The sequence below is a fragment of the Molossus molossus genome, unplaced genomic scaffold (assembly GCF_014108415.1).
Source record: "Molossus molossus isolate mMolMol1 unplaced genomic scaffold, mMolMol1.p scaffold_m16_p_1, whole genome shotgun sequence".
NCBI lineage: Eukaryota > Metazoa > Chordata > Mammalia > Chiroptera > Molossidae > Molossus > Molossus molossus.
The window spans coordinates 108,308,362-108,380,450 of NW_023425344.1; positions in this window are offsets into that span (position 1 = coordinate 108,308,362).

Genomic DNA, 72,089 nt, shown 5'->3' on the forward strand with positions numbered 1-72,089 from the left:
AATGACTGAGGGAAAAAACGATAGCTGACCCCTGGCCGGTTTGGCTCGGTGGTTAGAATGTTGGCCTGTGGTCCCAAGAGACTCGGGTTAGGTTCCCGCTAAGGGTACGTACCTTGGTTGCAGTTTGTCCCCGGCTCTGGTTGGGTTGTGCAGATGGCAGCCACTCGATGTGTCCCTTTCATGTCAATGTTTCTCTCTCTCTCTCTCTCTCTCTCTCTTCTTCTCTCTCCCTTCCACTCTATCTGAATAAAAAAATGGAAAAATGTCCTTGGATGAGGATAAAAACAACAACAACAAAAAACGATAGCTGAATCCCAGTAATAATGGGGGGAAAAGTTAAAACACAAGTATTCCAAATTTCCAAACAGTAGAACCTTAGATTGGGTTGTCCTGAAACAAAGTTTTTACCAAAGGCCCTGTTTTAATTTTTGAGGGTGCAGTCATATAGAGAATTAGGGGTCGAGTAGGGTGGGGAGTGCGGCAGGGACAGAGGACAAATGTGAAAAGTGAAGGAAAATAGAGGCAAGAGCATACCAACAGAACATTTGCCACATTTAAGGATCAAATTTAGCATCAAAATCACAAAGGTTTGAGAATTGAGGCAGGTTGGCTGCTGTAACAAGATACCATAGACTTGGTGGCCGAAACACACTTCTATTTATCACATTTATTTCTCTCTTCTGGGGGCTGGAAGTCTGAGATGAGAATGCAAACAGGGTCAGATTCTGGGTGAGAACCCTCTTTCTGTTTTATACATAACAGACTTCCCTCTGTGTCATCAGGTAGCAGAAACACAGTCTCTTAATGGACATTTACATTTTTTATTAGAAGTAATTTGAAAATAGCCGTAGAAAGCCCTTCATGTAAAATGAATGAAGTGTCTTATTAGAAAAGACACACTCATTTTCTACCTTTATTCACACAGCTGATGGATAGTTTCTCAGCAGTAGTGTGTGACATGTGTACATGCACACATATAGGTTGAGATCATGATTCATGTTATGAATATCTTTCTTGATGCTCAGGGTTACCGATCTGTCACTTTGCTCCAGCCCGCCGAGCAGGGGGATTAAAAATGGCGGCGGAGTGAACGGAGCTACACAGACCGTCTCCCAGAACCAAACTGGAATTACAACTATAACACAGACAAATCGACGGGAAAAAGCAACAGAAAAGCAGCTTGCGAGGACCATACAACGAGGGACACTGACTCCATCCCGGTAGGCTTTCGAAGGCGCGAGACGGGGCTGGGAGCCCACGGTCGGCAGCTCGGCAGCGGCCTCAGCTGGGAGCAGCGCCCGCGGGTCACACTCCCAGGCGGCTCCACAGCGCAGCCGGGACAGAGGCTGAAACAGCCACAGCCACTCACCTTGGGCTCCGGCAGAGGGAGGGCGGACTGGACTGGAACTGTGTCGGACACTCGGGATTTGGAGGGCGCTCAGAGTTTTTGCTGAGTTGCAGCCACTGAGGACAGGGGCCACATTGCTCCTTCCCAGGGCTCTAGGGAGAGGCAGCAGCCCCTCCCTCGGAGATCCAACCCCACCCTGTGGGCCATTGAAGTGCTAATTGAAGCTCACTAACAACCAGCATCTGCCCCACCCTCGGGAAATCCCCTTATGCTGAGCACCTGAGGGAGTTTTTCAATCAACTGACAACCCAAAACTCTTCAAATAACAGGACTGCTAGCCTCCTGGCAAAAATCTAGAGGATAACAGTACCATCCCTGGGCTAGCAACTCTAACCAGGAAAGTAAGACTTGACAGTGGTGTTTAACGTGGGTCCTCCCTCGCTCATCTAAACCCAGGAGAGGGAGCCACAAACAGCAGAACACCAACACCCACAGGGAAAACTTGACAGGCTCAAAAGCCCACTGTGATAGCCAAAATGGTGAAACACAGAAACAGAAGCCAAATGAAAGAACAAGAGACCTCCACCGACAATGATATCAATGTGGAGCAGTTAGGCATGTTAACAGAGCTAGAATTCAGAGCCATGATCTTGAGGAAGCTCAACAGCATGAGTAAGGACATAGAGTTGCTGAAAATAAACCAATTGGAAATTAAAAACCACCAGGAAGAGATCGAGAGTGACATATCACAAATAAAGAACACATTGGAAGGTCTAAATTGCATAGTACAGGAATCTGAGGACCGGATCAGTGAATTAGAAGATAGAGTAGAAAAAATCAACCAACCAGAAAACCAAAAGGAAAAGCGATAAAAACACAGGAAGACAGCTTAAGAGAACTGTGGGACAACTGGAAACGTAATAATGTTTGCATCATAGGACTCCCCGAAGAAGAAAATGATCAATGGTTAGAGAATGTATTCAAAGAAATAGTGACAAAAAACTTCCCTAATTTGGTGAAGGAAGAAGTCATTCAACTTCAAGAAGCACAGAGAGCCCCAAGTAAGAAGAACCCAAACAGGCCTACACCAAGACACATAGTATTTAAAATGGCAAAAAATTAAAGACAAAGAGAGAATCCTAAAAGCAGCACGAGAGAAGCAACAGGTTACCTACAAAGGAAACCCCATAAGGCTCTCAGCTGACTTCTCACAAGAAACACTACAGGCCAGAAAGGAATGGCATGAAGTAATCAAGGTCATGAAAAACAAGGATCTGAATCCAAGACTACTCTATGCAGCAAGGCTGTCATTCAAAATAGAAGGTCAAATAAAAAACTTCCCAGACAAAAAAAAAAGTCTAAGGGAATACATTAGTACCAAACCAGCACTGCAATAAATATTAAAAGGACTACTGTAATTAGAAGAAGAAATAGGAAGAAAAATATAACCAAACTAAACAAAAATGGCAATAAATAAGAACATATCAATAATCACCTTAAATGTAAATGGACTGAATGCTCTGATAAAAGACAGAGAATAGCTGATTGGGTAAGAAAGCATGACTCATCTATATGTTGTTTACAAGGGACCCACCTCAAAACAAAAGACTCACATAGATTGAAAGTGAAGGGATAGAAAAAAATTTTCCAAGCAAAAAAAAAGCTGGGGTAGCAATACTCATATCTGATAATATAGATTTCAAAAAGAAGACCATAACTAGAGACAATGAAGGCCACTACATAATATTGTAAGGATCTATCCAACAGTAAGATATAACTTGATAAACATATATGCACCCAATATAGGAGCACCAACATATATTAAAAATCTTCAGAAGGACTTCAAAGGAGAAATCGACAGCAATACAATCATAGCAGGAAACTTTAACATCTCTTTGACACCACTGGATAGATCCTCTAGACAAAAAATTAGCAAGGAAACAGAGACTCTGAATGAAACACTAGACCAAATGGATTTAATAGATATCTACAGAGAATTACACCCCAAAACTACAGAATTCACATTCATCTCAAGTGCACATGGGACATTCTCAAAGATTGACCACACGATAGGACACAAACTAAATCTCTACAAGTTCAAGAAGACTGAAATCATATCAAGTATCTTCTCAGATCACAATGGTATGAAACTAGAAATCAATTGCAAGAAGAGCATACAAAGACATTTGAACACATGGAGACTAAATAGCATGTTATTAAACAATGAATGGGTTACCAAGGAGATCAAGAAAGAAATTAAAATCTGCCTGGAAAACAATGAAAATGAACACACAACAACACAAAATCTATGGGATGCAGTGAAAGCAGTTCTGAGAGAGAAGTTTATAGCACTACAGGCCTACCTCAAGAAACAAGAAATATTTCTAATTGACTGTCTAACCTTACAACGTAAAGAATTAGAAAGCAAACAAACAAAAAACCCAAGAGCAAGTAGAAGGAAGGAATAGTAAAGATCAGAGCAGAAATAAATGACATAGAGACCAAAAAAACAATTCAAAAGATCAATGAAACAAAGAGCTGGTTTTATGAAAAGATAAACAAGATTGATGGACCCTTAGCTAGACTCACCAAGAAACAAAGAGAGAGAACCCAAATGCACAAAAATCGGAAATGAAAGAGGAGAAGTAACAACTGACACCACAGAAATACAAAAGATCGTTAATAGCTACTATGAACAATTATATGGCAACAAATTTGACAATCTAAGCGAAATGAACAAATTTCTAGAAACACACAGTCTCCCAAAACTGGATCAGGAAGAGATAGAAAACTTGAACAAACCAAGAATAACTAAGGAAATTGAAGAGGTAATCAAAGCTCTCCCAGGAAACAAAAGCCCAGGCCCAGATGGTTTCACAGGGGAGTTTTACCGAACATTCAAAGAAGAACTAACACCCATACTTCTCAAACTATTTCAAATAATTCAGTGAGAAAGAAGACTTCCAAACTTGTTTTATGAGGCCAGCATAATTCTAATTCCAAAAGCAGAAAAAAACACTACAAAGAAAGAAAACTACAGACCAATATCCCTGATGAACATAGATGCCAAAATCCTGAACAAAATACTAGCAAACCGAATTCAGCAATACATCAAAAAAATTATTCACCATGACCAAGTGGGATTCATCCCAGGGATGCAAGGCTGGTACAATATTCACAAATCAATAAATGTGATACACCACATAAACAAAATGAAAAATAAAAATCATATGATCATATCAATAAACACTGAAAAAGCATTCGACAAAATCCAGCATCAATTTCTGATAAAAAAAAGCTCAGCACTGTGGGAATAGAGGGATCATATCTCTACATAATAAAGGCCATATATGAAAGACTTACACCCAACATTATACTCAATGTGCAGAAACTAAAATCATTTCCCTAAAGAACAGGAACAGGACCGGAATGTCCACTTTCGCCACTCTTAGCCACAGCAATCAGACGTGACGAAAAAATAAAAGGGATCCAAATTGGAAAGGAGGAAGTGAAACTGTCATTATTTGCAGATGACATGATATTATACATAGAAAACCCTAAAGACTCCATCAAAAATCTACCAGACTAAATAAATGCATTTGGCAAAGTAGCAGGATACAAAATTAATGCCAAGAAATTGACAGCATTCTTATACACCAATGATGAACTCACAGAAAGAGAAACTGAAAAAACAATCCCATTTACCATCATGGCAAAAAAATTAAGATACCTAGGAATAAACTTAACCAAAGAAATAAAGGACCTATTTGCAGAAAACTACAGGACATTGAAAAAAGAAATAGAGCTAGATATAAAAAAGTGGAAGCACATACCCTGTCCATGGATTGGAAGAATTAACATCATTAAAATGTCCGTATTACCCAAAGCAATCTATAGATTCAATGCAATCCCCATCAAAATACCAATTACATATATCACAGAACTAGAACAAATACTTCAAAAGTTGATATGGAACCAAAAAAAGACCCCAAATAGCCACAGCCATTTTGAAAAAGAAGGAAAAGTAGGTGAGATCACAATACCAGATATCAGGTTATACTACAAAGCGACTGTAATCAAAACAGCCTGTTACTGGCACAAGAACAGGCATATGGACCAGTGAAACAGACTACAACACCCAGAAATGGACCCAAGGCAATATGCTCAATTAATATTTGACAAAGTTGGCAACAGCATACAGTGGAGAAAAGACGGCTTCTTTAATAAATGTGTTGGGAAAATTGGACAGCTACATGCAAATAAATGAAACTAGACCATCAACTTACACCATACACAAGAATAAACTCAAAATGGATAAAAGACTTAAATGTGACTCGTGAATCCATAAAAATTCTAGCAGAAAATGTAGGCAACAAAATTTCGGACATCAGATGCAGTAGAATTTTCACTGATACATCACCTAAGGCAACAGAAACAAAGGGAAAAATGAACACATGGGACTACATCAAACTCAAAAGCTTCTGCACAGCAAAAGAAACAATCATCAAAATGGAAAGGAAACCCACTGTATGGGAGAACATCATTGCCAATGATACATCAGATAAGGGGTTAATTTCCAAAATATATAGAGTACTCATACAACTCAACAAAAGGAAGACAAAGAACCCAATTAAAAAATGGGCAGAGGAGCTGAATAGACACCTCTCCAAACCGGACATACAAATAGCCAAGAGACATATGAACATTACTAATCATCAGAGAGATGCCAATTAAAACAACAATGAGGTTTCACCTCACACCTGCCAGAAAGGCCGCCATCAACAAATCATCAAACAAGTGTTGGCGAAGGTGTGGAGAAAAGGGGACTCTAGTGCACTGCTGGTGGGAATGCAGACTGGTGCAGCCACTATGGAAAACAATATGGTGTTACCTCAAAAAATTAAAAAGCGAACTTCCATTTGACCCAGTGATCCTGCTTCTAGAAATATACCCTAAGAAGCCTGAAACACCAATCAGAAAGAATATATGTACCCCCATGTTCATAGCAGCACTATTTACAATAGCTAAGATCTGGAAACAGCCCAAGTGTCCATCAGTAGACGAATGGATAAAAAAGCAGTGGTACATGTACACAATGGAGTACTACGCAGCTGTAAGAAAGAAAGATCTCTTATCCTTTGAGACCACGTGGAGGGACCTGGAAAGTATTATCCTAAGTGAAACAAGCCAAGGAGAAAAAGACAAATACCACATGATCTTACTTATATATGGAATGTAATGAATATAATAGTCTGAGGAACAGGGTAGACCTAGAAACACAAAAGTAGGGTACAGACTGACAACTCTCAGAAGAGGGGGTGATGGGGGGTGGGAAGAGATCAACCACAGAACTTATATGCATGCATGCATGACCAATGGACATGGACAACAAAGCCGGGGATGGGACAGCGGGGATGGGGAGGAGGGTGCCAATGGGGTAAAAAAGGGGAAACATCTGTAACAAAAATAAAATTAAAAAAGAAAAAGAATATCTTTCTTTATTGTTTCCTTACATTGTAATCAGATAAAACTTACAGAATTTGCACTTTACATATATAACATCTTTATAAAAATTTAATTTCTGATTTTATTACAGTCATATGGAAGAGTTTTATGCTCTTAAACGTTTTAAAGTTACTTTACTTCCTGAAATGTTCTCTGGCCATTATGCTAGCTTATAGTAGTAAATAATAGCTACATTTGAATTTAAAATTGTACCAATTAAACTATTATGCTGCAAATAGATTTTTCTGAGTAGAACAATATATAATGCATGGTGTCTAATTTTCATATCAGCTGTTAGAAGTTTATAAATTTGTTAATATTAATAAATTGCTATTTCCTTTTAAAAAATAAAACATGGGAACTGTAATATTTACAAAAAGAGAAAAATAGTTTTTCCAAAAATCAAACATCTTTAATTTAAAATCATTGTTTTAATGAATCCTTTCTATTCTATTGACATAAAATAGTATATCATTTCTCTCAATAGTCATGAAAGGAATGTCATTAAAATTATTCTAGAAAATTTCAAAGAACAGCTCAGTTTCCTCAGTTTGGAAAGTCAGTGATTTTCAACCTTTTTCATTTCATGGCACACATAAACTAATTACTAAATTTCTATGGCACACCAAAAGTATATGTATTATATTTTTTGCAGATCTGACCAAAAAGTAGGTATGATTCAATTCACTCACACTGAATGACTATTGTTGTGTTGCTGCTGTAATTTTTATTTGACAATCTAAGGGAAAAGAGGTCATTGCCCCTGACGAAATAGTCAAGTATGGCATGTTTTAAAATTTCTTGTGGCACACTGGTTGAAAATCACTGCTTTCAATTAACAAATTGCATTCATTTTGCCTTCATGATTTATGACTTCATGGTTTTTGAGACAATAAGGATTTTAAAAAAAATTTTTTCTCTTTTCATAGAGAAAAGTTTAGTCATTTAAAAATTGTCATACTTTCATCAAGCATGTGTGTAAAACTCTTACCAGTTGGTAATAAATGTGTATGTTTAAGCCGTAGTCTAATCTCAGTTGGTTGTGTCTGGCTTTCCATAGAATTCTGACTGAAAGAAATTCAGCACCCCATCCCAAAACAAAAACTGTAGGTGCTTTATTTAACTGGGAGATACCAACCTCTGCAATTTCTCTTCAGGTCAATATCCATGTCATATTAAATCCCCATTTTCTTTGGAATGCACCCGGAATGGTTCTGTCTGAGGACCCTGTCCCTTCAGGAAATATAAAGCACATTCATGATAAAAGGGGGGAAAAAATTCTAGTGAAATGCTGAAGTCTTTGAATTTGTTACAAAATGCAAATTTAACATTTGTTTGATGCCCTTTGTTGCCCTCAGGTTCATTTTAAAACTATACTTTTATCTTGTTAATGGGCTCCAGGCAGTTTTTAAAGAGGCATTAGGGTAATCTGCAACAACGCAATAGAGAGAATTCTTCTCTCAACCCACCATATGCTCTCATCCATTTCAAGTTTCTCAATTAAATGTCACAGTAGAAAATTCTGGAATTCAGATTAGCCTTGCTGAAACTGCAATCTTATTGGTTACACATTGCCTTAAAACCCTGAAGAATAATACAATGTAAAGATTTAATGTATCTATTTGCTGCCATAATTCTACATAGCATTTTGGTATCCAGAGGATCTTGGGCATTGGTTTCTGTAATCATTAACCTGAATCTTTATGTCATTGCTCTAGCTGTGTTTGCGTCGGTGTTATTCTTGATTTAGAGGTGCTTTTAAGTGGAAGTTAAAATATATTATTTAAAATTTTTAATTATAATATTCCTCTCATGTAGTGATGTGAAATTGTTACCAGTGCATGTGCCTGATGCCTCAAAAGGCCAAAACTCAAAACATCAGTGATTGGAGTAAGGAAAGATTATTAATGGAGAAGGTGCTAACCCAGAAGATGGAGCCCTATTAAATCCATCTTAAGAAAGTATAGCGTTCAGGCTTCTAATATGGAAGGGAAAATGGCAGGAGCTATTTTTGTTAAAACTCAAACCACAATCCGAATTCTTCTAATGATCAGCATGTCTGAAGCAGGAGCTAAGGAGCCTGATGGTCATGGGAACAATTCAGGCTTGAAGAAGAGGGATGTGAGAGACTGGGCATTTCACTCTCACAAAGTCAGGGAATAGGCAGATGAATGATACGCAAAGAGAAGACTAAAAGGAAATGTAGCAAAATAGTTACAGTGTTTTACTAGAGGAAGGTCATAAATTTTCCTTATCTTTGACTATTCTGTGTTTTCTAAATTTTCTATGAAAGGAGGCATGCAATTTTATAATTATAAATAAAAAATTGCTGATTTTAAAAATTGTACTGTGTTTATGCAAAGGAATGTCTTTACTCTTTAGAGCTACATGCTGAGGTATTTATGCATAATCTCTGCAAATTTCTCTCAGAATTGTTTAGAAAAAAAGAATAAAAATTTAAAACAGATGAACGATTCTAGATTAAAGTAGATGAGTATATGACAGCTACATTCAATATATGATCCTCTAGCAGATTCTTAATTTAAAAATGTTATAGAGGTAAGCACCTGGAAAATTTAGCAAATTTGAATACAGACTGAATATTAAAAGACAAAATTGTATAATGTTAAGTTTCTTGAGTGGGGTTATTAAATTATGCTTATATAGGAAAATGTCTTTGCTCTTATGTGATAAAGTCTGAAATATTTAGAGGTGAAATGTTAAGATATCAACTAACTCTTAAATAGGTCATGAAAATAAAGGGAGGAGACAGAAGTAAATTCACTGTGGCAAAATGTTAATACTTGATGAATCTGGGTAAATGACATATGAATGGTCATTGTCTTAGACTTAAAACTTGCCTATACATTCAGAAACTCTTGCAACTGTGCAGAAACTTCATTTTTTTTTTTAAATATGTTATTCATTTATTTATTTATTTATGGAAGAGATAGAAACATCAAAGTGAGAGACACATCTATCAGCTGCCTCCAGCATGCCCCCTACTGGGGATCAAGCCCACAATCTGGGTATGTGCCCTGAATGGGAATTGAATAAGGGACCTCTCAGTCTGTGGGATGACGCTCAATCCACTGAACCACGTTGGGCCGGCAAAACTCCAATTCTTTAACATGACCTTTTCTCCTTCCTTTCTGTCCACTCCCTTCCTTAATCATTAAGCCCTTAGGACAACAGATTCTTGTCAGCATCAAACTGTCTTAAGAACAAAGTCTCAGGTCTATTGACCTCAGATAAAGAATCTTCATCAAATAAAGATAACATCTTGACTGCAGCTGTTTCAGCCCCATGACCATGACAATAAAAAACCATACCTACCACACCCTCATAAAACCAGAAAAAACAATGCCAAGGCTGACGTCAGGACATGATACAATGATTAATTACCCCTGCCCGGGCTCCAAACCAATCAGGAGAGCCCAAGAGTCCAACTCCTTTAGCCACCATGATTAATGATTTCCCCCTATATAACTCATCCCTTGGAAGCCATGGGGAGCCAAGGCTTGTGGCATGAGTTTACTTGTTATTCTGGGCGTGGCACCATTTTTCTTTGTTAATAAACTTTTATTTTCTTGGCTGCAAATTTCTGTTCTCTTTTTATTGAGCTTTGATGCATGCAGGCAAATGGACCCCTTTAGTCTAGTAACATTTTCAAAATAGAAAATTGTGGGGGAGGAGCACCAATATGTGTTTTGAATTATAAATATCTTTGTTCCCAAGAAGAAAAGAAAGAGTGTGTTTTGCTTAAATTTTCATATTAATGAAGGTGGATTAATCCATTAATCTATATTAATCCAGGTAGAGGTGTTAACCTTGAACAGCACCAGATGTTACCAGCAAAGTTAGACCTTGGTCCTTGAATTCAGTTAAGAAAGAATTCAAAACCAAGAACTCAAATACATGCAGTTTATTTAGAAAGTCACAGAGGTAGAAGAAGTGAGCCAGCTGGGCTGCATGGATACAGGAAACAAGTTACAGAGGCATAAGAAGGGCTCTTGGAGCTTAAGAGAAAGAAAGCAAAGTTACAAACCTCAAGAGAAGAACGAGGGGAGACGCAGGCCTGCTTAAGAGAGAGAGAACCTGAAAAAAGAAGGAGGCGGGGGAAGGTGCTGGCTGCTCCAGAGAGAGCCAGCACACCCAGCATCCTTTGTCTTAATGGCTTTTATCTGTTTTCCAAAGACAGATTTTAGGGGAAGTTTCAGGGGAAGATCTCAATAGAATATTCATCAGCTCTCCAGGAGTGATCTTTTAGATTCATGGCCACTGGAGATTTGTGGACAATAGGGCAAGGGGTCATTAGTTATTGCAGCTGACATGACATCAGATGTCAGCCATGGCATTGCTTTGTCTGATTTTGTTGCTTCTCTGGGCCTGGAGCTGAAACACAACTGAGGCCTAAATGTTACCTCTAGTTTGACCAAAACTCTGTCTTTGTGATCAACAGACTCAAGGTTTTGTTCCTAAGATTACTTGATGTGAATCAGAACCTCATTGTCCTGAGAGCTTAATGCTTAAGGGAGTGGTCATAAAAGGGCTTAATTGGGAGTCATATGAAGCTGTTCTCTGCCCCTCTTTTTCCTTCTCTAGAGGGTCTACCACATGACTCAGAACGTTCCAGGGAAGGAAAGATCAGGGGAGGGTATGAAACAATGATCAACAATATGCTAGGGAAGGAAAGGTCACCCTGGGGGTGAGGTCCCACCCTACAATACTTGTTTTTTCAGTTTTGCCCATAACTAGGTACCCAGGGCTTTCTGCCCTGATGACCTTCCATATCTGGCCTGTGGCTCCTACTCTGCTCATGTCTAACTGCCTACTCTAACAGAGGTGGTTCATTATCTTTACTAATTAGGTTCCATTTCATCCCATGACAGAAGAGTCAAATAGAGCTATAGTATTTTAAATCACTGAATATGAATATTAATGAAGTGTTGCTCTTTGAGTACTTTCAATTAAACAAAATAGTTTTGGGAGTGAAAGATCTAATTTTTGCCAATGGACAGATAGTTTAGAGTGCTTTATATATGCCCCTACAGTGTAGTTTAAATGCGTATCTTCTGAAGTAGTATTTTACTTTTTAACTGCCTAGAGGAAGATTAAGAAATAAGATATGAAAATGGAGATGTATTGTTTTAAGACTCCATTTAAAGTAATATGCTTGTTTTTTCTTTCTGTTCAACTTTTGAATTCTGATACAGTATTCCAGAAATACCTAAAATATATATCATAGCTCATAGCTCAAAGGATACACACAGCAATTCCAAAGCTCAGTAGGACCATCTTCCTGGTCATAAACTAGACTGGTTGGGATTTTTCACATTATAAATCACATACCAAATGAAATAAGTAGTCCATAAAATTGGTCAGTAGGTTTTAAAATGTGCTAATGGAAAGGTAACCTTTTGAAACTTTTGCTACATTCAGAACAAATAAGAGCAGAATGACTTATAAGTCTCCAGGCTACTACAGAACCAGATGGGGACTCCAGGAAAGGAAAACAAATTTTGTCTCCCTCTCTTCCTATAGAGTGCATGCTCCAGGCTTCCAAATCACACAACTTCCCTTATTTTGGCAAGAAAATCTGGGTGGCTCACCCAAAGTTCTGTTTCTGGTGTCAAACTTCCTTATACCCTTGGAGTGGCTGATGTAACCCCTCTTGGTTTTCATTGTGACATCTATTCTAATGCTCATATTAGGGAGGGTGGGTGGCTTGGACCCATTGGTTTACTGTCTTTTATCATCATCACTCAGTGACTTGTTGTGTGGTCATCATTATTTGTTTCTGGTATCATCTCTCTTTCCTCAGCTGTTTATGTTGATGAAGTTGGGCCTCTACCCCTAGTGTTATAAACTGTTTATTGAATTTCCCAACATGATGGCCTTACTCTGCTATTTCTTAAATACATTGATATAGTTTTTATTGTTGACCACATCTTCAAGTATGACATTTGAGAGGCAGGACTCAGCATGATCTCTCAAAGAACTTCCTCTCTGTTAGTGATAATTAATCTGCAGCTTAGGATGGGCTTCAATGTTTTACTTCCTCTTTCCTTGGAATGAGTAACTTTCTCACCTCAGCCTTTCAAAACCATTATTCTTGGGGCTCAACAATATTCCCCTATTACATATCTCTTTAAAAGAGATTTGTTAGGAACTCTATGAGCCGAGAGCTCCAGGCAGTCCAATAGTTGCATTTATAAAATGGATAACCTTTTCAGACCTTTCATGGGCAGCCTAGTAGAATTGCTTCATTAGTTGTTTTTTTTTTTGAAAGGACAGAACTCTCAGGATTTATATAAAATAATGAACTTAAGAAAGTGAATGTTTTTAAGAGATTAGAAAATTTCTTTTGTTAGAGATGCTGTCTGCAATGAATTAAAAGTTAAACTTGGTTGCTTAGTTTTTCTTTAGTGACTTTAGAAAAATATGTATGTTTGTGTATCCCCATAACTTTTCTTGCCTTTCACCCATCAATATTTGGGTTAGTATCATGCTGATAGTGAAGATTCTGTCAGTTGATGAGGCATAAATTGGATCTCAGAATAAAAATTACTTTGGATAATGACAACTTTAAGAACGTTACTAACTACTAAAATATAACAATATAAAAATGAAACTTTAATGGTAATGTGGTCAGTCTAATCTCTAAATAACAAATAAAATCATTACGATGGAGAATTAAGGTTTGCAGCCTTTCTTTTTTTTAAGAGAACCACTGCCTCCCTCACAGTGTCCCAGTCTGGTCTCAAAACAAATACTTGTAATGTGTTATGTTCATGCACACAGAGCAAAAGAAGGTTAAATGTACTCATGTACTCACTTTTTTTAGAGAGAGAGGAACAGGTGGGGGGGAGAGAAACATTGATATGAGAGAAACATCAATCAGATGCCTTCCGTATGTGTCGCAACAGAGGGTATTGAACCCACAACCTGGGTATGGGCTCTGATTAGGAATCAAACCTGCCACCATTCAGTGTACGGGATGAAGTTCTAACCAACTGTGCCACACTGTCCAGGACTGAATGTACTCACTTTTATACTCGTGTTTTTTTCTCATTTTTCCTTTGTCTGTCTTTTTCTTTTTTCTTTTTCTTTATTTGCGGGGGTATGTTCCCCTAGCGGGAACTGAACCTGGGACTCTCTGGTCCACAGACTAATGCTCCAACTGCTGAGCCAAACTGGCCAGGGCTGTTTGTCTTATTCTTAATGATTTATAAGTGTTCACATATTCTAGATCTGTGCTGTCCACTCTAGTAATGTGGCTATTGAGCATTTGAAATGTGCCTTGTCTGAACTGAGATATTGTGTAAGTGTAATATAAAAACTGGATTTTGCAGAGGGAGAAATGGCGGCGGAGTGAATGGAGCTACACAGACCATCTCCCAGAACCAAACTGGATTCACAACGAAAATAAAGGCAAATCGTCAGGAAAGGGCACCCAAAGACACCTTGGAGGACCACATAACCAGGGACATGAACTCAATCCTGGTAGGCTTGCGAGGACGCAAGAGGGGCCGGGAGCCCACGGTCCGCAGCCGCCTGGGCGAGGACCAGGGGACTAGGCGGCAGGAGGCTGCTGCCGCCTCAGCTGCGACCCTGCCTGAGTCCTGCAAACTCTGCTGCCTGCTAAGCCCTCAGCTGGTGCCGCAGGGACTGGCTCCAACCAGGGGACTCAGCGGGACGCTGCTACCGAGGCTGAATCTTGCGAACTCTGCATGCTAAGCCCTCGGCTGGTACCGCATGGACTCGCGGGGACCAGGGGACTCTGCTGGAAGGTGCTGCCACCCCGGCAGTGTCCCGCTACTGCGGCTCAGTCCTGGGGCTTCTGCTGAGTACGGAGCCCTCTGCTGGTGCCACAGCCGTAGCCGCCCTTGGCTGGAAGCAGTGCCCTCAGGTTAAAAGTCCCAGGCGGCTCCATGACGCAGAGTCTAGACACAGGCTAAATTGGCAGCAGCCACTCACCTTGGGCTCCAGCAGAGGGAAGGCAGACTGGAATGAAACTGTGTGGGGACACTTGGGTTTTGGAGGGTGCTCAGAGCTTTCACTGAGTGCAGCCACGCAGGACTGTGGTCATTTTATTCTTTCCCAGGGCCCTGGGGAGAGGTGGTGGCCCCTCCCTCAGAGATTCAACCCCACCTGGTGGCCATTGAAATGCTAATTGAGGCCCATTAACAACCAGCAGTTGCACCACCCTCTGGAAATCCTCTTACACTGAGCACCTGAGGGAGTTTTTCAGGCAACTCAGAAACCAAGGGTCTTCAGTTGACCTCTACTAATAGTCTCCAGGCAAAAAGAAGATAACTACCATTCCCTGGGCTAGCAACACTAACCAGAGAAGCTAAGACTTGATGGTGCTGTTTAAAGTGGGTCCTCCCTGGCTCATCCAAACCCAGGAGAAGGAGCCACAAACAGCAGAACACCAATACACACAGGGAAAATTTGGCAGACTCCAAAGCCCACTGTGATAGCCAAAATGGTGAAACACAGAAACAAAAGCTAAATGAAAGAACAAGACACCTCTAGGGAAGATGAGATAAATGAGGTGCAGTTAAGCAAGTTAACAGAACTAGAATTTAGATTCATGATGTTGAGGAAGCTCAACAGCATGTGTAAGGATATGAGCACCATGAGTAAAGACATAGAAATGTTGAAAATCAACCAGTTGGAAATTAAAAACCAACAGGAAGAGATAAAGAATGACATATCAGAAATGAAAAACACATTGGAAGGTCTAAAATGCAGAGTAGGGGAAGCTGAGGACCGGATCAGTGAATTAGAAGACAGGCTAGAAAAAAAATCAACCAAATAGAAAACCAAAAGGAAAAAAAGAGTAAAAACCAGAAACATAGCTTAAGAGAACTGTGGGACAACTGGAAACAGAATAATATTCACATCATAGGAGTCCCTGAAGAAGAAGAAAATAAGCAAGGGTTAGAGAATATATTCAAAGAAATAGTGACAGAAAACTTCCCTAATTTGGTGAAGGAAGAAGGCATTCAAGTTCAAGAAGCACAGAGAGCCCCAAGTAAGAAGAATCCAAACAGGCCCACACCAAGACACATAGTAATCAAACTTCCAAAAATTAAAGACAAAAAGAGAATCCTAAAAGCAGCAAGAGATAAACAACAGGTTATCTACAAAGGAAACCCCATAAGGCTCTCAGCTGACTTCTCACAAGAAACACTACAGGCCAGAAGGGAATGGCATGAAGTTATCAAGGTCATGAAAAACAAGGATCTGAATCCAAGACTACTCTACCCAGCAAGGCTATCATTCAAAATAGAAGGTCAAATAAAGAGCTTCCCAGACAAAAAAAAGGCTAAGGGAATACATTAGCACCAAACCAGCACTGCAAGAAATGTTAAAAGGACTGCTGTAATTACCAGGAGAAATGGAAAGAAAAATAGAACCATACTAAACAAAAATGGCAATAAATAAGTACATATCAATAATCACCTTAAATGTAAATGGACTGAATGCTCCCATAAAAAGACACAGAGTAGCTGATTGGATAAGAAAGTATGACTCGTCTAAATGTTGTTTACAAGAGACCTACCTCACAATAAAAGACTCACATAGATTGAAAGTGAAGGGATGAAAAAAAATCTTCCAAGCAAACAGAAAAGAAAAAAAAGCTGGGGGAGCGATACTCATATCTGATAAAATAGATTTCAGAATGAAGGCCATAATTAGAGACAAGTAAGGCCACCACATAATATTGAAAGTATCTATCCAACAGGAAGATATAACCTTGATAAACATATATGCACCCAATATAGGAGCACCAAAATATATTTAAAAACTTCTGGAGAACTTCAAAGGAGAAATCGATAGCAATACAATCATAGCAGGGGACATCAACACCCCGCTGACATCACTGGATAGATCCTCTAGACAAAAAATTAGCAAGGAAACAGAGACTCTAAATGAAACACTAGAGCAAATGGATTTCATAGATATCTACAGAGAACAACACCCCAAAACTACAGAATTCACATTCTTCTCAAGTGCACATGGGACATTCTCAAATATAGACCACATGTTAGGTCACAAACTAAGTCTCTACAAGTTGAAGAAGATTGAAATCATATCAAGCATCTTCTCAGATCACAATGTCATGAAACTGGAAATCAATTGCAACAAGAACATACAAACACATTTGAACACATGGAAACTAAATAGCATGTTATTAAACAATGAATGGGTCACTGAGGAGATCAAGGAAGAAATCAAAAACTTCCTGGAAACCAAGGAAAATGAAGACACAACAAAACAAAATCTATGGGATGCAGCAAAAGCAGTTCTGAGAGGAAAGTTCATAGCACTAGAGGCCTACCTCAAAAAAGAAGAAAAATCTCTAATAGACTATCTAACCTCACAACATAAAGAACCAGAGAGCAAACAAAAAGAAACCCCAGAGCAAGTAGAAGGAAGGAAATAGTAAAGATCAGAGCAGAAATAAATGACATAGAGACCAAAAAAACAATTCAAAGGAGCAATAAAACAAAGAGCTGGTTGTTCAAAAAGATCAACAAGATCGATGGACCCTTAGCTAGACTCACCAAGAAACAAAGAGAGAGAACCCAAATACATAAAATCAGAAATGAAAGAGGAGAGATAACAATTGACACCACAGAAATACAAAAGATTGTTAACAACTACTATGAACAATTATATGGCAACAAATTCGACAATCTAAGCGAAATGGACAAATTTCTAGAAACACATAGTCTCTCAAAACCAGATCAGGAAGAGATAGAAAACTTGAACAGAGCAATAACAACAGAACAAATTGAAGATGTAATCAAGACTCATAGCAAACAAAAGTCCAGGCCCGGATGGCTTTATGGGGGAGTTTTACCGAACATTCAAAGAAGAACTAATACCCGTTCTCCTCAAACTATTTCAAAAAATTCAAGAAGAAGGAAGACTTCCAAACTCGTTTTAAGAGGCCAGCATAATTCTAATTCCAAAACCAGAAAAAGGCACAACAAAGAATGAAAACTATAGGCCAATATCCCTGATGAACATAGATGCCAAAATCCTGAACAAAATACTAGCAAATCAGATCCAGCAATACACCAAAAAAATTATCCACCATGACCAAGTGGGATTCATCCCAGAGATGCAAGGCTGGTACAATATTCACAAATCCATAAATGTGATACTCCACATAAATAAAATGAAGAATAAAAACCACATGATAATATCAATAGATACTGAAAAAGCCTTCGACAAAATGCAGCATCCATTTCTGAACGCTCAGCAGTGTGGGAATAGAGGGATCATATCTAGACATAATAAAGACCATATATGAAAGATTTACAGCCAACATCATACTCAATGGGAAAAAACTAAAAGCATTTCCCTTAAGAACAGGAACAAGGCAAGGATGCCCACTTTCGCCACTCCTATTTAACATAGTACTGGAAGTCTTAGCCACAGCAATCAGACAGGATGAAAAAATAAAAGGGATCCAAATTGGAAAGGAGGAAGTGAAATTGTCATTATTTGCAGATGACATGATACTATACATAGAAAACCCCAAAGACTCCATCAAAAGTTTATTAGACTTAATAAATGAATTTGGCAAAGTAGCAGGATACAAAATTAACGTCAAGATATCAATGGCATTCTTATACACCAATGATGAACTCACAGAAAGAGAAACTAAGAAAACAATCCCATTTACCATTGCGGCAAAAAAATTAAGATACCTAGGAATAAACTTAACCAAAGAAATAAAGGACCTATTCACAGAAAACTACCGGTCAATGAAAAAAGAAATAGAGGAAGATATAAAAAAGTGGAAGCACATACTCTGTTCATGGATTGGGAGAATTAACATCATTAAAATGTCCATATTACCCAAAGCAATCTATATATTCAACGCAATCCCCATCAAAATACCAACGGCATACTTCACAGAATTAGACCAATTACTTCAAAAGTTCATATGGAACCAAAAAAGGCCGCAAATAGCCACAGCAATCTTGAAAAGGAAGAAAAAAGTTGGAGGGATCACAATACAAGTTTTCAGGTTATACTACAAAGCCACCGTAATCAAAACAGCCTGGTACTGGCACAAGAACAGGCATATAGACCAGTGGAACAGAACAGAGAACCCAAAAATGGACCCAAGGCAATATGCTCAATTAATATATGACAAAGGTGGCAAGAGCATATAGTGTAGTAAGGACAGCCTCTTTAATAAATGGTGCTGGGAAAATTGGACGGCTACTTGCAGAAAAATGAAACTAGACCATCAACTTACACCCTACACGAGAAAAAACTCAAAATGGATAAAAGACTTAAATGTAACTCATGAATCCACAGAAATCCTAGAAGAGAATATAGGCAACAAAATTTCAGACATCATACGCAGCAGAATTTTTACTGACACATCACCTAAGGCAATAGAAACAAAGGAGAAAATGAACACATGGCACTACATCAAACTCAAAAGCTTCTGCACGGCGAAAGATACAATCATCAAAATGGAAAGGCAACCCACTGTATGGGAGAACATCATTGCCAATGATATATCAGATAAGGGGTTAATTTCCAATACATATAGAGTGCTCATACAACTCAACAAAAGGAAGACAAAGAATCCAATTAAAAAATGGGCAGAGGAACTAAATAGACACCTCTCCAAACAGGACATACAAATGGCTAAGAAACATATGAAGAAGTGTTCATCATCACTAATCATCAGAGAGATGCAAATTAAAACAACGAGGTATCACCTCATACCTGTCAGAATGGCCGCCATCAACAAATCATCAAACAACAAGTGTTGGCGAGTGTGTGGGGAAAAGGGGACTCTAGTGCACTGCTGGTGGGAATGCAGACTGGTGTAGCCACTACGGAAAACAATATGGTGTCACCTCAAAAAATTAAAAATTGAACTTCCAATTGACCTAGTGATGCCACTTCTAGGAATATACCCTAGGAAGCATAAAACACCAATCAGAAAGAATATATGTACCCCCATGTTTATAGCAGCACTATTTAACGTTGCTAAGATCTGGAAACAGCCCAAGTGTCCATCAGTAGACGAATGGATAAAAAAGTTGTGGTACATATACACAATGGAGTAGTATGCAGCTGTAAGAAAGAAAGATCTCTTATCCTTTGAGACGACATAGAGGGACCTTGAAAGTATCATCCTAAGTGAAACAAGCCAAACAGAGAAAGACAAGTTTCATATGATCTCACTTATTTGTGGAATATAATGAACTTTACAGTCTGAGGAATGGGGTAGTCCCAGAGACGCGGAAGTGGGGTACAGACTGACAATCCCCTAAAGAGGGGTGTGGTGGGGGAGAGATAAACCACAGAACTTATATGCATGTATGCATGAACAGTGAAAATGGACAACAAACTTGGGAAAGGGATGCGACTGAGGAGGAGGGGGAATCAGTGGGGGAAAAAGGAGAAACATTTGTAACAAAAATTAATTAATAAAACAAACAAACAAACAATCAAAACTGGATTTTGAAGACAGTATGCAAACATATATACTATCTTATTACTAATATTTTATATTGATTACCTATTAAAATGATAATATTTATTATATGTTGGGGTAAATAAAATATATAATTAAAATTATTTTTACTTATTTGTTTTAAAATGTGACTAGTAGATAATTTAATATTTCTTCCTTGGTTTGCATTATATTTCTATTGGACATCACTGTTCTAGTCTTATACTGGTCTTTGGTAGCAAATCTTTGTGCGTGTGTGTGGTTTATCTTTAACTGCTTTAGTGAGGAAAGAGATGGTTCTGGTTGCAGAGTACAGACTGTAGGGAACCAAGGAAAGTCCCAGAAAATCTTTAGAAAAACTATCGATAAATAGGATGTGGTGGGCAATGACATTGAATTGTCAAAGATGACTTCCTGGATCATGGTGCCATTTACTGTGATGTGAAGACTGAGGACAAAACAAGTTTATAGGCAAACACAGAGTGTTTGATTTTTGACCTGTTAAGTTTGATGCATCATAGTAGATTGATAAATTGGTTAAATAAATCTGGAATGCTCATATTCTAAATTCCCCATGAACAAGAGAATGAAGCTTGTCTCCTTTAGCTATGGAGGTGTAAATAGTAACTACACAAAGTCTCCATAACATATAATCATAAGTATTTATTTCCCATGCATCTGTGGAATGGTTGGAGTTCAGCGGATCCAGGTGGCTTTGGCGTCTCAGTGCAAGCTGGGCTCTGGTCTATTCCACAGGTGTTTGTTGTAGGGTTCAAGCTGAAAGTACAGCATCTACTTTCAGACACTGATCATGAACACTCATGAAATCACACCATGCTCATGTCAAAGCCTCCACGGCCTCATCAGCCTCAGCTGGAATTGGCACATAGTTTCTTTTGCCCATATTCCATTATTCAAAGAAAGCCCACAGCCAACCCAATGTCAGTGGGATGGGGCGCTAAACTCTGCCCACCTCAGTAATCGAAAAGGCAAATGGTAAAGGTTGTAGATGCTCAAGGCATCAAAGGGAAGTAAATAAAGAACTGTAGACATTGATTCAATTTACCACAAGGCTTATCATTGTAAGGGCTCTAAAGTGCTTTGTTTTAAAAAGGTTCTCTAGAGTTAGTAAATATTCCTAACAACCTGTTATAGTCTGGCAGTATATTTGAGTAAACTAGATGTGAAGAAGCAGAAGAATTACATTGACTCTATATCAATAGATATATGTGGGCTGATGTGCTAACAGAATGACTGGTACCTCTGGGTGTGCCCTTCTCTTATTACTATTTAATCAGCCTGACGGACGGGACAAGCAGAATGAGTTTTTGGGAATCTACTTGACAGACTGGAAACAACAGTTTTGTTATCAGGAGGACCTTGGTTTGCATTTCTATCGTATTACAGAAATTGTAGAATTTCCTTATCTTTTCAGCCCTATATTTCTCATTTGTAAAGTAGAGATGAAAATATATGACTTATAGGGCTGTTGTGAATATTAAAATGAAACTAAATATTTTGTTCCTCTTTGTGTCCTATAAATCCCATTTTCCAGTAACACTCATTATGTCTACTTGTTTATATCTTTCTCTTTGTTCCTCCCAAACTATAGCCCTTAGAGCAGTGGTTCTCAACCTTCCTAATGACGTGACTCTTTAATACAGTTCCTCATGTTGTGGTGACCCTCCACCATAAAATTATTTTCATTGCCACTTCATAACTGTAATTTTGCTACTGTTATGTCTTAGGCGACCCCTGTGAAAGGGTCGTTCGACTCCCAAAGGGGTCACGACCCACAGGTTGAGAACCGCTTGCCTTAGCGGCTAAAGAGATCAGATTTGCCATTGTAAAATTTAGTATAATACTGGGCACATAGTAGGCATTTAGTACAATTTTTAAAAACGAATTGAATTAATTATTCACTTATACGCTGCAGGGATTAGAGAACCAGAGGGCCATGTTTCATGGCGGCCAACCTTCTCTTCAATGACTGTACTGTGAATTATTTTACCATGAGTAAAATGCCTTCTAATGTACCTGACACATACTATGAGCTAAATGAATCTTAGCTTTATTTCTTTTCTATCTGCACATTTTTAGAAGAAACAGAACTCATGACAGTAAGTTCCTGTGCTGTTGGACATCATACTGTTAGCTCTTTAATTAACCTATTATTTTAACCAACCCAAAAGTTCCCTTTTATAAAGTTAACTCTGTACAGAAAAGTTCAGTAAGTTTTTAGTAGCAATAATGTACCTGAGAAGTTTTATTGCTCTAGTGATTTCTTAGAAGGATAACTAAAAAATGAGTATACAAGATAGCTACATAAGAGATGTTCCAAAAGTTGTTTTGTTGTTGTTATGTGTTTTTTTTTAATAGTGAATTTATCCTGTAAACATTTTTTTTTTTTTACCGTTAATAAGAATTGTCATTCTAAGTAAATTCATCTATTTATTGTTGATTATGTGATACAGGCCTGATGCACATTCAAATGCTGCATGTCTATCTTTAGTGATAAATATAAATTCTTGCAATAAAAATATATATGAATGTCATCAAAATTAAGGAATTTGGGGCTGCAAATTATACCATCAAGAATGTAAAAAGACAACCAAGAGATTAGAAAAAATATTTGCAAAGAACTATCAAATTATATATTTGATAAAGAACTTATATTTTTAATATATAGGAAATCATACACTTCATTATGAAGAAGACACATAACCCAGAGGATCTCAATAGACATTGCTCCAAGAAGATATAAAAACTGGTTAATAAAAACATGGAAACACCATCAGTCATTAAGAAAATGCAAATCAAAGTCACAATAAGCTACCACTTCACACTGACTAGCAATAGTGTAATACAAACAGACAGACGATAACCAGTGTGGGGGAGAAGTGGAGACAGAGAAACTCTCCTACATTGCTGGTGGGCATGTAAAATCACGCAGGAAGTTTAGAAAATCTGTATGGCATTTCTTTAAAATGTTAAACATAGAATTACTGTGTGACTCAATAATTCCACTCTTAAGTGGACGTCCAAGGGAAATGAAAATATTTCCACACAAAACTTGTAAATACATGTAGCAGTATTATTCATAATAACCAAGATTGGAAACAACCCAAATGTTCATCAACTGATTACTGGATTAACACAATATGGTATAAGTATACAATGAAATGTTAGTCACCAATTAAAAGAAATAAAGTATTGATACATAGTATAGCATGGATAAAACTTGAAGACATTATGCTATGTGAAAGAAGCCAGTCAATAAAAAAAATAAAAATAAAAAAAAGCATAAATCTATTTCTATGTAATGTCCAGAAAAGGAACATCTACAGAAACAGAAAGTGAATTAGCAGTTGCATATGAAAGGAGGGGGGAGAATAAATAGGGACTGCTAATGGGTATAAGGTTTCCTTGGTGTGATAAAAATTGGTGATGCTTGCATAACTCTGACAATAGACTGTAAAACACTGAACTGTGCACTTTAAACGTGTCAATTGTATAATATGTGAATTGCATCTCAGCAAAGTGGAGAAACAAAGTACAGTGTATATGCATGCAGGATTGTGTTGAGAAAACCTTCTCAGATAATTATTATGGAAAAAATTCAGGTTAATCTTGCATTTTTATTCCATTAATAACATAGCAATATTGCTTCCACAGTGCATTGCTGAGTCCTCACCCTGTATCCAGCTCTGCTCTCAGTTTAGGGCAGACAGTGGTTAATAAGGGAGAGAAGGCATATGTGTTTCTCAAACTTGCATTCTTGTGGTATCAGGAGGACTCATGGACAATAAAAAGCTCAGAAATACTAACTCCAGATAGTCATACATAATATAAAGAAAAGAAAATGAGGAAATTGAATACAGTAAGACTGGGAGTGGAGAAAAGAGGAATGGGTGGCCTCTCTGACCTTTGAGTTGAGACACAGATGCTGAGGAGTCATGGGAAGGACTGGGGAATAGTGCTCCAGACAGAGAGAAGGGTGTTGCAAAGGCCCTGTGGTGAGGAAGACTTTGACAGTGTGTCTGGAACATGAGTGAAGGTCAGAGAGATGAGATAAGCGTTGGGGTCACATAGGACATTGCAGAAAGTTGGATTTTATTTTCAAGGCGAGGGAAAACTTTGAAGGATTTGAAAGAGAGGAGTGATATGAGAAAACTAAGTTTTATTGGCCAATCTGCTCCTATGCGACCTTATTCACTCTGGATCTTATTTGCTAAGTAATGAGATTCTGGACCTTGATAATGAATCTGATACTATAATGGGATGAAATGTTTGGGGGAGACAGTGAGCATATTTGGCATGCTGGGAAAATGTAAGTCATTATGACCAGAACATAAAGTGTATCAGCTGCAAAACATGCGAACAACATTTTGCAGCTTCTTCCGTCAAGAGGCGTTGTTTCTCCCAGGTGACAGAAGTAACATTGTATGAGTTCTGGACCCTAGCCCTTAAGTGGCCTTTATGCAATTGGAACACTGTCCAAATGGTGTCATGCCATTAAGACTCCTAGGATGAGAGGCAAAGTAGAGACAGGCATCCCATTCACTCAGCCATCCAGTTGAGTCTTGTCCTGGTCATCCTGCCAACTCAATGCAGCCACATGTGCCCAGACAAGACCAGCAGAAAATCCACCCAATCAACCCCCAGAGTCACTCACACACACAAAAATGAATTGCTGTTGTTTTAAGCCTGTAAGTTGAGAATGATTGTTTTTCAGCTGTAATAGATAACTGATGCACTATCTCTTTAATGGCTTTGTTCTCTCCCTTTTTCCCTCTCTCTGTGTTTACAGTAATTTATCTTAAACTCCAGCCTCTTAAGTGTTCCTTCTTCTCCTGGAATTTGTATTTAATAAGTTTATTAATCCATCTGTGTATTTTCCATTTACTCTGCTTGAAATGATTTCCCCCATTTCCTTCCCACTGATGGTCTCAGCCCAACTGTCACCTCTTCAAAGAGGAATTTCTTGACAGTCCTTATCACTGTTTATGGCAGCATCCTCAGTATCCCGTTTGATTTGCTCCACAACAAATAAAACTATCTAGAACAATCTATTATTTTACTTCCATTTTGTCCATTTCCTGGACACATGCCCATGTTGCAGGCTCGACTGCCAGTGAGGGGCGCCGGAGGCAGCCGATGAACGCTTCTCTCCCTCTTCCTCTCCCTTCCTCTCTCTCTCTCAAATAATCAATAAAAATTTATTTAAAAAATCAGATAAAGTAGGATGTTAAAAGACGGACAACTGTGGCCATTCCAGGATTTCAGTACTTGGATTGTGAAGAACACATTTTTTTCAAGATGGTCCCTTCTTTTCTCAAAATTTTCTCCTCCTATCATTAAACCCCAGGCTGGTACCTAGGAGCTGATTTGCATCGACATGTGGAAGACTCCACGAGCTGTGGGATACAACCAGATCAGAATGACATCGAAAGGGATCCTAAAATTTATATAGTACAAAGGACCTAGAACAGTCAAAACAATTTTGTAAAACCAAAAATAAATTGTAAGACTTACACTACCTGATTTCAAAACTTACCATAAAGCTAAAGTATCAAGACAGTGTGATATTGGTATAAAGAGAGAAAATGCAGATCAATGGCATCAACTAGAAAATACAGAAATAAACCCACATACGTATAGTCAATTGATTTTTGATGAAGAAACTGAAATGACTCAATGGGGAAAGTTCTTTGCAAAAAATGGTGCTGCAACAACTGGTTACGCTTGTGTAGAAAGAAACTTATTTTCCCTTATGTTACACCATACACAAAACATCCCCTAATGGATCACAATTCTAAATGGTAGTGTATGACATATCTAGAAGGAAACATAAAAGAAGATATTTGCGACCTTGAATTATGCAGAAATTCCAGTTATGACTCCAAAAGTATGATACATCAAAGAGAAAAGGGGTAAATTTGACTGTATTGAAAAAAATATGCCTTTCGATAGACACAATTAGTCCTTATAGGAATGAGACACCATTACACACCAACTAGAATGACTGAATATAAAAAAGATGAACAATACTAAGTGTTGACAATGATGTGGAGAAACTGTGACTCTTCACATTGCTATTTGGAAATGTAAAATGGTAGAGCCGCTTCGGAAAACAGTTTGCAAGGTTTCTTTTTGTTTTGTTTTTTAAGTTAAATAATCACCATATCATCCAACAATATTCTTAGATATCCATTTTTAGGGCTGCCAGAACAAATTACAACAAACATGGTAGCTTAAAATAACAGAAATGTATTCTTTTACAGTTCTGAAATCCAGAAACCCAAAACCAAGTTGTCAGCAGGGGATTATCCTTCTTTGCCTCTTCCAGCTTCTGGTGTCTCCCAATGTTCCTTGGCATGACTTCCATCTCTGCCTTTCTTCATGTGGCCCTCCCCTGTTGTCTCTGTCTTCTCTTCTGTCTCTTACAAGGACACAGTCATCAGATTTGGGGGCCCCTGGAAATCCAAGATCATTTCCCATCAAGATCTTAATTACATCTGCAAAGAGCCTTTTCCCCAATAAGTTCACATTCCCAAGTTCTGAGTGAACAGCCAACAGAAAGGAAAACATATTTCTCCACAAAGACTCATCTGCTGCATCAATCATAATATCTCAAAATGAAAACAACCCATATGTTTCTTTTCAGGTGAATGGATAAACAAAATGTGGCGCATGCCTATAATATACTCACATTAAGAAGAAATGTATTATCGATATACACAAAGCCATGGGTAAATCTCAAAACATTATGTTAAATGACAGAAAAAGATATGCATATTATGTGACTCCACAGTTAGTATACTGTGTGTGTGTGTGTGTGTGTTTGATCAATGGAGTCATAATTAAGTATTATTTTTTAAAACTTGTTAATTTCCCCACAAAAGTTTTAGGTTTGCCACTCTATGACAAGACATAATTCTTTCAAAGTGCAATATATACAGTTCACTTCTTTTAACTCTTGTCTGCTATTCCATCATATGAAAATATGTTTTCTCTATGCATCTCATTATTGGTCAACATTTAGGTGGTTCTGTTATTCTGCTGCCACAAACAACTCTGCAATGAGCAACCTCTTGACATGGTGCACATATTTCTCAAGGAAACACATCAAGGAGTGAAATTGCTGGATGGTACAGTATGTCTACATTCAGTTTTTCTGGATCTGGTCTAATTATTCTCCAAAGGATCTGTTAGTTCGGTAAGCTAAGCTGGTTAGACCAAAGACAAGAGTCCATTACAATCATGCCTGATCTGTGACTCACTCTTCTCCGTGCAGTAAATCAGAAATCAGGTTCTTGCGGTTCTGCTGCCCACTGCATCCAACTAGTGGAAGGGGAACCTGAGGGTGCAGGAGGCACACTTCGTGAAGATGTAATCTTGGAAGTTTTACTCTGATTTCAACTGGCGAGAATTTCTTTCAAGGCCACACTCAGCTACAAGGCTGGAAATGGTTTCATAGCAGCTTCCCAGCTAAAAGCATGTGTTCTGGGGAAGAGTGAAGGGATTTGATCAGCAGCTAGCTGCATCTATCCACTTCACACGAACTTTCAATCCTATCAGTGTCCTCCTCAACAGTACTGGCAGAATATATTTTTTGCCAATCCTCTAGGTAAACTAGCATCTCATTGGTGTTTTCCTTTGTATTTCACTAATTTTTACTGAGTTAAGGGAGACATTTTTTTTGCTTGTTTGCTTTTTGTTGCTGTTTTCTCAAAAACTGAAAGAGAAAGAGAATAGGTAAAAATGATGTTAAGGGCTAAATGTCTGAGCCCCGCCCCCAATTCATATGATAAAATACATTCTCCAAGTGATTGTACTTGGAAGTGGGTCCTGTGGGGGTTAATTAGGTCTTGAGGTTGAAGCGCTCATGAGTGACCTTATAAAAGAGGCCAGAGAGCCAGCTCTCTTTCCGCCATGTGAAGCTCTGACAGAATGTCAGTGTCCTATAGACTCGGAAACATAGTGACTTTTCATTTTCTCTTCTTCACGGTAGAAAGGAAGCTGCTCGGTCAGGTCTGTGAAAGCCAGGAAGTAAAAAGGTTGAGGTCACACCCTTGAGGTTGCTGCCACTTCTGTCTTTATTTTTTTAAATATTATTTTTCCTTATTGATTTGAGAGAGAGAGGGAAGAAGAGAGAGGTAGAAACATCGATGAGAGAGAACATCGATTGACCACGTCCTGCATGCCCCCCCACTGGGGGTTGGGCCCACAACCTGAGCATGTGCTCTGACCAGAAATCAAATCGGCGACCTCTAGGTGCGTGGGTAACCACTGCTCAACCACTGAGCCACACTGGCTGGGTCACTTCTGTCTTTTGAAGCACAAAGTAATCCTGGTCCCGAAGATGGGGTCAACTTAATACTACAATTTTACTTGAGGATCAATTTGCAGGATCCACAGTTTAACTTGAAAAAGAAATTCATTTTAAGAGACAGAAAATAATTCATAAAAAATAATAATCAGGTAACAATTAGGTCTTTAAAAAGAGTTTTCGATTGCCAATAACTAATACCACTGTAAATAACAGCAACAAATGCCCAAGGAACTATCCAAAAACAAAAAAGGGACTACAGTGCTTCTGGGCATTCAGGACCAACCCAATTTTTCTCTGTGGTGTTATAGTCATTCATAATAGGTTTGTTTGGCTGCTTAAATACTGTGCCATTTGCCAATATCCATAAATAGCTGTTTGTTATTGAGTCTTTGGATCATTTGCAATTCTACATAATTTCCCCTTTTCATTTCCCAATATGCCATGTCATGGGACAATAACATTTCTTCAAATTTTATGCATGTTTGGAATTATTACAATATGAAATTACAGTTTTTACATTTACAGAATAGAACACATTAAATATTAATTTATAATGATGATTCCCTGAGAAACTTTAATTAAAATATGTTGTTCCTTGCCCTGGTCAATATGGCTCAGTTGGTTGAGCATCGTCCCTCCTATGCACCAGAAGGTCACTGCTTTGATTTCTGGTGGGGGGATAGGAAGCATGCAGGAGGCAGATGATTGATGTTTCTCTCTCAAATCAATGTTTCTCTCTTTCTCTCTCTTGGTCTCTCTAAAATCAATAATGACATATTTCTAAAAAATGTTGGCCCTGGCCAGTTTGGTTCAGCGGTTAGAGCATTGGCCCACGGACCAATGAGTCTCGGGTTCGATTCTAGTCCAGGGCATGTGTCTTGGTTGCGATTTGTCCCTGGCCCTGGTTGGGGTTCTGCGGGAGGCAGCCACTCGATGTGTCCCTTTCACGTCAATGTTTCTCTCTCTCTCTCTCTGTTTCTCTCCCTCCCAACAAAAATGGAAAAATGTTCTTAGGTAAGGATTAAAAAAAAACAAAACAATAAAAAATGTTGGCCCATATCCTAGACTGTTAGTTACTATAATATTAACCAGGGTTGAATACAAATACTGCATATTCCAAAATAGACAAATGAATTTTTGGAATACAGAACTTAACCATGTAATTTTGAGGTCTTGATAAGATTTGGCTATGAAAGTAATGTGGACTTGAATCCCCTTGAATTTTTAATCTTGGGTTTGCTGCTTCTGTTTTCACATTAAAAAAATCATAATCTTATTGAAAAACATTTAAATTCTATCCATCATTTTATTTTACTTTTAGTTTCTTGTCCTGTGATTTCTTCTTGAGTTTAGGCTTTTGCTTCTATTATTTCTTTATTTTTCATTTTTTTGTACTCACATGTGATTTTTGTTTCAGGGACAGTTTTGCTCTCCTTTTATTTATTTTTTCATTAAATATATATATATATATATCTTTATTGATTTTGTTTAGAGAGAGAGGAAGGGAGAGAGATAGAAACATCAATGTGAGAGAGAAACCTCAATCAGCTGCCTTCTGCACACCGCCCACTGGGTACTGAGCCTGTGCCCTGACTGGGAATGGAACCGGGACCTCTTCGTCCATGGGACTATGCTCAATCCACTGAGCCACACCGGCCGAGCTGCTCTCCTTTTAAAAAAATTAATATACTTTATTTTTTTAGAGCAGTGTTAAGTTTACATAAAAAATGAGTAGAAATTACAGAGTTCCCTGCCAAATGGTCTTCCAAAGTGGCTACACTATTTTGCACTCCCACCATCAATGAATGAGAGTTCCTGTTGCTCACTGTTCTCACCAGTACTTGGTGTTGTCCGTGTTTTGAATTTTTGACCCTTTTAATTGGTACCTCAATGTTTTCATTCAGAATTGCCTAATGAAATATGATGTTGTGCATCTTTTCATATACATATTTGCCCTCTGTGGTAAGGTATTCCTTCAGATTCCTAGCCCATTTTAAATTGAGTTGTATGTTTTGTTATTGTTGACTTTTAAGAGTTCTTTGTATATTTTGGATACAAGTCCTTTATCAGATAAGTGTTTTGCAAACATTTTCTCTAACTCTGAGGCTAGTCTTCTCATTCTCTGAGCAGTATCTTTAATAGAGCAGAGGGTTTTATGCTAATGAAATCCTACTTACCCGTTTTTCTTTCGCAGATCTTACTTTTGGTGTTTTATCTAAAAAGTCATCACTAAACCCTAGGTCACCTAGATTTTCTCATTTGTCTTCTTCCAGGAGTTTTACAGTTTTTTATTTTATATTTATGTTTATGATCCATTATGAGTTAATTTTTATGAAGGTCATAATGTCTGAATATCCAGTTATTCCAGCCCCATTTGTTGAATAGACTATCTTTTCTCCATTGAATTAGCTTTGCTCCTTCGTCAAAGCTCAGTTGACTATTTGCGTGAGTCTCTTTAGTCCCCTCTACCCATTTCATTGATCTATTCGTCTGTTCTTTTGTCAATACCACACTGCCTTGATTCTAACTTCCACAGAAAATATTGAAACTGAGCAGTGTCTCTTCCTGATTTTGTTCTTTTTCATAAGTATTGTGTTGGTTATTCTAAGTCTTTTGGCTTCTACATAAACTGTAGAATTTGTTTATTGCTGTCCAAAAAATAACTTGCTAGAATTTTGATTGGGTACTTTCTTTTTATTTTCTAGTCCTTGTAATAAAAATTTCTTCTCCCTTTCACTTCTATAGTCATAAGTCCCCAACTTTTTTCTCTTACTTTTGTTGCTACATTGAAACAGGAAATTAGCACGCACTCCCTTCTGAGATAGTCACAACTACTTTGAAGAGACTTGGGCTTTTCATAGTCCTACAAACGATTTGTACGCTCCTTTTACCTTGTTCAGGCAGACCAAGAACTCTTCCAGGCACGGTCTTCATTCTCTATCAGTGATTCCTTTATCCAAGCAGCTGAGGGATCTGTATACTTGACAGGACTCGAAGTAGCTGCTTATCAATGTGAGAAAATATTGACAAATTTCCTTTATAATGTTACCTCATCAAACTCTCACACACAGGTTTCTCCTTGCCTGTGTTGTGCTGATGTTGCTCTATTGAACTTGACCCTCGGCCTTCTAGCACAGCTAAATGTGGAGGTTTGGGGTACTTCCAGGCAGGGTTGACACCACAGGACACCTTTTTCAGAGAGATTCCTGCTTGCCTGAATAATCAGAAACAGGTAGAGTGGTCGTTAGCAAAATACTCACCAGGAAAGTATTTTCGATGGAAAATACAGGGCTTATATTATGTCAGGGGCCCATTCACAACAAAGCCTGAAGCAGCACTCACAAATTTTGTCACAGGTGTGTGTGATGGCAAAATCCAACATGTTCTTTAAAAATAAAACTCTTGTTGCCCTGGCGGGTGTGATTCAGTGGTTAGAACTCAGCCAGCAGACCAGTGAGTTGCAAGTTTGATTCTGATCAAGGGCGTGTACCTTGGTGGCGGTTTGTCCCTGGCCCTGGCAGCCATTCGATGTGTCTCTCTCCCTCTCACTCTATCTGAAGATAAATGGAAAAATATCCTCGGGTGGGGGCTAAAAAAACAAACAAACAAACAAACAAACAGATAAATGAATAAATAAATAAATAAAACTCTTGTTGTCAGTACCTGAACAGCTTCTGTGCGTGGTGCACACTCAGAGACCTGGTCTTCTGTGGACAGTCTTTGCTCGGTTCCCAACTCCCAGCGGCAGAGACCTTATCTTTCCTGTTCACTGCATGTGAATGAATGAATGAATGAATGAATGAATGAACAAACAGCTTATGTCTGAGTGAACAATTGCATAAACAAAGAGTTCTGTACACTTTTCTCTTTCATAAATCAGGTGCTTGGTAAAATTTTGCTTTTCTCTATCATTGTGTGAGTCCCTTGAGGGTGAGGAATTGTGTTGTTCTTCTAATCACTACACTTCCAAGTCCTAGCACAGTGCCTGGAACTTAGCACTCAATAAACCTTTCTTAAATTAAATGAAGTGGAGGGCAACTTCAAAGGAAAATTCATTTATCTCTGACTACTTAAAACTAATTAGCAGCTACAAATTGAAAGACCAGACATGTTCCTTGAGTCACTAGCACGACTGTGGGTGTGCCTGTCTTGCTTCATGCCCTCAGTGTGCATGACATTTTGGGAGTGCCTTCTGTTAAATTTTATATTTTATGATACTGAAGTCAGAGAAGCAAAGACAGAAAGATGTTTGGAGCATAGAAAAGGCCAGCGGAGGTAGAAAGTAAAGGATGTAAAATAGAAAAGAGAATGGAATGGACCAGAAGATGCTTTTACTAAATGAAGATATGAATATTGAAATTGTGCCACAATAAAGTCAGCTTAGGGTGTTTTCTTTAAAGCAGATGTGAGCCTGGAGAAGGGGCCACAAAAGAGTCAGGAGTCATTACCCAGTTCACCGAAACAAACCTGAATCAGGTTCCGCGTGCTTGTCATGGTCAGGGCCATGAGGAAGAGAAAAACAATGGCTGGTCATTACCACCTGTTTGAAAGGATTTAAAACTTCTTCCAATGTGATTATTGAAATGAGAGACCTCTGCAGATATTTCCAGTGTTCCACTGAATTTCATAGTAAAGCTTCAAAAAATTTTTAATGTTAGTAAAATCATTATCAGTTAAGCAAACTCTCTTCCTCCCAAGAACCACAACAAGAAGGGTAACCCTAAATTTCCACTAAATGGCATCTTGGCATAACAAAGGACATCCTCTGCTGAGCTAAGCCATTGGCTAAGGTCAAAACAACCAAAAATAAGTTCTCTGAACATTTGGGAAAATATATCTTAAAGAATCAAGCACAAAAGTATCCTGTGATCTAATATGATGGCCATTTCAATTTTTACAGTGGAGGAGATCCTTTTACAAATTCATCGCGTGAAGGGCATTTTCTTAGTACATGTGTTGCCCAGTCTAATCAGAAATAAGGATTTCCCCCAGATGTGAGCCATAGGCATTGTGCGAGTGTTGTAAGTGGTCGTGCTTTCTTCGGGATCATCTCCATCGTGTCTATTACCATCTTCAATTCTTTCTTTCTATTGTTGTCCAAATTATAATTTTTCTCTTCCTATTTTTCTGCCTATTATACTATTAATAGTATCATTATGTTCAGGTAGCAACTTCTCTGGCCACAGAGATTGTATATTTTAACTTTAAAATCTAGTTCTTAAGTAGTTGTAGAGAATGTCAGCATGATTTTTTCATTATTTAAAAATTTTTATCATTATCCCTCTTTGAATTCATTCACTGAAATTGTTCAATGTGAGCAGAGCAAATACATAATGTTATTTGCCTTCCAATTGAACAAACCAATTCAACAAGATAAAATAACTAAACTACAAAATCAAATGATAAGTTAATGTACAAATGAATGTTTCTTTTACTTATGAAGCACTTTATCCTAAACAAAGTCAGGTAGTTTAATATCTATAAATAACAATTGTTTCCAATTTTGAATAGATTCTATGAAATCAGTATAATATGTATTTAACTGTTTCAACTATTTTAGCTTTGCCTATCTATTAATTTCTATCTTACTGTAGCCTATTCACTCAGTATAGACTTTGGATTTTCGATATAAAAGAAATCCTATCCATGGAATTTTGGGATTTGACTATGAGCACAGACATGAGATTTTCATATTTAACCCACTTGAATCTTTGCATGTTATGTCCGATGATGCTCACATTCACTTCCATCCTCTCTTACCCTCCCCTATTTCCACTGTTTTCTACTTAAAATTTTTATGTGATTAAAATTTCAAATTAACATGTATTTTTTTTTTTGCAAAATCCATAATTACCTTTAATATAGCATCGTAATTTATTAAATTATTTACATTTTCAATTTACTCTGTTAATACCTTCTCTCATGTATTACGTATCATTATTTTTCTTACAGGTTTGTCTGAACCCTCTATAGACTGTGGCAATGTCCCTAATCAGCTAGCCAGCATTTCACAACCTTTTCAAAGCCAGAGACTTGCCTGCAAAAAACTGCAATGCTTGAGATAAATCTTTGCAACAGTGAATATTTCATTTTAAAGTCCAAGCAGCTCAACACTTCACAGAAACAGTGATGAAACTCTTCAGCTGTAGAAACCCAAGGCAAATCTCTTGACCTTTTAAAAATGTAATCACTGTCATTTCTTTTGATAAGAAGTTCTTGAGAGCAGAAAACAACTTTTACTCTTTATATGCACAGCTTATTGATATTTAAAAGTACTTCTCTATATCTGGGTGATCTTATTTGGTTTATATGTAGTTCTGCAAAGATGTGGTCTGATTCTGTGAATTCAAGATGGGGATAGCATGCTGAATGATCCAGGCAGAGTCAGAGGCAGCTTCTGAGTGGAAATATGGAAATTTTCAGAACATAAAAATGTAGAATTTCAATGGCACTCTCAGAATATCTTAGAATAGATCCAAGTGTTATGATTGATGGGTTAAATAATAGTTGCTTAACTCTGGTATGCAAACTGTGGTCCTCAGACCACCAGCGTCAGCATTTCCTTGGGGGACTGTCAGAAACATAGACTATCGAGGCTCACACCAGACTTCCTGAATCAGAACTGACTGTTTCCCGTCTTCAGGTTGTTTGTATGCACATACATTTGCAGAAGCACCGGCTTCATCAACCTCCTGACTCAAAAGATGAAAATTCAGGCAAATCAAATCATAGATTTTGTGTAGTTAAAAATAGACAGTTAAAAAAAATAAAATAAAAACCGCAATTTGTTAGTGAAATCTAACTAGTTTATGGAACTGACATAGAAGAAAATAGGAAAGTTTGATCTTACCTAAGAAGCATCCTCAGAAGCAAGTGCAGTTTAAGACATAGGCTGCTTTGGCCAGTTTGGCTCAGTGGGTAGAGCGTCGGCCTTCGGACCAATGAGTCCTGGGTTCGATTCTGGTCAAGGGCATGTACCTAGGTTGCGGTTAGTCCCCAGCCCTGGTGGGGTCTGCGGGAGGCAACCTGTCGATGTGGCTCTATCACATCGATGTTTCTCTCTGTCTCTCTCTCTCCCTCCCTCCCACTTGATCTGATAATAAGTAGAAAAATATCCAGGGCATCCAGATGAAAAAGGAGGGAATTTCTGATGTCAGGCAGAGGTGCTCAGTACTGGACACCTAGTCCACTTAAACATATCCTGGGGCTTCGATATGAAAATAATACATTTCATCAAGATTGTTGGTCTGCACTGATGCAGCCTGAGCTAGGTCCATTGCTTCCTTGCAGAGTTCTCCAGAAAACATAGCACTGACATACAATTACTGTGGGTGGCAGGTATGGGGAAACGGGGCTGTTTTCCCGTGTCGCGGGTCTGCCATTCATTCCTTGGGCGTTGGCCTGTGAGCTGACCGCGCTGTTGTGTGATCCAGGGGCTAAGGTGCCGAACAATGAATCCTGTGCTAGTGTTTTCTGATGAGGCCCTTCGACTAAAGCCTATTCAGCATTTTTCACCAAGGCATTATTTCCAGAAGAGGTTGAAAGTGGCACCTAGAGGAGAGAGACATTGATTTTACTTTCCAATTTTTTTCACCGGAGGGAAGAAGGAGCTGAGCCCAGTTCCATAATTGGAAGTGCCGAGTGCATCTGTTCCCCAGCAGATAAAGGGCAGTCGCTTCTGAATTGAATTAAGTCAACCATTATTTTATCGCTAAATGACTGGACACGTCTGTTTAGTCTTATAACTCCTGCTGGAACATTTTAGGATTAAAGGTGACTTCCTGATAAAGTAAATAATTATCTTCATTTTACTGATCTAATTTGTTTATTGTCCTGATAAAATCCTGGCTTATTTCCCCTGTTTTAGAAGCAGTTATTGGAAATTTCATCAACTTAGGCAACTCCTGATCCAAACTACGTATGAACTGATATGTTTTTGCCAAAGACAACGATCACTACAAATTAGCCTATTTTTACTGAGATCACATTTCTTCAACCTGGATTCAGCTTTAATTTAAAAAAAAGAAGTTAGAAATGGTGAGACCTACCATCTAACTCATTTCACATGCAAAGGAAATTATGGAAGAATTATAAAAATATCATGATAATGATACTTTAATAATCATTATAAATTTTAAGATTTATCCAATGTATTTTCTAAACAAAAAGAAACTCTTGAAAACAATTACTTTCTTTTCTAACAACATTAAGAGTGTGATAGTGTCACATAAGTATTTTTTCAGAATCTGGATGGTTTCAGAATCTTCTCTTCATTGTTTCTCTAAAATGCTTAGATTTCTTTATCTCTTAGAGTTAATGATTAAGGAGCAAGTGGTTTAATAGCTTTCTGTCACTCAAAATCTATTATCAAGCATGGTGCTAGGCTCTCTCAGGAAGAAAGCAGCCCCTGACCTTCAAGAGTATCCATTCTGCTTAATTTCTCATCAGACTGCACTGAGGCCTCACCCCCGGAGCCTGCCTTGACTGTACGAGCACACGAATCAGAGCGTGGACCGGCTTGCTGTCCACCTCCAGGTCAGCACTCCAAGATGGACGTGCCAGGAAAGGTGTTTCTGGAAGACACCTGTGTTTGACATGGGCACCCCCTAGAGAGGTAAGGAGAGTCCACCATCTACTAATTATCCTCATATTATGAACACATTAATTTTTTAGTTTATTTAAATTGTTTACTTTCCCTTTCATGTTTAGACTCTAGAACACTAGTTCATATTGCCCTTATAAAAGTCATATCCCTAATTCATCTTCAACTTTCCTCACTAAAGACTAAAAATTTTCCTCCTTGCTTTCCGTTGATTTTAGATCAAGTAGAAGAAAGGGAAGGAGAGAGAAAGGAAAAGAAAGAGAGAGAGAGAGAGAGAGAAACATTGATGTGAAAGAGGCACATAGATTGATTGCCTCCTGAACACGCCTGGACTGGGGTGAGGAGCCAGGTATGTGCCCTTGAGTGGGAATCGAACCAGTGACCCTCTGGTGCACCGGCCGACACTCTAACCATTGAGCTACACCAGCCAGGGCCACTTTTTATAATTTTTAAAATAAAAAAATAGCCTTACTCAGTTTATATATTTCCAACTATTGTTTTAAATTTTTTCATTTGTCTTCATTCACATGCCATCAACAACTCTAAACATTTTACTTGTCTTCTCTGGACCTTTCCAGGTCAATTGTATCTTATTCATCACAAGTAGATCTATTCAATTTTGGTTAGTGTGCAGAAAAAAGAGAGAGAGTATGGTGTGTAATAAGCTTGATTAATTTAGATCAGTGTTTAGTATGTATAGTAACTTTAAAAGTTGGACACATTTTGAGTATTCTGACACATTTTAAATTCCCTTTTAGTTTAATGGTGTTTTCACATTATTTTATACTACTATTTCTATGATTAGGTATCTCAGAGTTTACCATCTGGTGATAAGTTTTAAGTTGGTGGCACTGAAGATAACATTTACTAAAAGCTGAACAATTGTTCCTGATCATTTGTTAATGTAGTTTTCTGGTTCTTCACATGAAAATTTTAAAACGTATTTTAACAAAAGTGTTTTAACAGTTCATTGGAATTCTTCACATCTTGCATAAAATGTGAATCTAGAGGTTTTATTTTTATTTAAAATTTTTCTGATGCTTTTAGTAGTGAGATTTTCATTATCTTATAAAGTTGATGTTTTCAATGAAATGGACCTTGTGAGACTGCAGGATTCTATAAATCCTACAATTTCATAATTTTAAACATCCAATTCCAGGAGTAGGTATGATGTACTAAGATTATGACTAAGTTAGGAGTTATTTTCTGGCTTATTCCCAAATAGTCATCCTATTATTGTCTTTTACTAGTTTTTTTCTTAGTCGTGTGTGTCCAATATAATAATTTTGGTGTGGGAAAAATGTATTTAGTCACTTATTCTGGGTCATATTTAATTGATAAATTAAAATTCATAATTTTATATGTATTTGTATTGTATTGTTAGTTCATTAGCTTTTTAAATGCTCACTTGGAATGTATTAGTCATTTTTGGAAGTGTTGTTTAATCACAAACTATGAACTCATCTATGGTTTTCCTTCTTGGAAGAATTTATTGGTCTATGGAAACTTGTCAATTCCTCTAATATGTTCTCCAATGCTTAACATATATATTAAAATAAGACTGATCTTAGATATGATTCTCTAAGGAATTACATTGTTTACATTTTTCTCCTGCAAAAGTGTGGTCCTTTATGCCCTACACATGTTACTCTGTGTGTGTGTGTGTGTGTGTGTGTGTGCTTCCTTTCTCACTGGGTTGTGGATTTGGGAGAATACGCCTTACCATGTATTTCCCATAGTTCCTAACTAAGCACATAATAAATATTCATTGGATTAAATGTCAAATTTTTATAATAGTAAAACAGTTTGTTCCCATTTCCACTGCTGTGGTGATTTAATTAAAGCATACAGCCTTGGTATAAAACTTTCTCCAAGACATTTTGAAAGTCTGAGCAAGCCATATTCTCCGTGTCTGTTTTTCTACATAAATGTTTATCACTTCACAGAAGTCTGTTCGATTAGTCAGTCATGATTTATGCTTAGGGGAACTACCTTACCTTTTCCAAATAGATTATGTTGGAGAAAGTGTTCCATGATCTTGCGCTTTATTTTATATATATATATATATATATATATATATATATATATATACACACACACACACACACACACACACAATTTATTCTAATGAATCTTTATTGATGGTGGGCACTGGGAGGCCTGTGCTGGGATGTCTTTCCCTAGAGCTCGTACCATGGGAAGGTACTCATAATTGTGCCACTGAGTGCAACACGCCCCTGGGCACACTCTCCCTTTGAAATGTCATTCTACCAAAAGTCAGTTGAACACAATAGCCAAAAAGTAGGAAAAACCCCGGTGTCCATCACCAGATGAATGGATAAGCAAATGTGATGTGTATATACAATGGAATATTATTCAGCCATAAAAAGGAGTGAAAGCCTAATGTATCCTACAACATGGAAGACCTGGAAAACATTATGCTAAGTGAAATAAGCCACAACTATTACATGACACTTATATGAAATATCTAGACTAGGGGAAATTATAGAGATAGAAAGTGGATTAGAAGTTATCAGAGGCTTGTAAGAGGAGGGAATGGGGAGTTTTTGCTTAGCGGTTATAGAGTTTCTGTTCAGGGTGATGAAACGTTTTTAAAATAGTGGTGACGGTTGCACAACATTGTGAATGTAGTTAATGCCACTGAATTGTAAATTATAAATAGTCAAAATGGCAAATTATAGTTTATACATCTTACCATAGTTTAAAGAAATTAATAATTTAATATAATGAAAACCATGGTTGTACTCTTTAAATGGGTAAATTTTACAATATATGAGTTATATTTCCTAAAGCTGTTTAAAAAAAGCCGATTGAACATTGGAGAGTTAAAGCATACACACCTTTAGTGTCCCAGTTATCCTTTTCTTAACAGAGAATATGGGCATAATAATAACAACTACAAAATGACAAGTTTCTACTCTCACTAGGGAAAAAAAAAAAAAAAAATCATGGAGTCCAGGCCGATTCTGGGAAATGTGTGAAAATTAATACATGAATGGTGTTCTATAATGTCCAATCATCATTAACGCACTTTAAAGGTCTCAAAATAAGGTTTCTATTGGAAAGACTTATTAAATACGTTCTGTCTCGCTGTCTCTCCAGGCAGAGCTGATCATATTTCCAGAATGTCTTTAGGTGCCTGCGATGGATCATTTCGGATTTTCCCCCTCATCTAGGAACTTTGCAAACTGCAAGAATTGCTTTGTCGTCTGAAGGGCCCTGCATCTGTGAGTTGCACGGCTCTGCCAAGGGTGCCAGCCTGCCAAATCCTCAGCTGCCAAAAGACCAGCCCAGGCTTCCTCGTATAATGAAAGTACAGAAAAGGCCATGTGCTCAGAGGACTTGCCCAATTCGGTCTGCTTCATAGAGAAAATAAATCTCTGAAGAAGTCCAAGAGAGAGCTACCATCTGGTCAGACTCCTGGCATTCGCAAGATGGCTCCCATCGCCGTCGCCAAGTGTCAGGAGGGCTTCCTGTGCTGGACGGAGCGGGCTGCGGGGTTCGCCGCCAATACGCTGAAATCAGATGGGAGCCTAATGAGGTGGGACTTGGCAGATTGGTTTCAACCTGCTGTCTCATCATTGCTTCTGGCACATTCACAGAAGGGTCAACATTTCAGCAATAAAAATTGGAGCGATTTAATAGCTGGCTCTGTAGTTGCTGACTATCTGTTAATTTTTTGAAGAATCTACAACACATCCAAGTAAAACCTTACCCAACTGCTACAACACTGCGCATCCCAGACGACTCGACGGCAACACCATTGGAAAAAGCTACAGAAGTGTTTTCACAGTGCTGACACTTTGCAGCTATTTGGCCCCATTTCTGCGCACCTCGATATTCAGTTCTAAGAGCCAAAATCAAATTTTCTTTTGGACGGGGCAGGTCATGCTACAAAAATGCACATCTTACAGGAATCCTTCTTTATAGTCAATGATGGTATGAAATCTGCGAGCTTACTATACAGCTACACTGGCCTTGGTGATCTGCCTGGCTTAACACGATTCTTGTCTACTTGTTGAATTTTTGCCTTTAACATCTGAAGGTGGTACTGAGAGATAAGGTAAAATTATTGATGTATATCTCCATCTTTCAGATTTTTTTTTAGTAAGATTAGAAATCACTGATGGAGTGTGCACATTTGAATCAGAAAGATCAGTATCAATTTGGGAGACTCTGTAAGAGAATTGGATTATTTTTATTGTTGTCTTGAAAAGTTTGTGGTGGAGGCCGGACGTTAATACTTCACTTCTGCAACTGAAAACTCCCCTCTAGAAGTTCTCCGGTCCCGTAAAACATCCGTACACAGTCGTCCTCTGCCCCAAACTCTTCAGCACAAACTGGGCCTCAAGGTGGCAGGAAGCTCCTCCTGGCTGGGCTGTGCCGTTCTCACGCCGCGCCAGCTCCCCTCAGGCTCGCTCCCCCCCCCCCCCGCCCCTTCAAACCGGGAACCCCCGGGGCACTGCGGGCTCCTTCAGCTGCTCGGTCTAGTCAGGCATCAGGTTCCTACCGGCCTTGCCCCAGCCCTTCTTCTCCCTGGGGGGTTTCAGAACATGCCGCCACAACATGCTGCTGGGCCTTGCTTGTTTCCGATGGAAGGCGCTTGAGAAAGCACAGATGCAGGAAAGGTTCTTTCCTACCTGAAAGGTTAAGGGATTAAGAAGTGCAAACGGAGAGTCACAAAATAGTCACGGGCGTGCAAAGCGCAGCACAGGGGATGTGGTCACCAGTACTGTGGTAACTGCGTGCAGTGGCGAGTGAGTCCTGGAAATATCGGGGGGAAAACTTTGTAAAATACACAATTGCCTCACCACTATGCTGTTCACTTGAAACGAATACAAAATAATACTGAATGTATACTGTAAGTAAAAAACAAAAACAAATACCCCATTGTGACCTGCCAGCAGGAAGAACATAATTATTTTATTATAAGAAAATATAATATCATTAAATATGGCAAATGAAAGTTTATTACATATTGTTATTTTTATTTTTATCTTTTTATATTTTCAATTACAGTTGACAGTCATTATTAGTTTCAGGTATACACCCCAGTGATTAGACATTACATAACTTACTAAGAGATTATCCTGATATATCTCACACCCAACACCATACATAGTTATTGAACATTATTTACTATATTTCTTACGATACACTTTACATCCCCATAACTATACTGTAACAACCAATTTTTACTTCTTAATCCTTTCCTCTTTTTCCTCCATCCTGCAAACCCCCGCCCATCTGGCAACCTTCAAAATGTTCTCTGTATCTGCGAGTCTGTTTCTGTTCTGCTTGTTCATTTTTTTGTTTCTTTTAGATTCAGTTGTTGATAGATATGTATTTATTGCCATTTTATTGTTCATATATTTTCTTCTTCTTCTTCTTCTTCTTCTTCTTCTTCTTCTTCTTCTTCTTCATTAAGAACCTTTAACATTTCATGTAATACTGGTTTGGTGGTGATGAACTCCTTTAGCCTTTTCTTGTCTGGGAAGCTCTTTATATGTCCTTTTATTCTAAATGATAGCTTTGCAAGATAGAGTAATCTTCGTGTAGGTCCTTTCTTTTTTCACTTTGAATATTTCTTTCTGATCCCTTCTGGTCTATAAAATTTCAGTTGATAAATAAGCTGACAGTCTTATGGGAGCTTTTTGGTAGGTAACTAACTGTTTTTCTCTCATTGCTTTTAAGATTCTCTCTTTGTGTTTTACTTTTTACATTTTGATAATGATATGTCATGGTGTGGGCCTCTTTGGGTTCATCGTGCTTGGGACTCTCTGTGTTTCCTGGATGTGTATATCTATTTCCTTCACCAAATTAGGAAAGTTTTCTTTCGTTATTTTTCAAACAGGTTTTTAATTTCTTGCTCTCTCTCTTCTCCTTCTGGCACCCCCAAGATGCGAATGTTGGCACGCTTGAAGTTGTCCCAGAGGCTCCTTACACTATCTTTATTTTTTTTTAATTCTTTTTTCCTTTTGCTGTTTAATTGGGTGTTTTTAGCTTGCTTATATTTCAAATCACTGATTTGAGTCTTGGCTTCATCTACTCTATTTTTTGATTCCCTGTAAATTATTCATAATTTCAGTCAGTATATCCTTCATTTCTTTTTTATTATTTCCAGGTCCTTTTTTTTATGATGATGAAGTTCTCATTAAGTTCATTGAGCATCCTTATAACCAGTGTTTTGAACTCTGCATCTAGTAGATTGCTTGTCTCATTTTGTTTAGTTATTTTTCTGGTGTTTTGTTCTGTTCTTTCATTTGGGACATGTTTCTTTGTCTTCTCCTTTTGGCAGCCTCCCTGTGTTTGTTTCTATGTATTGGGTAGAGCTGCTATGTCTCCCATGCTTGGTAGAGTAGCCTAATGTAGTAGGTGTCCTATAGCATCCAATGGCACAACCTCCCAGATCACTCTAGCTGTGCATTCAAGATGTACCCCCCAACCATGTGGGCTATGTACATCCACCTCTTATAGTTGAGCCTTGATTGCTATTGGCACATCAGTGGGAGGGATTTACCCCAAGGCTGATCAGCTGCAAGGACTAGCTGCAACCACCGACCACAGACCGCCAACCACTGGGGAGGATCAGTTGTGCAGGGGCCCACTCCACAGAGCAGGACTTACTTCAGCAGGGCTCTGGTGCCTGCTGAGCCCAACCATTGAGTGTGTTGCTTATGCAGGTGGTTGGGTGGTGGTGCTTCAACATGGTCTGAAACTGTCCACTGGGTCTGCTGACTCTGGAGCCTCCCGGGAGGTGTAGGCCAAGTTCGGCCACCACTTGTATTCTGCCCAGAGCCACCCGGCATGAGCTACAAAGCTACCTGCAGATGGATGCTACTTGTGCTGTGCTTAGAGATGCCCAGACTAGGTCTAGCTGTGAACCAAGGCCAGCTGCTGCTAGTGCCAAGCCTGGGGCCACTTAGTGAGATGTATGGGGATCGCTGAGGCCAGATGCTGCTTGTTTGAGAGATTGTAGGAAAATCTGAAGCTTGAGACAACACAAGCCATTCTTATGGAAAAGCCACTGGAAATAGCTTGAGTGGGCCGGAAAGTTAGGTGGGGCAGGGCCTCAGGGAATCAGTGTAAGCGAGGTTAACAAAGACCCAGAAGTGGCACCTGCCTACCAGCTCTGTAGAGAGAAGACTCATCAAAGGAACAATGGCCTCTGCCAATATTTCTGTTTGAAAGAAACGTACTCCCCACCCCAGCTCTTGCCCTGATGCTGGACATTGCACTTCTTCCCCATCTGTCTCTGCTGCCTTTCAAGCTGCTGCTCCAGGCTGGAGCTCTGAGGGTGTGAGTCTGGGAAAATCTTTGCGGTGAACCCTTTTAGAGAAACTGCCTGGGACTCCCTCAGCCTCAATCCCCAATGGTTTTTACAGCCAGAAGTTATGGGGACTTCTCTTCCTAGCACTGGAACTCTGAGCTGTGGGGCGGGGGACTGCTGTGGGGCTGGCTTCCTCACTCCTCAGGGGGACTTCTATAGCCAAGATATTCCTCTCAATTTGTATACAGCACATGTGAGTGTGAGACCAGCCCGTTCCACGTCTCCACCCTTTTTACTAATCTCAGTGTGGCTTCTTTAATTCCTCAGCTGTATGACTTCCACTCAGCTTGATTTCAAGTGTTTCTGAAAGACGAGTACCATGTTTACCTATGCTGCCATCTAAAAGATAGTAATCATCCACCCTTTTTGCTCCAAAATGTCTTTAAAAAAACCCCAAAAAAACCAGGCACCTAAACTTGTATATAAGGATTTCCGGTACCAAGAATAAGCCAATCAGATACAACCTTATGCGACATGACCAATAAGATGCAACACTGCGATAGGGCCTATATATTTATAATTCAAGAGAGAACATTCACACCAGACAGCTGTTGTGTTGGCTGTTGTCATTTTTTAAAAATTTGATCATTTAAGGGAAAAGAGGGAATGTCCTGACTAAATAATCAAGTATTGCATGTTTTCACATTTCTGTGGCCCCCAGTGTGCTGCTGGTGGTTCACCACGGCACTCTGGTTGGAAGGCACTGTTGCAATCTGTCATTTAAAAGTTGCTTGAGAAAAAAAAATTTTTTTCGTGAGAAATATTTGTTCCCCACCAAAGAAAATTCTTCTTACAGGTCGGGGTGGGGTAGAGGGTAGTGAGAGAGAGGGAGAAAAAAATTCCCTGTTGCCCTTGGTATCTATGGACTAAGATTAAAAAGCGCTGATGTGTCCTCAGAACTAGTTATGCCTGAGCCCCTTCACTCTGGCTCACACCTTCTCTCCTGTAAGAAAACTCTCTCTCCACGTAGCTGATGAGGTTGCTCCATCCCTCTGGTTATCACTTGTTTTATAACCTGCTTAGCCACCACCAGCCGTGTTCCTCATACCCTCGGCGCTTTTAGACTTCACTTAAAATTTAACATTTTAAAATATATTCTGCATTAGGCCCAGCCGGTGTAGCTCAGTGGTTGAGCATTGACCCATGCACCAAGAGGTCGCCAGTTCTATTCCTCATCAGGGTACATGCCCAGGTTGTGGGCCCGATCCCCAGTGGGGGGCGTGCCAGAGGTGGCCAAGCGATGTTCTCTCTCATCAATGTTTTTATCTCTCTCTCCCTCTCCTTTCCTCTCTCTCTCAAATCAATAAAGAAAAAAAAATTAAAAATCAAAATCAAATGTAATATACATTTGATTATTCTTTTTTTAATAATGTTTCTATTTCTATGTATTTGTCCTGCAAGCCCAACCAGACAATGAACGCCCTAAGGTAATGTCTGGAGCTTGTGTCCTCAGGGGCCAGTGCACTGCCCTGCATTTATTTACATTTATCCAAATGTTCATTGAATCATGGCAGGCCTATGGATGTGGCGAGGGACTGAAGCATTCTCTGCCCTCCTGGAAGTTAGTTTATGGAGGAAGAAAGAAGTAGGTCATTGCAGCTGTAGGATATGGATTAAGGGATGTTTACAGTGCTATGCATATGTACATTACCAGGGGACCTAATCCTGGCCGGGCAAGGTTTTGGTCATAAGGAGCTTTTAACCAGTTGTTACGGTAACTTCATGTAGGTAGAGGACAGTTTGTAAAAATATGGCATTTTATTTCATTTTCAACTTCTCTCAAATCTTCCTCAAGAAGGAGAATTGGATGTTGCTTTTTGTCGGTTTAGCTTTTTAAACATAAATTATTCTCTACACTGCAAAGAACAGTTTTAAAGTAGTCTAGAGAACAAAGACTTTTCCTGAGTAAAGCAGACGAAGAAACAAGCATTGAAGTAACTGGGTGAAGAAGTTAGTGCAGAAGCCGAGGGAAGACCCAGGGACGGGAAATCAGGCGCAACAGGCAAACGTAGCAGCCTCCGTGCCAATGCCGACCCTGGGGCCAGTTGGAACCAGGCTGTCCTGGGATGCAGATTGGTTAAGACAGAGCACACGGTTCTTAGAGTCATCTGCATTAAAAAACAGTTTTTTTCACAATTTAGTCATTTCAGTTGCTTTAGCAGCATTTACTTTCATACCAAAGTGTCTGTGACTCTTACATGAATTAATCACCATTAAAGCTCCTTGAGAACTGGAGGTCTCCAGTACTTTGACTTATCACCTTTCTTTGTGCTACAATAAACGTGTTGTTTGTTTGTTTGTTTTACCGAGTATATTAAAGAGCAATGATTAAGCATGTTCTCAAATAACATCAATGTGTACAAATAAATGACTGCAGCTATCCCTCCCCCTTATGCATTGGGGATACGGTCCAAGATTCCCCATAGATGCCTGAACCCTATATACACTATGTTTTTTCTGTACATACATCCTTACAGAAACTTTAATTTATAAACTAGGCGGTTTCATGGATAGATTAGTTCTTACCATAGATCTTAGATCTTAGCAATCTTGGCATACAATTAAAAATTTGTTTATTAAGTCAAGAACTTTCACCTTTTCACTTAAAGGAAGCCCTTTGCAGCTTCTGTGTGGCATGTCCAAATAGCTTTGTGCTTTGGGGTCATTTTTAAACAAAGTAAGGGTGACTGAATGCAAGGACCGCGATATAGCGGCAGTCAGTCTGGTCACTGAGTTGCCTACTAAGTGACCAACAAGTGGGCAGCGTATAGGTGGGTACACTGGACAAAGGCACACTGGGCAGGACGGCACAGGATAGTACGAGATTTCATCACACTGCTCAGAGCAGCATGGGAATTTAAACTTAACAATTGTTTATTTCTGGATTTTTCATTTACTATTTTTAGACACAACTGACCACAAGTAACTGAAATGATGGATAACAAAACTACAGCTAAGAGGACCATTTACTGTACCAACATTATATGGAGACGCATAAAGGTATACATAATAGGAAGACAAGACTTTGGTACAATCTTTCCCTATAGCTATGAGAGTCGTCTGGGACCAACAGAGACTGTGTGGTTCTCTTGGTGCCTACAAAAAATGCACAGAGGAATGTGAGGAGAGCCAATGGGCAGAACTGATGCCGATGAAACGTCGTGATCTTCCCAATAACCAGTTTGCCTGTTACAAAATGTGTGCAATGAATTTGACTCGTGGGAGACACACATTTGTTGGTCACAGACACACCCCTGAGCACCCTCCTTGGATCAGTACAGCTAGAGTTAAAAATGGAAGGTTGTGATAGAGAAAGTGAGCTTTCCTAGGACTCAGTGTATGAAAAGTGGATAAAAAGTGTATCACGGAATGTTGTCATTGCCTCTTATTTTCTGTGCTGGATATAAAGCAGTGCTTTTCAAAGGGAATTCATGGGAGAACTTTGTTTTCAAATAAGATTGTGTATGTAACTCATATATACACTGATAAAAATACAGATTCTCTGATTGAAGCTGGTGATTGAAGCCAACAACATCTCCCTTCTTGGCCGTCTCTGTGATGGCTTCACTGTTCCTAGGGTCCCCCTCCCAATAAACACAGACCTTCCTGGGATGCTAAACCCAGGCCAGTCAATATCTATATTCCTGTAAGCCAGCCCACCTTGCAAGGCCTCAGGTTGCATGCCCCTGGTCTGTGATGGATAGACTAAGAAAGTACGAAAGGAAACATTGTCGCGGAGGTGTAACACTGGGATAGCGCCTCTACCACAACTGTGGATCCAAAGGGGTCAAACAGACAGACGGCAGGACTGGCACTTGGACGGTGGACAGTCCAAGGTGGGGCTTGGGGTCACTTCAGCTCGAGCCAGGAAGCAAGATTTTTGAACCTGGAGCAAATGTGAATTATAATTTATTGAGTTTTACCAGCGTGTTCAGAGTTCTATATTTTCTTGTTCGACATTTGAAATAGTTTCATTTGTATTTTAGTGTTTTATTCATGTCATAATATTCCCAGATAGAGGGTATGTATTCAGAGTTTAGTAAAACGACATAAAAATGGATTCAAAATTAACATTGCAGCATTTAGCCAATGACTATTAAGAACGGAACATGGAAATAGAGAGGATAAAACTTTCATGTGTTGGGAATTTATTTTTAATGAAGAGCATTTTCCGTCTACTTAAATGAAGTAGTGTAAATCAGTTGCTCATAAATTATAAATGCTGATACTTGAAACATGCAAGTGTGCCCTTAGGCCACTAGACTGGTCACTGTCCTTTCATTACACAAAGCAAAACATAATCACAGCAGAACAATTCAATGTGGACAAAATACCACTAACATTCATTCTAATCAGCTTGGAAATAGGGTTCCAAGTTCACAGTACTTGACTCATTTGTTCTACCTGCTATACAGAGCTCAGGTGCTTATTATTTCCTCCATGTAAATGTTAGGGCCAAAGAGAAGAGTGTAGTCCTTTCTTCTCGCCGTTTTGGTCTTGCTCACAGGCCCAGGTTCAGCTCTGGGTTTGACATAACTGTGTATGTAACACCTTATCCCTGAAGCAGAGCTGCCCAGCTGAGCCCAGTCTGGATCATCAGAACCACGGCCAACCTGCAGGTGCATAAGCATAAAAGTGGGTTGCTCTGAGCCACTTGGTTTTGGAGAGATTGGTTTCCAGCATTCTTGTGCAATAAGTGAGCAACACAGAATTTCAATCCATGCCACTGCATTTCTTCCTTCGAAGTAGGTCTGAAGGAGAGAATATTCAGTCCAGGAGTACTTGGTTCAAGCTCGTAGAAAAATAGGTTGCAGTGATATCACCGAACAGTGTCTCTATCATCTTGATGGTTGTACCTAAAGCTAAACAGGAATTCATCACAAGCATCTAAAGGGGCTTTGTGGCTCATGAGGCATAGGCTCAAGATTTTCACAGAAAATCTATGTATGAGGTAATTAATGAAATCTATACTGGGATACAATGCAAATCTAACTCCTACAAGTGATCAGAGTTTTCCTCTTTTCTCCCTTTGAAGAGAAGGGTTAATCCTATGTCCTGGAAGGATTATTAACATCCTGAGTGTGTCACGCATGGGCCATTATTCTTCCTGTTCAGGTTGTAGAAAATATACAGCTTTCCCTGCTACAGACATTTTGCTGATGAAATGAGAAATTGCAGACACTGTGTTATAGATTAAAAGAAAAAGGGAAAGGCAGGAACCCTGGGTTCCCGTCTCCACTGTTTTCTAGGTCTGTGGTCTTGCGGAGGCCCCGGGTGTCTCTGCTCTGTGCCCCTGCGTGCAGGACGGAAGGGGTAGCTTCTCCGCCCACGGCACAGTGCTGGAGTGAGGTCCGCACGAGGATGCCATGAAGGAGCTAGACGTGTGTTAGTCTGTGAAACAGATGTGAAGAGGTAACGTATCATCACACTGAAGACCAGTGGCTTTGAAGTCACACAGAACCGGGTTTGGACTCCATCTCTGGCATGTACTACATGTGTGATCTTGAGCAAGTTCCCCTTCCACCCTGAGCCTCAGGTTGCCCTGAAAAAAATTGGGGAATAGCACCCACTGTAGAATTGTGGGTACTAAATGAGATAAAGAATATGAAGGTTTTACCACAATGCCTGGCATAGAGTTAAAAACTCAAATATGGCAGATGGCTTGATCACCACACATTGTCTTCTCAGCAGTGTGTATAGGCAGTGGCAGTGTGTTCAGGAAGTGTGTACAAGCGGTGGCAGTGTGTACAGGCAGAGGCAGTGTGTACAGGCAGTGGCAGTGTGTTTAGGAAGAGTGTACAGGGGGTGGCAGTGTATATAGGCAGTGGCAGTGTGTACAGGCAGTATGTACAAGCAGTGGCAGTGTGTATAGGCAGTGGCATTGTGTACAGGCAGTGTGTAGAGGCAGTGGCAGTGTGTACAGGCAGTATGTACAAGCAGTGGCAGTGTGTACAGGCAGTGTGTACAGGCAGTGGCAGTGTGTACAGGCAGTGTGTACAAGCAGTGGCAGTGTATATAGGCAGTGGCAGTGTGGACAGGCAGTGTGGACAGGTAGTGAACCTCTGCTGTCACACCATCCTCTGCTTGGGGAAGATGCCAATCTTTTTGGCCTTTGGTTGCAGAGTTGCTGAAGATCTGCACTCTTCTCTCACTTTTTCTATTCATGATGGATGCTGTTTTCCAGACTAGCGTTTTTACCAGCTGCCCTTCTCCCGTATTTCCTCCACTAGTTCGAGTCTCCAGTGTTCAATCTACAGGATAACATCTGGGTTAAAATGAGTCCGGGAGGATCAGCCTTGCCTCACCCCTGATGTCTGCCCTGGATGTATACCTGCATAATTCTTTTCCCCACAACTTGAAATGGTCCCATGTGGCAACCGGAGCATGCCAGGAGCTATCTACAGGAAATTCCTATTAGGGAAAAGAAATCACTAACTCTGGACCATTTTTTCCGTTTATAAAATAAAGAAAAAAATTCTATTATTGATTGATATATGAAAATAGAGAAAACTCATACCCCACAAATATTGGAGATCAGGGGCCATAGGTTGCCCTGTTCTTTATTAATACATAAACATTTCCAGGGGTACTAGAGAATTCAAAAATTCATTTGTAAATGTAACTACTTATTAAGCTAATGTGTTCACTTCATAAAGGAGCTGGTGTCTTGTTAGATGTGAGGTAACATCTAATTAGAACGTTTTTAAAATATTTAGTTTCATCTCAGTTCAAAACCATCCCATCCTCACTGTAGACAATTTAGAAGAAGAGTGAGGAGTTGGAGAAGGATCAAGAGGCACACCTAGCCCCCCCGCCTACCAGTGATGACTGTGTGCACTTTGAGGTAATTTCTCTCAGTCATTTTTGCTGTGGACAGTTTTTTTGTTTTTTTTGTTTGAATTCTCACCTGAGGATATTTTTACATTTATCTTAAGACAGAGTGGGAGGGGAGAGAGAGATATCAATGTGAGAGAGACACATCGACTGGTTGCCACCCGCACAACCCCAACCGGGGCCGGGGACAAACAGCAACCGAGGTACGTGCCCTTGGCTGGAATTGAACCCTGGTCTCTTTGGTCTGTGGGCTCTAACCGCTGAGTCAAGCCAGCCAGAACTGCTGTGGACAGTTTTTATTAGATCATTTCCAAGTGCAAAGTGTTGATACTGTTCTGATAAAAGGTTAGGTGTCCCTAAAGACATGCCGATGTCACAAAGTTAGGTCTCTTTCAGACTCACACTGGGTATTGGGCATCTTTGGCTTTGGGTTTTTCCAAGCCCCCAAGATTGGGGCTGACCATCCAGAAAGGTTATTTAAATCATGATGTTGACAAACACTTGCTGTCTTAAAAGTTTATGCCCAAACCTTAATCATTTAGCTAAAAAGTTAAGAGACAAGTTTCAGCAAATTGTGTGGTATTATGCTTAGTTCTGCTGAAAGGATAATAACAAATTGCAATTGACAATAGCAGAACCACCCTTTTTGGATTTGTTTTCCCGAGTGTCATCCATTTGAAATTTCGCAAATCTACACAGGCTCTAAAAAAACGGCAATTTCCTGTCTATTAAGCCCCAAATGGAAAATAACAAATACAATGGAAAACAGCAACCTAGTTGACAGACTCATGTATATTAATCCCATCGCCATGGTTGAGAGATGGAAAATTATTATTGAACAAGACCCTTTCATCAAACCAAATATTTCTTAATGCTCCCAAGTATGTATCTGGCATTGTTTCTGCGTTACACATCTGCGTCCGCCTTTGAACTCGGATACTGATCTGAAGTTTGCATGCAGCTGCACAGTTCTAAGATAATTAGTTCTTTCTATTACATATTACTATTGATAGGGCAGACCTCAGAAACATTCGGAACTTGGAGTTGCATGAACACTGGGCAGTCAGAAGACTTTTCCAAAATGCAAATCAATCCTCTGGAAAAACTTGTGCTATTTCCCAGAGCCTTCCTGAAGTCTTTTACATTCAACCTCTTTCTGAATATTTTTCCTTTCAGCCTGCTTCTCTGCATTTTTCAACTTAATCGCTGGCAGGACTTTATGGTTCTCCTTGGGCTATTCCAGAGAGGACCAGCCTGGAGGAGGTGCAAGCTGCCCTAATAGATATGCCAGCAAAGCCCTAGGCTGGCTTTTTCTATTAAACATGGAGAGCTGTGCTGGCATCCCCTCTCGAGCGTCAGAAATTGGAAACACTTATATGAAAATGGTCTTACAGTTACCTCCCCACAAGAGATGAAACCCACCACCCAAGGATGCTGACGCAGTAATGCATGCCATACATTATCATTTCTTTCCACAGCAGGGCAATTATCCATAGAGAGGGTTCCAGGGTCCCTCTAAGAACAAGGATTCTAGGTGTTCTTATTTCATGTCCCGTGTGCCTTGCCCACTGAGCAGAGAAAAGGCTGGGCAGCAAGTGACCTGAAATCCCGACATCAGAGTGGGCAGGACCCGAGCTGAGGGTGAATATGGCATACTTCGATGGAAAATACTTCAAGCAAATTGCAGTGTTCCCTTCCAATCGATGCAAGCCAGCCCGTACTTGACCAGGAATACCACCCAGGAGGGCACTGCTCAGAAACTCCGTTTCATGAACATAGTTTGAAATGAAAATTTCTACTTGTCAACAGCCTCTTACTTGATTTATACTTAGTGTAAAGATATATCATATCTTGGTTATTAATTTTCCTGGAAGACTGTCCTTATCCTTGAAAACAAGCAGACGAAAGGTCAAAACATCTGAGCTTGTGCACGAGGACGCGGGCAGGCCCGCCATCGGTCTCGTGCTCCTTCCTGCATGTTGTTCCCATGAGGAACATGCTCTGCCGACCTACAAGTGTCACAGCCGTCAGGTCATTGGGTTTTTAAAATTTTTTTCCCCTGAAGTCACATTATTTAAATTATTATTATTATTTTTTTACTTTTACGAAAACACATTTTATAGCCTGGCCAAGGCCTGCTGGTAATTTTCACCCGGTAGAAAAGTCTGTTGGTTTTATTGGTCCTCGAATGTGCTCCATTCAGTAGAGCAAGCAGAAAGCCAGACGGGGAAGAGCGCACCTGTCATCTGGACGCCTTTCCTTCTCACCTGGTCTGTCTTCCACCTGGTCTGTCTTCCACCTGGTCTGTTTTCGACGTCCGTAGCACCGGCCTTCTCCCTGCCTTCAGAACACTCTTCCTCTTCTACCTGGCCAGCTGCGCCACTACCCAAATCAGAATTTCTTAAGCATTAGCCTTAAGCTTCTTATCTCCTTACCCCACACTCTCTTTGGGGGTAATCGTACTCATTTTCCTAGCTCCCAGATGTATCCCCTGAGCTCAGATTTCTCCTTGGGGTCCAGAGTCATATCCACCTGCCTCTTTGACATAGTAACTTGTCTGTCGCGCATTCAGTGTGCCGAATGGAACTGTCGCTCTCCAGCCTGCTTCCGCAGCTGGCGTAGATGACAGACGCCCCCAGTTCGTTGAGACTACTTCCATCGAGACGTCGTGTTCATGTGCCCTACCCCTGAACCAGGGCCAGCTTGATCAGAGTGATTTGTGACATTTCTGGAGGCTCCCATATTCTTTCTCTTGGGACACTTGCAATGCATCTGGAACAGAATTTGTTACCTGGAGGTAGGAAGTTGCCATCACCAAATACCAAAACCTGTAGCGTCAGCTTGGGACCAGGTGGCAGCTGGAAATGCCTCAAGGAGGCAATTGGTGAAAACCCAAAGGACAGCGAGAAAAATGCAGAAGAGATGACCTGTATCATGTAGTGGTAGAAAGTACAGTGAAACTCACCTGGAGAGTGTGGAAAGCTGAATGTGTATCTTATGAATTTTTGGGTCTGGATAAGGAGACTTCCTTATCCAGAAGGGTCAACTAGTTTTTTTTTAAATCTACATAGGATAAAATACAAGAAGAGAAACATGAGCTTTTTTAAAAAGTCTTGTTAAATTTCAACCTGAGCTTAGAAGAACTATAAAGGAGCCAGGACTTTCTGGCTTCAAAATAAACTCTCTCCGTTCCACGTTTGTCCAGGAAAAAATTCTCAAAGAGAGCGCCGGTTCTAGGGCCAAGACCGAATCCAGGTCTTCACCAGGAAACATGGTCTTAGGGCAAAGGGCTCGAGAGTGTGGCTTTCAGATCCTTTGTTAAGACCCCAGAAAGATGTAAGCGTGTGTCTAGTAGAATTTCTGAGACTCAGAGGCCTGTGTTTAAGAACCACAGATACTGCCCTGGCCGGTTTGGCTCAGCTGTTAGAACATTGGCCCACAGACGAGAGAGACCCGGGTTTGGTTACTGCTAAGGGCACGTACCTCGGTTGCAGTTGGTCCCCAGCCCCTGTTGGGGTCGTGTGGGTGACAACCACTCGATCTGTCTCTCTCACATAGATGTTTCTCTCTCTCTCTCTTCCTCCCTCTCTCCCTTCTGCTCTATCTGAAGATAAATGCAAAAATTTCCCCGGGTCAGAATTGAAAAAAAAAAAAAGAGCCACAGATACTGTAGGTAAATAAAAGGGCTTTAGGTGTTGGGGCAACGTTCCCCAACAGCACCACGGCTGACTCGTGGCACCGAAGGGTCTGCCCTGCAAAAAAAATGTCACTGGGGCTTTTGTCTAGGGTGCTGGTCATAGATTGATAAATAAGAAACCTACATTTAATAAAAATAAATTGTATCAACTAAAAATGAAAGGGACAGATAGTAACAAAAATTAAGAGAGGTTTTTGGACCCCCAACCTTCCACAGAAGGGACCCGGCTCAGAAGAGTCCTCAGCTGCCCTGGGTGTTTCTTACAGGAGAAGGCGCGGGGGAGGGCAGGCCTGACTCGGAGAGGGCAGAGCCAGGAGCTCCGCAAGATCGTTCTCGAGGAGCAGGAATTACCCGGCCAGGGAACTGGCCGTGTGTGCGGGTGTGAATTGCGAACTTGCGAAGGACCGGAGCTGGCTCTCAAGACTGTGTTCTGCTGCTTTTGGATGGGACTGCTGTGTCCTGTCCTGGTCTCTCCTCTCCGCGGGCGTTCAGCTTCAGTTCCCAGGGCTCTGTCTGCTCTTTTCCCCATTTGTTATGTCTCTCTGGGGGATCTCATCCCGCCAAATGTCTTTAAGTGACATCCACATGCTGATTATTCCAAATTTTTGTCTCCAGGCCAAAACCATGTACTGAACTCCAGACTGATTTATCCTATTGCTTGCTTGATGACTCTGCCTGGACATCCAGTAGACACCAGAAGACTTACCATGTCCAGAATCAAACTTCTGAACTTGTCCTACTTCACCTTTGAAACCTGGTTTTCTCAATCTTCCCGGTCTCTGTAAAGAACAGCTTCATTATTCCAGCTGCTCAAGTCAGCACTCTTGGAGGAATCTTTGATGGCTTATGTTCCCTCTTTTATTCTATCTCCAACTAATTCTCATGGATCTATCTTCACAATGAATGTGGAACCCGACCAGTTCTCAACTGCAGTACCATCACCATGTAATGAGCCGTCAATATCTTTTGCCTTACTTAATGCAATAGCTTGCCAACTGGTCCGTCTATTTCTGCCCTTCTTATCATAGTCTCATGTCCTCCCATGGCAGCCTTCTGCTTCCTCTCTGATTCCATTTGCTTCTACTCTCTCATTCACTGTCACCATTCTGGGCACACTGGCCTCTTGGCTGTTCCTCAAACAAGCCGAGCATACTTCTGCCACAGGGCCTTTGCACTTACTTTTCTGTCTCCCTGGAATGTTTTTGTCCAGATTGTTAACATGGTTCCTTCCTTCAGTTTATTTAGGTTTCTGCTTAAATATCACTATACATATCAATAAGACCTTCACTCACTATGCACAATATAATGCCCCTTTCATTCTGAGCTCGACAAATGCCCCTTTCCTTGTTTTATTTTACTCAATAGCACAATTACCTGTCCAGAAATGGATTTGTTGTTTATCTATTTATTGTCTGGAGTGGAAACTCTATGAGAACAAAGATTTGGGTTTTATTCCATGCTGTATCCCCAGTTTTAAGAACAGTATCAGGCTTGTGGTAGACCTTCAATAGACAGACATGAATGAAGAAATGAATGAATGAAGATAAGTTCAGGAACCATTTGGGGAGACTCATTTGCTCGAGTGTTGTCAGGAGCCATTCTAAGACAGCTGGTGTCAGAAGAGGAGGGGGTGTCTTCTTGCTTTACGAGAGCATCCTATGAGATTAAACAAAAAAGGAACAGGTTATAGGAAATTTTATCTGAAACAAACAAACAAACAAAAGTAATATTGACCTACCTTTCTGAAATGGTTCCTGAATTCATCGTCATTCATTCATTTCTTCATTTCTGTCTATTGAAGGTCGACCACAAGCCAGATACTGTTCTTAAAACTGGGGATACAACATAGGATAAAACCCAAGTCCGTGTTCTCATGGAGTTTCCACTCCAGACAATAAGTAGATAAACAATCAATACACATTTTGGCAGGTAACTGTGCTACTGAGTAAAACAGGAAGGCGAGTGGGGAGGAGGCTGCTACCTGTTCACATGCTGAGAATGACAGCTGACAGCGAGGGAGGGGACAGAGGGTCAGCGTCTTTGCCATGTATCTCCTTCAGTCCCTGTCATCAACAGCAAAGCACTTCTTGCCACCTTTTGGGTCTGACCAGAAAATGGAAAACTGGTATGATATGGTCTCGACCTTAAGAAACTTCTAATCTAATGACAGGAACATGCTTTGCTGATAACTATAATTCAGGAACATCACCTAACACTTTTCCTCTTGTTGGTTTGGTACCCAGGTACCCTGGGCAATAAAGAAACTGCAGTGGAGCTCAGTGCCCTGTAATTCCTCTTAGCTCACTTTGCTGGCTTTGAAATGTAACGGAGAGCTTTGCTTTGAGCCCCGTCTTTGTTTTGGGTGGCTTTGCCACTGTGACATTCTAGGGTTACTACCTTCGTGCTTGAATTAACAACCATTATCGGATGAAGAGGTTTGTCACTGCATTCCTGGTTCCGGAGCAGGTAGAAGTCCCTCTTGCTTCCTCATTGGTCTAACATGCAACTTCCATGCCAGAGGACTTCTTTTTCTCTGTTCTTTAGAATAAACTTAGTTCTTGTTTTCATTTGCATACCTTTGTCCTTTCTTTTTTCTTTCAGGCTACTCAGTGCTGACACACTGTTAAGCTCCTTCTTTCTTCTGTTCTGTTTTAAAATAATTTTGTTTTTAGGCACCACAGAGAGATCTTAAGTTGCTTCTTATTGATGAAGCCTCTGAGACCCTTTCAGTTCCACATAGAGTTTTCCTTGTCGAAGCACATTTTGAGCTCACAGTCACTTCACACAGCTCAGCATTTAAGCGTCCTCTGTTTCACGGAAGCTGAGTTTTGTGAGGCCCTAGAGGCTGGCGGCAAATCTTACGCATCCTTTCGATGACCCACAGGGCTGGGCACCCCGAGCAGAACATCGGGGGCTGAATAACTTCATTCAGTCAAGTATGACAAAGCTGAGTGAGAAACCACACAACCCTTTGTACCTGGCGATGTCAGGAATACATTGGGAAGGAGAGGGTTCTTTTAAATATTGGTGATTCTACTTCAGGACTTGAATGCCAGTAGTGAGCACGAGTGGAAAACAGAATCTGTGCCTGAGTTTGAACGGCAGGTGATGTCAGTAGAGAATATCTTCAGGAATAGAGAGCGGGGTTGACAGTAGCTGCAGGACGGGGCAGTCTGGCAGTAATCACTGCTCTTCACAGGCTAGGTCACTCTGCGTGGGGCGAGCAGCCCTCCGCAGCCCACAGGGGGCCGCCTGCGTTCAAGGCTTCCCAGCCTCGTGGTATTTGGGTCGTGTAGCTTTGTCTGTCTCCTGGGACACCAACTGCACCCTAGGCAACAAGTCTGTCCCCTCTGAGGAGATTTGGGAACAAAACCTGAAGGCAACCGTTAGATGTCCGAAGTCCCATCTCCCCAAGTCCTGGGACGTCTGGCTTGGCTGGGATGACGGTCACACTGCGGGGCTGCGATCGCTGGGGCTTTCTGGGACGGTTAAGGTTTAATCGCAGACGCGAGTCATTGAAAAAAAATGTAGAAGAGACAACCCTGAAAAACAAAATACTCCAGGATGACATCAATTCAAGTAGCAGCTTTTCAAACAGCTTTTCCAACGGGCGTGGAAAGGAATGGAATAGGGCCAGCAAAACAAAGAGAGCGAGAGTGCCATTTGGTTGCTGACTTAAGCGGTTGTGCTTCCCCACACTGTTCTGTTGGCCAGAGCAGAGCAGGTTCTTAATGAGTAATTTAACATATCCTTGAAGTAAATATACCCAGAGGAAAAGACTTGAAAACATATTATCTTCAGAAGAGGCAATTGAGCCTGAGTGGTTTCTGCCCAAATCATCTGCAAGTTAATGACTTGGCCTCAGAAATACACACACACACACACACACACACTCTCTCTCTCTCTCTCTCTCTGTCTCTCTCATATACACACACACACTCATACACACTCACACACTCTCTCATACACACACTCATGCTCTCACACACATTCACGCTCACACACACTCACGCTCACACACACTCACACACACATGCTCACATGCACTCTCTCACACACACATATTCACACACACACTCCAGAACACCCATATTCCTTAAGGTCCATCAGGTTTCAAGGATCAGACACACGTTGTTACCTCAAATAATGATGATATAACAGAGGCTATAAAAGGGACAAAATATCAAAAATGAAACTTAATTAAACTTAAGATTCCTTTCTATAGAGATTCCTCAGAGACCAAGGTCAAAAGTCTTTGATCCCTATTTATACTTTACTATCATTTATAGTCACATGTTCCCATCAAATGTTCTCTCATTGTACTGATTTCTTAACTGGTCTCCCTGGCTCATCCTTTGTTCTGATTTCTCATGTGTGAATCCACTAGGTTAATATTTCTAAAGTACTACTTTGGTTATTAACACCCAACTTTCTGAGAGCCTAGTTATGTCCTAAAACTTGACACTGAAGAGACAGCAAGAGCAAAACAAACATTCTGGGTAAGAGCAATGTCCCAACAATAATTTCCAAAAATATACTATCGACAGAAGCAACAAGAGGTACGATGCACTGTTTGGATCTATACCAAGGGGCTTACTCACAGTATTTTATTTACACTTTTCAATAAGCCTATGAAGTAAATATTATTACCTGACTAAAATAAAGCGTTATTTTCACAGTAAATATATTATTATACAGACAAGGAGACTCAATCTCAAAGGGCTTTGGTAAAAGCAAGTACATAGCAAAACTGGAATCAAACCTAAGTCACTTGAGTGGAAAATCAGCCGCTAGAACTCCGATGCTTTCCAGCTTCTCGCTCATAAAGTGCTCCGTTATCTGCGGGGAAGATTTCTGAGATTATAACCAGTAGACATCTAAGGATGGGATCTGGGATTCCAAGCTCCTCCTCCAGATCACATACCCCTGGGATATTGGTTTTGTCATTGATTTTGGAATTCTGGAGCATTTCCCAGACCTAACTTAGCTCAGCTGGCAGAGCCCCGTGCTCCTGCCTCAGAGCCGCAGTGTCCGTGAGCAGAGGAGAACTTTCGGGCCGAGGCACTGGGACTTGAGTGTCCATTTTTGTAAACCTAGAATTCAATCAGTTATGAAGTTGCTAAGGGTATAGATCTCGAAAGTTCTCATCACAAGAAAAAAAAATAGGTAACTATGCAAAGGGAAGGATGTTAACTAAACTTAGTGTGGTGGTCATTTTGCAATATAGACAAATCATTATGTTGCACATGTTAAATGAATACAGTGTTGTATGTCAATTATATCACAATAAGACTGGAAACAAAACGGCTAAGAGAATAGCACCACAAATAGACCCACTGTGGAAAATCGTGACAAGCAGAATGCTATAGAGGAGGGATTGCGAACATTATAAAGGTCACATTTTACAATCCAAGAAAATGTGGCAAAGAGAAGTTGAATGACTTGCCCAAGGCAACACAGCTAATTGATGGGACCGAGATTTGAACTCCTAGTTAGAGATGAACTAGATGTGAACAAAAAAGAAAAGAATAAAAATTATGAAGTTATGATGAAATTGAACAGAAAGGGAACGTGATTCATTTCTGTTTATATGACACACACCAGAAATGTGAAAATTTCAAAATCCTGCAATTTCTGCACACAAAAAAGGAACTTTAACCCTGACCTTCAGAAGGGAAGGAGGAGAATTTTATAAGCATCAGATTGGCCAATTTTGAAAATCTGTACTACCGAGTGAGGATTAGACTGCGGGGGCTTGGCCACCTTACACAGTGCTAGGGACTGGAGATGCCATGAAACCACTGCTAAGAGCAAATTAGAAAAACTGAGTCACTTTGAAGGTGTTTGGGCCCTGGAACCCAGCCATTCCAATTGTATTATAAGCAAGAAAACCTCATACACAGCATAATGGATATCTTTAATAGAGAAAAATTTGAAATAGGCCAGATTATCAAAGACAGAATTATAAATAAATATATTGTTGTCTATCATGTAATGGAACACTGCATAGCAGGTAAATGAATGAATGAAGTTTACACATATAAAGTTAGATAAATCTTTAAAACTTTATATTAAGCCAGAGCAAAACAAGTTGAAATACTATGTCATTTATATAAAAAAAAAATAATATATTTTGTTAATGGTTATCTAGAGATATTAAAATCGTAGAAATATTTACTGTAACGATAAAACCAAATTCAGGATAGCAGTTTCCTCTAAGGAGGGAAGACGAAGAGTGGTATTATAGTGGGATATAAAGAAGACTTTAAAATATCTCATAATGTTTCATTGCTTAAAATAACCTGGAATAAATGTGATACAATTTCAAGAATATATATTTTTTAAAAAGTCTCTTGTGCAAGAGCCTTTATTCAATTAGCCTCTATATTACTTGCCTAAATGCTTGAAATTTTTACAGTTTCTAATAAGTTACAAAAGAAATTACCGTGATTTTCTTTGGCAGCTACGAATTGCAAAGATCTGGGGAACTGATTTGCAACTAGTCAATGCAATTTGGAAATAATAGGACCATTAGCTAGTTTACCTGATTTTTCCTGTAAATTAGTGTCAAACCTTAGTGCAAAACGCTCTTACTCTGAATCCTGAGTTCTTCTCTGATCAGTCAGGTGACCACTTCTAAAAGCTTTAGGGAAAAGCATCTGAATTAAGCAATTTAAAGCTTTAAACTAATCTGGATTACTGGCTGACAAGGTGGATAATTATGCTGTATTAATCCTGACAGTATCCTGCCTCATCCGATTCTACTTAAGATGCAGAATTTTTGTTGCGTGTGGATAATTAAACAGCTTCTTTTGATTGTTTTTTTTTTTTTTTTAAATATAAAAGTTGTGTGTTTCCCCATACAACTCCCATTTCCCAGCTGAAATCCAAGAGATTTATATAGCTTTGTCCTCCCAGAGATGAGAAAGCTGGTCTCCATTTCTTATAAAGTAAAGCAATTTAAGAAATCCTACATAAATAACATATGCCAGTTCTGCCGAAGGCTCTACTTTACCCTAGTTATTATTTTTGATTTTTTAGTTATTTCTATGACTTGAACAATGGACAACAGATATATTATGCTATCATATTAACTAACATTTGTTAGACTTCAGCCAGTGTTTTTCAAACAACATTCAACAATAAATTTGGTGTGCATGTTCTTTTCCTAGAAAAATACCTCTACAGTAAATATCACATAAATTCTTCAGTTTATGTAATCGCTTTCCCAAGATCTCTGGTTTGCTAAGATACCCAAATAAATTACTCTTACATCTTCCTACAATTAAATGTTATTATTACTTTTATCATTGCATTTGCCCAAAGATCTAATTAAGTATCTCTATATAACACCCAATCACACTGAATTGTAACCTCTGGTTTTCCTGATTGGCTAAAAGATAACTACAATCAACTTATTTAGCATGTGCAATGGTGCAAACATTGTATTATCATATTATATATCTCTTATAACAAAAACCCTCTAAGGGATTTATTATTCCAGTTTGCCAGATGAACAAACAGGCTTGGAGAGGTTAAGCTTCCATTTGCAGAACTAGCAGATTGCCAAATTACTTGGAGAGCTTTGAAAACACACCAATTCCTGAAACGGAGATTTTTAGACAGTGCACCTGGTAACAAGCCCTAAGGAGATGGGCGAAGCAGGATGGGACAAGGGGAGAGCGTGGACTGTGATGCCATTGCCCACGCGGCCTTTGCCAGTCCCCTTGAGTGCTCAAATTGGAAGACTCTTCGACGTTATCCCCAGTGGAGGCATAGCGCTAGCGTTATCCTCTGTGCCAGTTGATCTTTGCGAGCAGGCTGCCCAGGGAAGGCAGCCTCCTGCTGACGTGGCAGTTCCCAGAGAGGAGCTGTGTGCGAGCCGCCAGCAGCCAACACTTGCAGCAGCTGAGGCAGTCCGTCCCTGGGTCCCAAAGGCATCATCTGGGTGGCACCCACATGGTGCTATTTCTTTTTAATTCCATGGGTGATTGCATTAACAGTCGAACCTCTGTGTCACGACTTGACTAATTAGCATTGCTATTAACCAGGGACCCAGAGAACCATGCTGACTTGTGTGTTCACAGGTAAGAGAACTGAGGTGCAATCCTGAGCCCCCCCATCCCCCCGCAGCAGGACCTCGCCTTTCCATAGCACATCACAATTTACCAAAAAAAAAAAAAAAAAAAAAAAGCCTTTCATTTTCATTATTTTATTCAAGACTGAAAACAACCTGCCGAGGGCTCTAGTTTTACAGGCTGGGACATTGAGATTCAAAGACCGTAAGTGCTGTCACACAGGTAGTTTTCTTTGACTGATTTTGCAGCCAGTTCTGGGCTCATACAGACCCAGCTGCCTTGCGGATTTCAGCCTGAGATCAACATGCCAGGGTGTTCATAGAAACTCAACTTCCCTCATCTCTAATTTCTGACAAACTCTTTAGCTTCCCTCCAAACCACAAGCCTAGCACATCCGATGACTTTAAATGGTGGAGAAAACACAGCAACGGCACATCATTGAATAAATGCCTGCTTTATAAGTCACCCTTAATAAGGGAACTTATTAAATTATTCATTTTAGCACAAAAGAAACGGATTGATCTTGGCAACTATTACATCTTACTTACCCACATGTTATACTGGAAACAGATGAAATATCATAGATATGAATGAACATACCTAAGAGAAGTGTTTATGCTTAGTATCTCAAGAGGGTAGAATATGCCACTTTAAAGCAATACAATGTGTCAGGACGTAATGTTCCTGTTTTTCCTGTCGGCCCGGGTTCACCCTTAGCCTTCTGCACCATTTTTCTTCAACGTTCTCAGGGGAATTATTTTCCTCCTCTCTCTCTCTCTCTCTCTCTCTCTCTCTCTCTCTCTCTCTCTCTCTCCCTTCCTCCCTTCCTCCCTCTGTCCCTCTCTTTCCACTTCCTCATTTTGGAAGTGAAAACCTGAAAAAGTATCCATAGGAATGCACGGTTTTGAGAACTGACACGTCTGAAAGAGTCTGGTCTACACTTGTGCTTGATTTATTACTTGACTAGAAATAGAATACTAAGTTGTAAATCATTTATTCCCTTTTAAGGTAATTTTCCATTCTCTTCTATCTTCTAGGGGAGATTTGAGGCACCCGATGCCATTCTGACCCCTTCAGTATATAAGCCATCCTGCGACCCTCTCTTCCCTCTCCTTATTCCTGCAGACCCCTGAAATGTCACAGTGATGATATTTAATATATCTGCCAATTTGTCGGACAAAACGTGGTATTTCATTATTCATTGAAATCTTGGGGCAATTTCAACGGAAAAGCCAGGAGTCACCTTCTGAATTCTTCTCATATAGAGGCAAAAAGCCCTGCAACACTAATGTGCTTACTAAGTGGAGAAATCCACCAGACATGGGACACCAGTTAAATTAGACCCATTTGTCAAATAGATTGAATTCTATTCACATTTACTCCATTCATCAAATGAGACTACTCTTCTCACTTAGGCGTGATTTTGCTCCCCACCTGCGTTTACTTCATTCCACAGAAGAAAGTACATGGCTTGTGGGGGAGATGCCAACAAAAGAACGTGTTTAGTGTCGGTTCCTATTGTAATGCACCAAAATATAAATTTCCTTCGAGCCTAATAATGTAGTGATAAAGTAGAAACTATAGATGGCAAAATTGATATAATCTTAAGGAAACAGATCTATTAGTTTTGAGTTGTCTCATAAATTCAAATATGTTCTTCAAGTACATTTTAAAATGATTAAAGTGAAATTCATGATAGTGTACATGATTTGGTTTAGCAATCAATCTTAAATAGGTAAATAGGATAGCGATGTCAGAACATTAAAAAAGTGTCCTATAAAGATTTTGAAGCAGAGAACATTACAAATCACAACACCCAAAGAAGCTAGAGTTGCAAACTACCGAGTTGCCTACCCAGAAGTACCTGTGCTTGTTCCCCACCCACACCTCCAGCCCTTTCTCTCCCCTTTTTCTTTTTCTTGTTTTTTATAAATTAATTTTTTTGTTTGTGTTTAGAGAAGATAGAAACATCCATGTCTCACATGGATCGGCAGCCTCCTGCACGCCCCCTGCTGGGTACCAAGCCCATAACCCTGGCACATGCCCTGACTGGGAATAGAACGAGGCACCTCTCAGTCCCGGGACAATGCTCAGCCCACTGAGCCACACCATGGGGCCATTCTCTCTTCTTCTCACCCTGGGCTTGTGCTTAGGAGGGCTGGCCTATTGGGACTTCAGGCTTCCTTGTTCTGCAGGTCTGGCTGGTTATGTCCAATTAAGAAGCACTAGTAGGCCCTGGCTGGGTGCTCAGTGGTTAGAGCATCGGCCTGCAGTCCGGAGAGACCCAGGTTCGGTTCCCGCTAAGGGCATGTACCTCGGTTGCAGTTTGTCCCCGGCCCTGGTTGGTCGTGCGGGTGGCAGCCACTCGATGTGTCCCTTCACATCGATGTTTCTCTCTTTCCCTCCCACTCTATCTGAACAAAAAACAAAAAAATGTCCTCGGGTGAGGATAAAAAAAAAAAGAGGCCCTGGCAGGAGACCCGATGGCAAGAAGTGAGAAAGGGGTTCCCGTCTCTGTTCCTCCTGTCCCACTGCCTGGCTGTGGTAGCATCCTCTACAAACAGCAACTCCTACCCAGCGACCGCTCGCCCGGGTCGCAGGCACACCGCCCTGTCCTTCGCTCCTTCAGCAGGTTAACAGCTCCCTGGCCGTGCTAGGCCTCGGTGCAGGACCGTCCTCTCACACTGTCACGGCGCCCTTGTTAACGCCTACACCCAACCCTGTGAGCTCGCAGCTCTTCCTCCTGAAGCTCGGCCCACTCTCCAGGCTCCTCTCCCCTCATCGTCCCGTCACCGCCACGAGAACCCTCTTCAGGGCAGAGGTCACGCCTCGGTCTTCGCTGAGGCTCCAGCCCTGGGAATAAGACTCGGCCCTGATCAAGTCAGAGGGACTGTGACCAGCAGGGCCCATCGGAGAGTACCGTAGTAGGTTGGACATAGAAAGAAACTCAAAAAGATGTGGGTGAAAACAACTCAAGATGAGGGAGAGGGCGAGCCCCGAGACAGGTTTCCACAGATAATTTTGTGGGTTTGGGTGACGCTTTGCCGGACGGGAAGATAGCAGAGGAAACGGCTCAGGAGGAAGAGGATGCAGAGGGAGGGGGACTGGAGCCTGAAGAGAATAAGCGTGGACAGAGATGGGGTATCTTTTCCTTTCTCTACTGAAGCCAATCGAGTGGCTGAGATTTCAGAGGGAAATAATCCAGTGTGAGCTGCGTGAGACCAGGGCCGCGGGAAAGGACCGAGGACACGGAGCCAGAGAAGGGAGGAGCCAGAGAAGGGAGGAGCCAGAGAAGGGAGGAGCCAGAGAAGGGAGGAGCCAGAGAAGGGAGGAGCCAGAGAAGGGAGGAGCGAGCAGTGAGCAGCGCGGCTCCTCCCTCAGCGCCTCAGCGCCGGGGGGGGGGGGGGGGGGGGGGGGGGGGGGGCTAGGAAAGGAGGTGCGCACGAGGGAACCCAGTGGGCCAGCGGGATTGGGCTGGAAACACTGAGGCAGATGTCAGACCAAGGGTACTGAGGAAGGAATGGGGAGGAACCGGCAGAAGGACGTACTGAGGCCTCCTAGGGGGAGGAATGTGGGGAGGAAGTGAGCTTTTGAAGTGGATAGAAAAGATGAAGAAAGTGTACTTAGATTTCTTTGAAAGTATTCCCCAGAACATGCAGGAAATGTCATTTTCTATGCTTTTATTTTATTATTTTAATTAATTTTATTTAATTTAGTATGCGACCATTTGCAGAAACAAAGGGGACAGGCTCTTCATTTACCCCTGCTGTGCGTGCTTAGACCTCCTGGGAGAATGGACAACTAGGTAACTTTCATGGACTCTAATTAAGAATAAGTGGTCACTGGTAGGTTTACGTGAGCATGATTTACTCTAGTCTCCATGTCTTTTTGTAAATTTTTTTTTCAACTTTTATTGAGTTTATTCAATAAATTCAATTGGTTAATTGAATGGTGACATTGGTTAATAAGATTATATGGGTTTCAGGTGTAAAATTTTCTAGTACATCATCTATTTTGTGTATTCACCATCTCAAGTAAAATCTCCTTCCATCACCATTTATGCCCCCTGTACACTCCTCCACCTCCCCATGTCCCCCTTTTCCTCCGGTAATCATCACAGTGTTGTCTGTGCCTATAGGTTTTTGTTTGTTTGTTTTGCTTGATCCTTTCACCTTTCTCACCCAGCTGTAACCCCTCCCCTCTGACAGCAGTCAGCCTGCTCTCTATCTACGAGTCTGTTTCTATTTTATTTGTTAGTTTATTTTGTTCATTAGATTCCACATACGAGTGAGATCATATGGTACTTGTTTTTCTCCGACTGGCTTATTTCACTTAGCATAATGCTCTCCAGGTCCCTCCATGCTGTTGCAAAGGGTAAGATTTTTCTTCCTTTTTATGCTTTTAAATTTATTTGCAATTTGTCTTATAGTATATGTCCACACTGTCTTTGCTTGACAGATTATGGTGATCAATGGCAGCACAGAAGTGTGTGAAATTGTATTACTTTCATAATTAACTCCAGCACATTTAAACTTTATTTTATCCTGTTGTCTTAGCCACTCTGCAGACACAACTCTTTTTTTTTTTTTTTTAATCCTCACCTGAGGACATTTTTCGATTTTTTGTTCAGATAGAGTGGGAGGGAGAGAGAGAGAGAGAAACATCAACATGAAAGGAACACATCGAGTGGTTGCCACCCACACAACCCATCCAGGGCCGGGGACAAACTGCAACCGAGGTACATGCCCTTAGCAGGCACCAAACCCGGGTCTCTCAGGACCACAGGCCGACGCTCTAACCACTGAGCCAAACTTGCCAGGGCTGCAGACACCACTCTTAAGGTTTCAGTGTGTCTCCCCATCTCCTCAGTGGGGACCTATCTACTCCAGGCAAACATTCATGTGCACCTCTGCAGATCGTGGTCACCTTGTTAGGGAAGGATTTTAGCAAACCCCTTTAAGGCATGTCTTAGTATGTAATAGTCATTTCAAGTTTAACGTTTTGAAATTAGAAAACGAAAAATGTTTATTTCTTCTTAAGAAAGCTTTATGCCAATCTAAGAACACCAAGATTTTCAGTGCAGTTGCCATACGCTCACAAGACCACTTTCCGAATTGCAAGGGAAGCTGAAGAAGTAGACGTCGATACTGGTGTGCTGCTTCCTCGGGGAACAGAAAGTGAAGAGCAAGTGATGAGACACAGGATAAAATAAACCCTCCGGTTAGACACAGGTGATGGACACAGCGTAAAGGTGAAAACGCAGAGTGAGCATTATCTCAGTTAGAGAGAAGAAGGCAGATGGGCTTCTGAAATTATAAAAATAATAAGAAGCTGGTAGATATTGGGAAATGGTGAAGTTGAAGAGTTTTGCACCTTGCAGAAAGGGTGTAGAAAGAACACACCCAACAGGGGAATAGAAGAAAAGACCTGGAGATATGTGCATGTGTGGAATTTTTCTTTTTTCTTGTCTTTGTATTTAAAGATCCGTTCTTAGTTGGGAGCACAGAATCATTCGTATTCTTGCTGTGGAGATTACAATTTATATTGCACCTCAGCCTCTGCTATCTCAAGGATGCAAAATACAGAAATTCTATTATCATGGTTCCTGATTTAGTGATAGAGATAAAATGAAGAGCCCAGCTTATATTGTGAATCGAGTGAGTAGATTCCTAAATCTAGTATCCACTGTTACTGCACTATTTTCCTCTGGAGAACCGTTCTACCATCGATCTCAGTCCATGTAGTTAAAGAATTGTTGGGCCTGGCCGGTGTGGCTCAGTGGTTGAGCATCAACCCATGCACCAAGAGGTCGCCAGTTCGATTCCTGGTCAGGTACATGCCCAGGTTGTGGGCCAGATCCCTAGTGCGGGGCATGTAGGAGGCGGCCAATGGATGTTCTCGCTCATCGATGTTTCTCTTTCTCTTTCCTTCTCCCTTCTTCTCTTTCTAAAATCAATAAAGAAAAGAAAATCAGAATAAAAACAAAAACAAATGAGAATTGTTGGTATCAGCCTTAGTTACAGAGACTGCAGGTGACTCAGGCCTGGCTCATCAGAATGCTTCATTCCCCAGCCACAGTTACTAGCTCAGGGATGGTTGCAGGTCCCTTGTAGAACCACGTACTTTTCCTATGTGCCTTGAAGGTATGGAAGGCAAGCCTGGAGCTGCTAACAGCCACTTTTTCATCATAAGGGGTGACCAAGCATGCTGTCAACACATGGGAATCCAGTAACGTAAGTTCTCATGAGAAACTGAAACAACTTTCAGAATGGAGTAGTAATGTTAGTATGCTCCACAGATCTACAAATTGGGTTCTTAGGATTTTGCTGTATCTGCATCTGCTGCATTATTGAGCTTACTCTCCTTTTCCTTATGGCTTCTGCTTACTCGTGGCTTTTAATTACTGCTTTTTCTCGGTCTGTGTCCTGGCTTCTGTGCTACTCTACTGTCTGGGTCTTGCTGTGTGTTTTTCGTATTCAATACAATTAAGTAAAGACATCTGATTGAGTTAGTTTTTCACTATCTGGTATGGAAGTTTTTTTTAATGGTTTTCTATATGTATGTACCATATATATGTGTGTGTGTTGTGTGTGTGTGTGTATATATATTATATACATATATAATATATACATATATATGTATATTATATACATATATTATATAAATATATATATAGTACATATATGTAGGGGAGGAAAAACTATATCCTCTTAGATTCTGTGACAGGGCATGAGAATTAAACTAACATAAGGCAAATTAATAGGAGAAAAGCATATGTTTTATTTAATATTTTTACGTGCACACAGGAGTATTTACAAGGAAAATGAAGACCCAAAGAAGTCTTTTAGGCCCCAAAGTTTCATATCTTCTTAAATGAAAAACAATAAATTGTGAGGCTGTGACTAGGTTTTTGGACTTGGGCAATAAAGTGTGGACAGTGACAAGGAAATGCACGGGGATGCTAACGGAAGGTAACAGAAGTTTGTTCATACAGATACATTCAGGTGCTGACTCGTAGTCTCCACTGATAAGAGTGTTGTTCTCTTCCTGGTACAGGGAGAAAATATTTCCCAGGGGAAATCCGATGGCCTGTTACTTTAGATGGAAAGGAGGGCAGAGAGCCCTTCCTGCGTCTGTGGTTTCTCAAATACCTTGCACTAAAAATAAGCAAAATGCCAAAGAGGCACTATTTTGGAGTAGCATGTTCTGAACCTCTTCCATACTTTTAATTTTATTTTTTTATCCTCACCTGAGGACATTTTTTTGCATTTATCTTCAGACAGAGCGGGTGGGAGGGAGGGAGAAAGAGAGAGAGAAACATCGACAGGCTGCCACTGACATGACCCCATGAGGCCGGAGAAGAATCACAACCGAGGTACCTGCCCTTAGAGGGAACCGAACCCAGGTCTCCCTGGTCTGCGGGCCGATGCTCTAACCACTGAGCAAAACTGGCCAGGGCCCCTTCCATACTTTTAAAAAATAATACATACTTTTTAAAATAACATACAGGCAGACTTGGTCGGTTTGCTCAGTGGTTAGAGCGTCAGCCTGCGGTCCAGAGAGACCCGGGTTCAGTTCCCGCTAAGAGCACGTACCTCGGTTGCAGTTTGTCCCCAGCCCTGGTTGGGTTGTGCGGGTGGCAGCCACTCGATGTGTCCTTTTCACATTGATGTTTCTCTCTCTCTCTCTTTCTCTCTCTCCCTCCCGCTCTATCTGAACAAAAAATGGAAGAAATGTTCTTGGGTGAGGATTAAAAAAAAAGATTTAAAAAAATAAGTAAAATAACATACAGGTAGAATACACACTTTCGAAATTATTTATTGAGCACCTACTATGCGCTAGGCATTGTTCTACGAATGCTAACACATTTTATTCTCTCGAAACCCCACCAGGTAAGAACTACTATTATCTTCGTTTTATGGATGACGAAACTGTTACGTTTGAGCAAGTTGCCGCAGTCCCATAGCTCATGCACAAAGGCAAAGAACTGAAATCTCTCGACTGTGCACTGCTAACCTCCTCTCTCTCATGGCCCTGGATTGCGGCCACTCATGCCGTAGGCCGCTGGCTGCCTCGTGCCCACTGTACATCCGAGGCTCCCTAGGTGTCGGGGCCGAACTCCGGGCAGATCGCCTCTGCCCAGGGTGGCAGGGTGGCCCACAGACAGGAAAGGATTTCTGCCCTCTTCGGGCTCGTCCCGAGCCCTCAGGAGAAAATTATGTAATGTCAAGTGATTCCTTCCTCTTTCAGCAGAAATACTTGGTGAAGCGACTTCCTCACGCTGGATGGGGCACAGTGCGGGCTGCTTTCCCTTCCCTTTCCTCCCCCATTGCCCCAGCCACTCAGACTCCTCCTTCCGTTTTCATCACCCCCACCTTCTTCCCGGCACCTCACAATGCTTGCTTGTGCAAACGCACCGGTGTGTTTAGCTCCCCGATGTTCATCTCTGTCTCCCTAAGGACAGGGAGTGAAATCTGTTTCATCCCGGCGGGACCTCAGCAGGTGCTGTGGTAGGCCATCCATCACTAGAGCGAATGAGCAAAAGAATGCGTGGTTGACTCCCGTATCTCGATTTCGCCTTTAGAAAGTCTAAAATAGACGTGAAAGGGGAAATGCTCCAGAACCAAACAAGTGATTTAGGAACACAAAGAAAAGAACCACAGAACTGATATGCATGTATGCATAACCATGGACACAGACAACAATTCTGGGGGGTGGGGGCGGGCAGCGGGAGGAGGGTGTCAATGGGGGAAAAAAGAGAAATATCTGTAACAAAAATAAATTAATAAAAAAATGTTTTTAAGTGTTAGAGAAGCTATGACAACTAGA